Source organism: Nicotiana tomentosiformis, chromosome 6, assembly GCF_000390325.3.
Source record: "Nicotiana tomentosiformis chromosome 6, ASM39032v3, whole genome shotgun sequence".
Taxonomy (NCBI): Eukaryota; Viridiplantae; Streptophyta; class Magnoliopsida; order Solanales; family Solanaceae; genus Nicotiana; species Nicotiana tomentosiformis.
Window position 1 is genome coordinate 20,503,115 of NC_090817.1, and position 72,089 is coordinate 20,575,203.

At 37.8% G+C, this 72,089-nt stretch overlaps 1 protein-coding gene across 13 annotated transcripts; it reads left to right on the forward strand.

The window, feature by feature from the left end:
- The first annotated feature begins 28,635 nt into the window (after positions 1-28,635).
- Positions 28,636-31,794, forward strand: LOC104105366 (PLASMODESMATA CALLOSE-BINDING PROTEIN 5-like). Of its 13 annotated transcripts, XR_011408388.1 has the most exons (6): positions 28,778-29,285; positions 29,379-29,406; positions 30,177-30,270; positions 30,488-30,545; positions 30,825-30,888; positions 31,252-31,794. XR_011408388.1 is itself a non-coding variant. In XM_009613633.4 (4 exons), the coding sequence occupies exons 1-4, from the start codon at positions 28,762-28,764 to the stop codon at positions 30,448-30,450; spliced, it is 462 nt and encodes a 153-aa protein (XP_009611928.1). In that variant the 5' UTR covers positions 28,636-28,761; the 3' UTR covers positions 30,451-30,623. The 13 variants fall into 13 exon arrangements, 5 of the variants coding, with proteins under 5 accessions (XP_009611928.1, XP_009611932.1, XP_009611934.1 ...); XR_011408389.1 differs by lacking the exon at positions 30,825-30,888; XR_011408390.1 differs by lacking the exon at positions 30,825-30,888 and having other exon boundaries at positions 30,493-30,545.
- The last annotated feature ends 40,295 nt before the right edge of the window (positions 31,795-72,089 follow it).

Sequence of the window (72,089 nt, forward strand, 5' to 3'; positions counted from 1 at the left end):
TCAAAGAAGTCAAGAATTTATTAAAATTTTAAATATTAGCATTGTTTACATAGTAATTTGAATAGAATTTTGTTAAAATACCAAAAGTTCAAAAAAACAAAAAGTGGTGAATTCATAGTTAGAATTTAGAATCCGAAATATTAGTTTATTCACATTTTCTAAATAACGATAGTATCCTATTCAAAGTCTTTCTTCTGCCTACTTTTTAATTTGTCCAGGGATGATTACAATGGAAGTAAACCTTGATGCCACATTAGTATTGATTTAATTAATCTGTTACATGTCTATGATGGCTAAAGTCTAAAACTGTCATATAATTCTAAAACAATTAATGCCAAGAATAAACTTGAAAAGAAATAATTTATTATTTCTTGATGATCTAAAATGACAAATAGTTTAAAAAAAACTATTTTTAATAAAAGTTGCAACTAAATGGGAAAAAGAGGGTGTAGATAGGATGAACGTATAAGTGGATAGACAATGAAGTCAAACTAAAATTTTAAGCAAACCTTAGCACCAACCATTGAGCGCAAGGCATTAACCCATCACAAAAATGGAATAGTATATCTCACTTTAAGTTTATAATAATTATTTTCCTAATGCAACGGGTTTTTCAGACTTTTGAATGGGTTGTAACAACTCGGCCGGTCGTTTTGACAAATTAAGTCCCGTTCAGCGGCATAAGGTCTTGAGCAGTTTCGTATTATATATATTGACTTGCGTGTGTGGTCAAGTTCAGTTACCGGATGAGACAGGGTCAAATCAGAAGAAGGATTCAAGTTTTGAAAGCTTAAACGGTAAGAGTTGACCGGAATTTGACTTTTGTGTAAACGGCTCCGGAATGAATTTTGGATGATTTCAAGAGCGTCGTATGGTGATTTTGGATTTGGAGGTTCGTAGGATAATTTGAAGCATTTCGGCGAAAGTTGGAAAAGTTGAAATTTGGAAGGTTGAGAGGTTTGACCAATAGTTGACATTGGTGTTATTGGGGTCGGAATGCGATTCCGAGGGTTGGAACAGCTCCGTTGCGTCATTTGTGACTTGCCTACAAAATTTGGCGTCATTTCGGGTTTATTTGATAGGTTTCGGCGCGAGTTTTAGAAGTTGGAAGATTTGAAAGTTTATAAGTTCGATTCATGGTGCGATTCGAAGTTTCGAAGTTGTTTGATGCGATTTGAGACCTCGAGCAGGTCTGTGTTAGGCTATGGAACTTGTTGGTATGCTTAAACAGGGTCCCGGAGTCCCCGGGTGTGTTTCAGACGAGTTTCATATGGTTTTCATGATTTTGAACATGTATAGTTCTGGTGCCTCGCACTTGCGACATCCTGGAGCACAAGTGCGGCTTCGCTTCGGTCGCTTCTGCGATCGTTGAGGCCTGGGAGCTCGCTCGCTTTTGCGGAGGTTGGCACGCAAGTGCGAAGGCCGCTTCTGCGGTTTTGCGATGCGAAGGAGTTCGCTTATGCGCTCCTGTTATCGCTTCTGCGACGCCGTTGGTGCGGCTATATTGTGCGCAGATGCGGACCTAGGCCGGGTAAGTTACGTTCGCAGATGCGAACGTTTGCCCGCAAATACGCTTATTTGTCCGCAGATGCGGAAGCCCTAGACAGAGAGTTTATATTCGAGGGTTTTGCCATTTTCTCCATATTTTGAGTTTTAGACCTCGATTTTGGTAGATTCTTCGTGAGTTTTTCAAGAAAATCGATTGGGTAAGTGTTCTTCACCTAGAATTTATTATATTTCATGATTTTATCTTTATTTTTATCATTTAATTAGTATTTTGAGTGAGGAAAATGGGGATTTTTGAAGAAAACTTTCAAAATGTAAAATCATGATTTTAGGGACAAATTGGTATCGGAATTTGATAATTTTAGTATGATTGAACTCGTATCGGAATGGGTGTTAGAATTTTGTAAAATTTGTCGGGTTCCATGGTTCGGGCCCGGGGGTCGACTTTTGGGTTGATTTTTAGTTTTTTATAAAGATGGAGGCTTCATGATCCAGAATAGTTTCTTATGAGTTTTATTTATGCTTTGAAGTTGTTTTGGCTAGATTTGAGCCGTCCGGAGGTTATTTCACCCGAGAAGTTTATTTTGAGTATCGGTCTGTCTTCTTTGAAGTAAGTATCTTGCCTAACTTTGTGTGGAGAACTACCCCTTAGGATTTGAGTCTTATATACTAATTGTAGTCCGTGTACGCGAGGTGACGAGTACGTGCTCGGGCTTATTTATGGAAAGTTGGCCTTTTAGGGTTCTTTGGTCCTTGTATTCACTAAGTATGAAGTTGTTTTTGTTATGATTAAGTTCCTAGTTACTAGTTTCATCTCTACCTGCTTATTTGAAATTAATTGCTTCATGTTCCACTCTTATTGCTTATTTGATTCTTGTATGCCATAACGAAAATTGTTACCTCTTCTATTGCCATGCTATCCCCCCCCCCAAGTTATTTCTCCTTAACTGAAAGTATAATTAACACTTTTGTAATTGTTCGTTCTTAATTGAGGTTATGATTATCTTCTCGCTGCCTATCCTTAATTGAACTTGTTGTTGATATTTGTGTAGTGGCGCACTTACCTATATGAGTTTTTATCTTGTGAAGATTTGTGGGAAAATATTCTACGTGTTGTCCATTTTCTCTATACTTACTAGCTGGCATGAAGTATGTTAGAACATTTGCACAAGCATACACGTAGTTAATCACTCTTATCAGTTAAGAGGATGGATCTTGATATTGTTGAGTATTGATACACACTTTTGTTTACTTGTCTTCTATGCGAGAATACCTCTATTGGCACGTGAGTCGTCAGTGCGGTTATAAATTTATAATGAGGGCACAGGATGCCAAGTGTTTAGGGTTCCGGAATAGGGACCCATCAAAATGTGGATATTTTGAGGTTCGGTACCTCGTGGAGGTTATTGGATAAAACCTGATGTGAAAGCGGTTGTTTTGTTGAGTTGTTACTTGCCTTTCCTTTATCTATGATCACCGGATTTGGACTATGTTTCCGTTCAGTCTACTATGTCATTATTATGGTATTTCGCTGTTAGTTGTAGTTTTCCTTTCTTACTGCAATTACCGTATTATTTATCATTATGCGTAGTCTTTATATAGATATCGTACTCTGTTGTTTCTACACTTATACTTTTTCAGGTTATTTAGTCCAGTAGGTGTCTTGATTGTTCCTCATCACTACTCTACTGAGATTAGTCTAGATATTTGTTGGTTACCACTGTGGTGTACTCATACTACACTTCTGCGCCTTTTTGTGCAGATCCAGGTGTTTCGAAGTCAGTTGATCATTAGCTAGCTATTCAGATCTTGCGATGGAGAGTCAAGGTAAACATGTTGCTACGTTCGCAGGCTTCAGAGTCACCTTCTGATTTTGTATTTACACTGTTTACTCTTATTTCGAAATAATTATATTTAGAGGTTTCCTAGCAAACTCTGTAGAGCTTATGACTTGTACTAACAGTTTTGGGATTGTAAATTTTATAGAGATTTCTATTTAAAAAATTGTTAGATGTCATTTAAATATTTTTGTTATTCCAGTTAAAGTTAGGCTTACCTAGTCCCTAAGTCTAGGTGTCATCACGACACCCAACGGAAGGAAAATTAGGTCGTGACAAGTTGGTATCAGAGCTCTAGGTTCATAGGTGCTACGAGTTATAAGCGAGTTTAGTAGAGCCTTGCGGATCGGTACAAAGACGACTGTACTTATCTTTAAGAGGCTACAAAATTATTAGGACAGTTTCACTTCGTTCATTCCTATCGTGCGAGTTTATTGATCTCGAAGTTTGAGCTTTTATTATCCCATTCTCTCACAGATGGTGAGGACACGAGCTGTAGTTACTAATGATGCTGCCCCCAGAGCAGATGTCGCTAGGGGCAGAGGCAGAGACAGACGTGGAGCACATGCCGCAGCTAGAATACTTACCAGAGCAGCAGTTGAGGAGCCGTCAGTAGCTCCAGTTGGGGGACATGTACCGTAGGCGCCTGCTGTTACCCCCGGACTTTAGGAGACCTTAGCACTGTTCCTGAGCATGTTTGGTACATTGGCTCAGGCAGGGTTGATTCTGGCTGCACCAGGTACTTCACAGACCGGGGGAGGAATCCAAACTTTCGCCGCCCACACTATAGAGCAGCGAGTTCACGTTGGTCAGGTTCCAGGTGTCATGGTGACACAGCCTGTGGTTCCAGTTCAGCCAGTGGTTAGGGCAACAATATTTGAGGAAGAACAACTTAGACTTGAGAGGTAGAAGAAGTACCACCCTCATACCTTCAGTGGATTGGCGATAGATGATTCCCAGGGTTTTCTAGAGGAGTGTCACCGCATTCTCTGTAGTATGGGTATTGTAGAGATGAGCGGGGTTGCTTTTACTACGTTCCACCTCAGGGGAGCGGCTTATCAGTGGTGGAAAGTGTATGAGTTGGGTATCCCGTCGAGGCAGCTTCGCTTTCGTGGGTTTAGTTTTCGAAGATGTTCCTGGGAGTGTTTGTACCTCAGTCCCCTCGGGATGCATGGCGCGCGGAGTTTGAGCATCTGTGTCAGGGCGCTATGTAAGTATCATAGTATTCCATTAGATTCAGTGATTTGGCCAGACATGCACCTGCTTTGGTCACTAAAGTTAGAGGGCGTGTCCACAGATTCATTGAGGGGCTCAGGCATGATATTCGGTTCAGCATGGCTCGGGAGTTGGATGTTTCATTTCAACAGGTGGTAGGGATCGACCGCCAATTGGAGGGCATGTGGGACGGGGAGAGAGAGGATAGGCGGAGCCAGGAGAGAGAGGTCAAGAGAGAGAGGACAGGGAGGCTAGGAGGCCTCGTATAATGGAGAGATCTACTGGTCCTTACTTTGGAGGCAGGGTACGACATGGTACAGGTTTTGTGGGTCAGCCAGTTCAGTTTGCACTTCAGGCTTCACACAGTGTTTTAGGTACTCATGGGTCTCAGAGTACCTGTACTACATAGTTTCCATATCCACATCAGCAGAGAGATACCAGCCACATGGTGAGAGATTTTTCCAAACTCTGGACAGATGTGTCACAGCGGGGTATTCGGGCGAGTAGAGGGAGCCCACGAGGGGGAGGCCCGACCCATTAATGTGTTTCATATAGTAGGCTTGAGGACGCTGCGCCAGATGATATCATATAGGTATTCTTTTGGTTTGTTATAGAGTATCACATCCGCATTTTGTTTCAGATCTGTTTATCGGGGTGAGTTCCCCTATCTGTTGCTCCACCTATGGGTGAGTTCATGATTTAGTATTTTGCTTATGTGTTTTCCCCTGTTGGGAGACTCTATGAGTGGTAGCCCGTGATTATCGTTGTTTTTATTCCAAAAGTTCTAGAATCGGTCTCCAAAAGCTCTGAATCTATCCATAATCAAAAAAATATTATCAACATAGGCTAAAGAATCGAATTCCAACGGATAACTACATAAATAGGCCAAAAATTCGAAATCGGCCAAAACCCGGCCCCCGGTCCCACGTCTCGAAACCAGTCAAAATGGCAGAATAATAATCCTTGTCCTCTCCTCAGTCTAACCATATAAAATTCATCAAATTCCGATATCAACTCGACCCTCAAATCTTCAATTAAAGTCTTGAAGATTTCTACCATTTGCAACCCAATCTATACCCATTTGAACTGAACAATCTTTCCATAAACCTTATTGATATGTATAAATGATACTATTACACCCAATAATCATACTCTTAATCACCCATCTTTACCCAAACTCGAAATTGAAGACTAGGGATTAGAACCTTACCTCTTGGGTGAAGATCTTGTGATATTTCCTTGTTGGATTTCAAAGCTTGAACAAGATCTTGATGAACAAATCACTTGAGCTTCTTCCTCTCTCTAGAACACTCTCCCTTCTCTCTAAAGAATGTCAGATTTTTGCTCCAAAATGAGTCCCAAAGCCTATTTATCAAAATGGGTTCGGGTTATGAAAATAGAAAAATTAACCCTCCGAAAGCAGGTCTGCGGTCGCATAATGGACCGCAGAATGGGTATGCGGGTCGCAAAATGAGCTCAAAATCGATGCCCTAAAATGGGCTTCACTGGACAAGTTTGCGACCATTTTGCGGTTGCATAATGGTTATGCGATCGCAGAATTGGTCGCAGAATTGCATTTTTCCAGATTTTGGTAACTTGGTCATAACTTCTTGTAGGAATGTCCAAATGACGAATGGTTTAAAGAGTTAGAAACTAGACACATAGACCTTTCCTTTGGTAGGTAATACACCATATAACACTTCGTATCATGAGAGTTATTCTCATTTTAAGTAAGGTTTTGTGCGAACGCACTTGAAACTTTAGTCTTATGAAATTTCCAACTTCCAAACTTCTTGTTAACCATCCGAAATCATCCCGAGCCCCTCGGCACCTCAACCAATATTTTTCACAAGTCATATATCACTACCCGAACTTAGTCGAACCTTCGGAACAACCAAAACACCAATTCAACCTCAGACTCAAGCCTTAGAACTTCTTAACTTCAAAAATTCGCCAACGATGCTGAAACCTATCAAACCACGTCCGAATGGCCACAAATTTTGCACACACGTCACAAATGACACTACGAACCTACTCCAACTTCCGAAATTCCATTCCGACCCCGATATCAAAATTTTCCACTGCCGACCGAAATCGCCAAATTTCCAATTTCGCCAATTCCAGCCTAATTCTACCACAGACCTCCAAATCACAATTCGGACGCACTTCTAAGTCCAAAATCACCTAACGGAGCTAATGGAACCATCAGAATAAAAATCCGAGATCGTTTACACATAGGTCAACATCCGGTTGACTTTTCTAACTAAGAGACTAAGTGTTCATTTCACTCCAAAACTACTTCAGACCCAAACCTACCAACTCGATACAACTCAACACCGCTAAACAACACATAAAGAAGTAGGAATGAGGAAATAGGGCTATAACTCTCGAAACAACCGGCCGGGTCGTTACAAATACTAGAACCACGAACCGCGCATCGATTCAAGCCTAAGAAACTTAAGAACTTTCGAATTCTAAAACTAATGCCGATTCATACCAAAACAACTCCGGTTGACTTCGAATTTTGCACACAAGTCGTAATTGGCATGACGGACCTATTCCAACTTTCAGAATCGAAATCCGACCCTAATATCAACAAATTAAAATCCCGATTAAACTTTCCAACCTTTCAAACCTTCAACTTTTCACTTTTTGCCAATTCACGCTGAAACGGTCTGCGGAACTCCAAACCAACATACAGACACGCTCTTAAGTATAAAATTACCATACGGAACTATTGAAACCGTCAAAACTATATTTCGGAATCGTCTATACAAAAGTCAAACTACGATCAACTCTAACAACTTAGGACTCCAACTTAGGGACTTTGTGTTCCATTTCACTCCGAACTCACCCGACACCAAAACCAAACACCCCAGAAAGTTACATAAAACACAATATAACATAGAGGAGGCAATAAATGGGGGATCAGAGTAAAAATACTCAAAACCATCGGTCGGATCGTTCCATCTATAAACTCGTTTATGATGACATTATTATGGAACTCTTTCTTAAAAGACAAATATAATAGTACATACAATCAAAATAGGATTTAACTCTTTTACTCGATCAAGGTCATATAACATTAATTTGACTTAATTCACCACTTGATTATATCTAATGTCTACACAGAATGTTTGGAAACTCTAAATCGTCCATAGTTTCTTCTAGTATTACTATTATTATTTCATTTTTTAAACTCATAGTTGCAGCTTCTTATGTTAATAATTAGGGGACTGTTCTTTTACCTAAGATTTTATATATAAGAAGATAAATACTAATGACGCATACATCAATCTAGTAATTTGACAACTTTACCCTTATTTAATTCTTTCATCTTTGACCACATTATCTATATTCAATAAATAAGAGAACTCTATGTACCTAACAATTCTTTTAAATAAGATTTTATATATAAGATAAAGCTTGGAGGGGAGCCTTGGCGTAACTGGTAAAGTTGTTGCCATGTGACCAGAAGGTCACAGATTCAAGCCGTGGAAATAGCCTCTTACAGAAATGTAGGGTAAGGCTGCGTACAATAGATCCTTGAGGTTCGGCCCTTCTCCGGATCTCGCGCATAGCGGGAGCTTAGTGCACCGAGTATCCCTTTATATAAGATAAAGCCTAATAATGTATTGATCAAAGTAATTTTGCATAGTATATTAATTTGACCAGGAATCTTTGAAAAATGTATAATTAATGATAAATAATCAGCTTTCTAACAATTAATGTCAACGATAAAATTGAAAAGAAATAATTAATTATTTCTCGATTTTCTAAAGTGACAAATAGTTTTAAAAAATAATTTTTAATAAAAATTGCAACTAAATGGGAAAGGAGGGTGTAGATAGGATGAATGTAGAAGTGGATAGACAATGCAGTCAAATTAAAATTTTAAGCAAACTTTAGCACCAACCATTGAGCACAAAGCACTAACCCATCACAAAAATGGAATAGCAAATCTCACATTACGTCTATAATTATTTTCCTAATGGAACGGGGTTTTCAAACTTTTGAATTGGTTTAACAGACTTAAAGTTAAATCAGCAAAATGAAAAAAATCATCCGTCTTCGGTTTTAGCGGAGATTTGAGAACAGGTGTTGGTTCAGTAAATGACTCATCGCAAGTGTCAGCATCGCTCAAGGTTTCGCCTGCAGTGTCCGCTGCATCAGAAAAATTATCTGCATCTAAATAGTTAACTGCCTCTGAATAGTGAAAAACGGCCGTATCATACATCTCCTTGCAAACCTCAAGACATTGCTTGAGAACAGGTTCTTTTGTTTGCTTCAACAACATTTCGGTTTGACTTAAAATGTCATTAGCTTTATCTTGAGACAATTGAATTATAATTCGTGCCAAACTTTTTTTATCAGCAGAAGCGCTTCTAGGATCTGCTCTAAGAGATTTGACACATAAATTGTAGTCAATAGTTTTTTGGCACACATCATCTATGAGATCTCCATACGAATGAGCGACAAAGGAGAGAGAAGTAAAAAATATCACTATTATAATTCTCATGGAATCCATTTTCTTTTCAATCTTTTTGGAGTCACCAGAGTGGTTTTTATAGCATGCATTTTCACATTTATTTTCTGTATTTATTGGAGAAGATTATGTTAATATTATTGTAACAAGATTCTAGTACTCAGATTATACTATAATGGAATAAAAGTTAAATGCTTAGTGATCATAGATATGAACGAAATCAAGATTAATCGTCTTTATGAGGATTGTCCTTAATTCATTCCAAATATTATTTTTAGTTACTTTCTTTTCTATTTAAATGATTAGTAAAATCTAGATGAAATAGACCGGTAAAGGAAGTGAAAACCGAAGATGACACAGAATTAATGTTAATTTGGAAGTTTCTTTGGACTATGTTGACCATATTGAAATCTTATTATAGTGTGAGAACCCTTATTCATTTGTTTTTTATTGATGGAAGAGAGTTACAAATATCGATATGCCCAAAAACTCGAACAATATATTATTTTTGATTTGTGCCTTTTACTATACCGGTCTTAACTTTGCGCGTCTACCATATATCAATCAATACATAACTTTAAAAAATTATATAACTATTATTAGACAATGTAATTTACTTATAAAATAAAAAAAATATAGAGAAAGTATACATTTATGAAAACATTGAATCTAGCTCACAGAAACTCACATATGCCTTATTGTGGTTTCTAATGACATCAGAAGAAATACTTAAGGAAGATTATTGTTATTTTTTTTATGTAATACTGAAAATAAATAAGTAACACAAAATACTTTTATTACGATTATTCAAAAATTAATCAAATTATACAAGTTAAAATATTAAAAAACAATTAACTTTTTTGAGATATAAGAATAAAGAGGTTGGCCTTCTAACACCTAAAAGAAAATTAATTAAGTAACAATATAAAATTTAAAATGGACTAGTATTGAATTAATATTTTATGATAAATAACTTAGTATATTAAAATTTTGATATGAGGACTTTCTCACGAAATTTTTGTTGATAAGTGACAGTTTTGCTTACCATATGAAAGTTTTCGTGATATCAGTTTACTTGGACCTATGTGTTATCGATGTTATTGGGTCTTAAAACTCACGAAAAGTTTAGTCGATAAGTGAAAAATTTGTTGATAATCGATTTTTGTTTGATAAATAAAATTTCAGTTAAATTCCAAAAATCATAAATTTTAAAAAGTTAGCATGGAAGATATTATGCAACATATCTCAAAGAAGTCAAGAATTTATTAAAATTTTAAATATTAGCATTGTTTACATAGTAATTTGAATAGAATTTTGTTAAAATACCAAAAGTTCAAAAAAAACAAAAAGTGGTAAATTCATAGTTAGAATTCAGAATCCGAAATATTAGTTTATTCACATTTTCTAAATAACGATAGTATCCTATTCAAAGTCTTTCTTCTGCCTACTTTTTAATTTGTCCAGGGATGATTACAATGGAAGTAAACCTTGATGCCACATTAGTATTGATTTAATTAATCTGTTACATGTCTATGATGGCTAAAGTCTAAAACTGTCATATAATTCTAAAACAATTAATGCCAAGAATAAAAATGAAAAGAAATAATTTATTATTTCTTGATGATCTAAAATGACAAATAGTTTAAAAAAAACTATTTTTAATAAAAGTTGCAACTAAATGGGAAAAAGAGGGTGTAGATAGGATGAACGTATAAGTGGATAGACACTGAAGTCAAACTAAAATTTTAAGCAAACCTTAGCACCAACCATTGAGCGCAAGGCATTAACCCATCACAAAAATGGAATAGTATATCTCACTTTAAGTTTATAATAATTATTTTCCTAATGGAACGGGTTTTTCACACTTTTGAATGAGTTGTAACAACTCGGCCGGTCGTTTTGACAAATTAAGTCTCGTTCAGCGGTATAAGGTCTTGAGCAGTTTCGTATTATATATATTGACTTGCGTGTGTGATCAAGTTCAGTTACCGGATGAGACAGAGTCAAATCAGAAGAAGGATTCAAGTTTTGGAAGCTTAAACGGTAAGAGTTGACCGGAATTTTACTTTTGTGTAAACGGCTCCGGAATGAATTTTGGATGATTTCAAGAGTGTCGTATGGTGATTTTGGATTTGGAGGTTCGTAGGATAATTTGAAGCATTTCGGCGAAAGTTGGAAAAGTTGAAATTTGGAAGGTTGAGAAGTTTGACCAATAGTTGACATTGGTGTTATTGGGGTCGGAATGCGATTCCGAGGGTTGGAACAGCTCCGTTGCGTCATTTGTGACTTGCCTACAAAATTTGGCGTCATTTCGGATTTATTTGATAGGTTTCGGCGCGAGTTTTAGAAGTTGGAAGATTTGAAAGTTCATAAGTTCGATTCATGGTGCGATTCGAAGTTTCGACGTTGTTTGATGCGATTTGAGACCTCGAGCAGGTCTGTGTTAGGCTATGGAACTTGTTGGTATGCTTAAACAGGGTCCCGGAGTCCCCGGGTGTGTTTCAGACGAGTTTCATATGGATTTCATGATTTTGAACATGTATAGTTCTGGTGCCTCGCACTTGCGACATCCTGGAGCACAAGTGCGGCTTCGCTTCGGTCGCTTCTACGATCGTTGAGGCCTGGGAGCTCGCTCGCTTTTGCGGAGGTTGGCACGCAAGTGCGAAGGCCGCTTCTGCGGTTTTGCGATGCGAAGGAGTTCGCTTATGCGCTCCTGTTATCGCTTCTGCGACGCCGTTGGTGCGGCTATATTGTGCGCATATGCGGACCTAGGCCAGGTAAGTTACGTTCGCAGATGCGAACGTCTGCCCGCAAATACGCTTATTTGTCCGCAGATGCGGAAGCCCTAGGCAGAGAGTTTATATTCGAGGGTTTTGCCATTTTCTCCATATTTTGAGTTTTAGACCTCGGTTTTGGTAGATTCTTCGTGAGTTTTTCAAGAAAATCAATTGGGTAAGTGTTCTTCACCTAGAATTTATTATATTTCATAATTTTATCTTTATTTTTATTATTTAATTAGTATTTTTGAGTGAGGAAAATGGGGATTTTTGAAGAAAACTTTCAAAATGTAAAATCATGATTTTAGGGACAAATTGGTATCGGAATTTGATAATTTTAGTATGGTTGAACTCGTATCGGAATGGGTATTAGAATTTTGTAAAATTTGTTGGGTTCCAAGGTGCGGGCCCGGGGGTCGACTTTTGGGTTGATTTTTAGTTTTTGATAAAGATTGAGGCTTCATGATCCAGAATAGTTTCTTATGAGTTTTATTTATGCTTTGAAGTTATTTTGGCTAGATTTGAGCCGTCCGGAGGTTATTTCACTCGAGAAGTTTATTTTGAGTATCGGTATGTCTTCTTTGAGGTAAGTATCTTGCCTAACTTCGTGTGGAGAACTACCCTTTAGGATTTGAGTCTTCTATGCTAATTGTAGTCCGTGTACGCGAGGTGACGAGTACGTGCTCGGGCTTATTTATGGAAAGTTGGCCTTTTAGGGTTCTTTGGTCCTTGTATTCACTAAGTATGAAGTTATTTTTGTTATGATTAAGTTCCTAGTTACTAGTTTCATCTCTACCTGCTTATTTGAAATTAATTGCTTCATGTTCCACTCTTATTGCTTATTTGATTCTTGTATGCCATAACGAAAATTGTTACCTCTTCTATTGCCATGCTATCCCTCCACCCCCCCCCCCCCAGTTATTTCTCCTTAACTGAAAGTATAATTAACACTTCTATAATTGTTCGTGCTTAATTGAGGTTATGATTATCTTCTCGTTGCCTATCCTTAATTGAACTTGTTGTTGATATTTGTGTAGTGGCGCACTTACCTATGTGAGTTTTTATCTTGTGGAGATTTGTGGGAAAATATTCTACGTGTTGTCCATTTTCTCTATACTTACTAGCTGGCATGAACTATGTTAGAACACTTGCACAAGCATACACGTAGTTAATCACTCTTATCAGTTAAGAGGATGGGTCTTGATATTGTTGAGTATTGATACACACCTTTGTTTACTTGTTTTCTATGCGAGAATACCTCTATTGGCACGTGAGTCGTCAGTGCGGTTATAAATTTATAATGAGGGCACAGGATGCCAAGTGTTTAGGGTTCCGGAATAGGGACCCATCAAAATGTGGATATTTTGAGGTTCGGTACCTCGTGGAGGTTATTGGATAAAACCTTATGTGAAAGCGGTCGCTTTGTTGAGTTGCTACTTGCCTTTCCTTTATCTGTGATCACCGGATTTGAACTATGTTTCCGTTCATTCTACTATGTCATTATTATGGTATTTCGCTGTTAGTTGTAGTTTTCCTTTCTTACTGCAATTACCGTATTATTTATCATTATGCGTAGTCTTTGTATAGATATCGTACTCTGTTGTTTCTACACTTATACTTGTTCAGGTTATTTAGTCCAGTAGGGGTCTTGATTGTTCCTCATCACTACTCTACTGAGGTTAGTCTTGATATTTGTTGGTTACCACTGTGGTGTACTCATACTACACTTCTGTGCCTTTTTGTGCAGATCCAGGTATTTCGAATACAGCTGATCATTAGCTAGCTATTCAGATCTTGCGATGGAGAGTCAAGGTAAACATGTTGCTGCGTTTGCAGGCTTCAAAGTCACCTTCTGATTTTGTATTTACGCTCTTTACTCTTATTTTGAAATAATTATATTTAGAGGTTTCCTAGCAAACTCTGTAGAGCTTATGACTTGTACTAACGGTTTTGGGATTGTAAATTTTAAAGAGATTTCTATTTAAAAAATTGTTAGATGTCATTTAAATAGTGTTGTTATTCTAGTTAATGTTAGGCTTACCTAGTCCCTAAGTCTAGGTGTCATCACGACACCCAACGGAAGGAAAATTAGGTCGTGACAAGTTGGTATCATAGCTTTAGGTTCATAGGTGCTACGAGTTATAAACGAGTTTAGTAGAGCCTTGCGGATCGGTACAGAGACGACTGTACTTATATTTAAGAGGCTACAAAACTATTAGGACAGTTTCACTTCGTTCATTCCTATCGTGCGAGTTTATTGATCTCGAAGTTTGAGCTTTTATTATCCCATTCTCTCACAGATGGTGAGGACACGAGCTGTAGTTACTAATGATGTTTCCCCCAGAGCAGATGTCGCTAGGGGCAGAGGCAGAGACAGACAAGGAGCACATGCCGCAGCTAGAGTACTTACCAGAGCAGCAGTTGAGGAGCCGCCAGTAGCTCCAGTTGGGGGACAGGTACCGTAGGCGCCTGCTGTTACCCCCGGACTTCAGGAGACCTTAGCACTGTTCCTGAGCATGTTTGGTACATTGGCTCAGGCAGGGTTGATTCCGGTTGCACCAGGTACTTCACAGACCGGGGAAGGAATCCAAACTTTCGCCGCCCATACTATAGAGCAGCGAGTTTACGTTGGTCAGGTTCCAGGTGTCATGGCGACACAGCCTGTGGTTCCAGTTCAGCCAGTGGTTAGGGCAACAATATTTGAGGAAGAACAACTTAGACTTGAGAGGTAGAAGAAGTACCACCCTCACACCTTCAGTGGATTGGCGACACATGATTCCCAGGGTTTTCTAGAGTAGTGCCACCGCATTCTCTGTAGTATGGGTATTGTAGAGATGAGCGGGGTTGCTTTTACTACGTTCCACCTCAGGGGAGCGGCTTATCAGTGGTGGCAAGTATATGAGTTGGGTATCCCGTCGAGGCAGCTTCGCTTTCTTGGGTTTAGTTTTCGAAGATGTTCCTGGGAGAGTTTGTACCTCAGTCCCCTCGGGATGCATGGCGCGCGGAGTTTGAGCATCTATGTCAGGGCGCTATGTAAGTATCATATTATTCCATTAGATTCAGTGATTTGGCTAGACATGCACCTGCTTTAGTCACTACAGTTAGAGGGCGTGTCCACAGATTCATTGAGGGGCTCAGGCATGATATTCGGTTCAGCATGGCTCGGGAGTTGGATGTTTCATTTCAACAGGTGGTCGGGATCGACCGCCAATTGGAGGGCATGTGGGACGGGGAGAGAGAGGATAGGCGGAGCCAGGAGAGAGAGGGCAAGAGAAGTCAAGAGAGAGAGGACAGGGAGGCTAGGAGGCCTCGTATAATGGAGAGATCTACTGGTCCTTACTTTGGAGGCAGGGTACGACATGGTACAGGTTTTGGGGGTCAGCCAGTTCAGTTTGCACTTCAGGCTTCACACGGTGTTTTAGGTACTCATGGGTGTCAGAGTACCTGTACTACATAGTTTCCATAGACACATCAGCAGAGAGGTTGCTTCGAGTGTAGAGATACCAGCCACATGGTGAGAGATTTTTCGAGACTCTGGACAGATGTGTCACAGCGGGGTATTCGGGCGAGTAGAAGGCGCCCACGAGGGGGAGGCCCGACCCATTAATGTGTTTCATATAGTAGGCTTGAGGACGTTGTGCCAGATGATATCATATAGGTATTCTTTCGGTTTGTTATAGAGGATCACATCCGCATTTTGTTTCAGATCTGTTTATCGGGGTGAGTTCCCATATTTGTTGTTCCACCTATGGGTGAGTTCATGATTTAGTATTTTGCTTATGTGTTTTCCCCTGTTGGGAGACTCTATGAGTGGTAGCCCGTGTCTATCGTTGTTTTTATTCTTTATTGAGAGTTACGAGACTAGAAGTGAATTCCCGTTGTCCATTACGGTAGGTTTTGACGTGATTCCTGAGTAATTTGGTTACGATTTGTGATTTAGATGCTCTATCGGGATGAGAGTTCAGTAAGTGTTGTGATTTTATTGGCAGAATTAAGTTAGTGGAATATTTCAATTGGTATGATGTGTATTCGACTTGTGATTCAGAGTTGATGGTTAGACCCTCACGATCCCATGTGATTTGATATGTTTGAGTTGGGCTGCGTGCTGCGGTGAAAGTTATATCAGGATAAGATCCTTGTGATTTATTCATATACTTTGATTTTTCCTTTTAAATTGTTTCGTAGGATGGTACTGATAGAGAGTTGTGCCTGTCGGGATTGTTTGATATTTCTCTTACGTGTTTCTCCTTATATATTCAGTCATTTTCATTCTGTGCTTCCTGAGTTTTAGCTTGCGAGGTGTGTGCCCGGTGGCGTTAGTTGCGACTTTTTGATCCGGGTGTATAGTAATGAGGCCTTCGTGTTTCTTACATCATTGTCAGCGTTGTGAAGGTTTAAAACAGGATTCTATCGGATATGAGGCTAATTGCGGTGATGGGTTTGATTACGGGCCGCGATTGTGATCAGGAATGTTATTATGGGCCTATGTGTGAGTTGTGTAGTCGTACCTTATGGGTGTAGGCATGAGTTGTTGCAGCTGGCTGAGACTGATACCGGGTGTGGATTTATAATCGGGTCTTTTGGAGATGAACGGAAGGTGAGATTTTTGACTCTAAGGCCTTATTGATGTTGGTAGAAGGGCTAAATTAAAGTTGAGTTGGTGTCGTCAGGCTTATATGGATTGGGGTGACGTGTGGTCACCCGCGGGTATATGTTGGAAGTCTGGATTCAATGAATTGATGACTTCGTGGCGATTCTTGGCACGTTCGAGGACGAACATTTGTTTAAGAGGGGGAGGATGTAACGATCCGGTCGGTCATTTTGAGAAATTAAGTCTTGTTCGGTGGCATAAGGTCTTGAGCAGCTTCGTATTATGTGTATTGACTTGCGTGCGTGGTTGAGTTCAGTTACCGGATGAGTCAGAGTCAAATCAGAAGAAGGATTCGAGTTTTGGAAGCTTAAAAGGTAAGAGTTGACCGAAATTTGACTTTTGTGTAAACAACTCCGGAATGGGTTCTGGATGATTTCAAGAGCGTCGTATGGTGATTTTGGACATAGGTGCGCTTCCGAATTTGGATTTGGATGTCCGTAGGGTAATTTGAAGCATTTCGGCGAAAGTTGAAAAAATTAAAGTTTGGAAGGTTGAGAGGTTTGACCAATAGTTGACTTTGATGTTATCGTGATCAGAATGCGATTCCGAGGGTTGGAACAGCTCCGTTGTGTCATTTGTGACTTGATTGCAAAATGTGGCGTCATTCCGGGTTGATTTGATAGGTTTCGGTGCGAGTTTTAGAAGCTGGAAGATTTGAAAGTTCATAAGTTCGATTCATGGTGCGATTCATAGTTTTGACGTTGTTTGATGTGATTTGAGACCTCGAGCGGGACCGTGTTAGTGTATGAAACTTGTTGATATGCTTGGACGGTGTCCCGAGGGCCCCGGGTGTGTTTCGGACGAGTTTCAAATGGTTTTCATGATTTTGAACAGGTCTGGTTCTGGTGCCCCGCACCTGCGACATCCTGGAGCGGAGGTGCTGGTCCGCTTTTGCGTGAGCCTGGTGTTGGTACCCAATTTTGCCCTCATATTTTTAAAATAAGTATATATGCTTTCAAAATATCATTTTGCATCATTACTTAATTTATAAGAGCTATACAAGTATTTTTATAATTTTCCATAATTTTTTTAAAACTTTAAAATTAATTTTTTCTTGCATTTAAATTACTTAAATATTTATTAATTACCCCTTAATTTATTTTATGATGATTTAATTATCCAAGGTTATTATTTGCATCAACATATATGTTTCAGAATATTTTTTACTTTATTGTTTGTAAGTATATTTGTAATTTTAAGCTATTTACATAATTTTGCGTTAATAGCCTATATTCATGCATACTTATATTTTTTTATATATTATTTATGCCAAAATAGTATTTTTATATTTTTATAATTATAGGTCATTATTTTCAATCACTTTGCTGCATAAGTAATATTTTATTATCTATTAAATAATTTTATAAACTATTTTATTAATAATTTGCGTGTATTTAATTTACAGTCCAATTCAAGGATAATTTATGGACCACATTAGTGGCCCAAACACCCCAAAATCCATGGCTCAATTTCCCCAACCCAAACGAGAGGACCCCTTTTAATTTTCAACTCAGTCGGGACCCGATCTCCAACCCGCCCCGTCTCTCGCTCAATCCTGGTCGTTGATCTCAAAGGATCAACGACCCACAGCCTCTCCCTCACTTTTAATTACCCAAACCCTATGAAACCCTACCCATTCCCCTTAATCTGCCGCCCCTAAATGCTCTCAACTCTCATATTCTCTCTTCTGAAGAACCCTAGCCGCCTCCCCCTTAATTCCCTCTCCTAATCTCGCTGATAATTGGACTTTACCATTATTTGCTTACCATATTTAGGTTCCTTTGGTACTGGTCATACGTTTATGGCATTACCTAGTACTTTCTCGATTTTGGCAAGTATTATTTCTCCGAATCGAGTGCAATCGTTCTCAACCTACAAGATTCAGATGAAAATTCGTCTGTATGCACTCTCAAAAATGTCGTATGGGTCCGATTCACTGAGATTCTTGGCTAATTTTGACCATTTCTCAAACTAGGGTTTGTCCGATTTTTTACCCATTTTGATTCAGAATAGACTATGCATGTGAGTTTCCTTGTTCCTTCTTAAACTTGATTGATTTTCTTTCCTAATTTGTGTTTGAATAACTGTTTTCCATGTTTACTTGTTCGATTTCTACTACTATATAAATCCCTCCCCCTTATCCCCTTTAAAAGACCTCATCACTGCTATTACTCTTACTATTCTCCTCTTTCACTCACTCACTCACTCTGTTACACTCGAATATTTTCTAAAATTGTTGAATTCTTGGCCAGCTGAAAGCCAAGGCCATAATACCATTAAACGACCTCCTCCGGTGCAAGCACTGCTCGGAGCCCTTCTCGAGGCTCTTGTGAACTCTAAAGCATCAGGGATTTGGGGTTCTATTGTCCTCTTTCAATTACTGCTACTGAATCACTACTGATATTCTAAGTACCTCACTCTTTTGCTCATTTTTCTTCGCAACTGGTTAGCATTCTTGACTCTCTACAACCTTAATTATTACTCATTTACTTGTTCATGTATGTGTATTCTGCGTGCCAACACTGTTTGAACTTTTAGACAAGCATGCTTTAAGCCTCTTTGTTATTTAAGAATTCCTAGCATTGTATTGTTGTATGCTTTCTATAATTCTATTATCTCAATGATATTCTGCAGTTCCATGTGCTCTAGTATCGAACATGATAGGTTTCAATATGTGTAGTATACCTTCACTCTGTGTGATTGATTCAAATTGTTTCTGGCTTTCTTAGGTTTTGTCTGATTGGTTATGCTCATGTTAGCCTTGATTGTCATCTCTTTTACCTGTTACGAGTTCACATTCATGCCTTGCATTTCTGGGACTTTTGTAGAAACCGGTTGCCCATAGTCTGTTTTAATGAAGTTTTTCCTACTAGATCTTTCATGTGTAATATGTTGCTTCATGCAAAATGATACTTGACTCTCCCATGTTCTAGCATTTTCTTGATTTCTAGCCAAGCATGTTTTGTAACTCTGATAATTGTGTTCCTTGACCTGTCAATCCTGCACTCTTAGCATTTGATTCTAGGATAAATCCAAGGTGTTGTTTTTATATCATGTAGGGTTGACTGACATGAATCCTAATGTTTGTTTGTCCTGTTATCCTATAATTGACATGTGAGTTTTTTAGAATCTTTTTGCTATAGTTAATATCCATCATGTTAAGTTTCATGATCAATTAAGTGGTATGTTTGCCAAATTGTGCCCACTAGCATGTTGTTATGTTATTTGCCACCACATTCTCACAAGGTTCTCATGTTAAAACCTTCCTATAGAGACTGCACTCTACCTGCTTCATGTCCATGATTTTTGTTTAACTATCATCTAAAGGTCTTTAGGTTGTTTCTGGTTCATGCTTTACTTTAAAACTCATTGAAATGTTATATTGTCCTATGATGGTCAATCTTATCATTATCAAACTCTGTTTCTTGAATTACAAAATATAAGCTTGCCTTATATGTGTCTTGTGTGCTTTTCCATTTAGTATGATCCTATTTATACGTCTTTGGCTAAAACTGTTGATGGTTAGAGCTTTTTAAGAACTAAGTGTTTAGGTTGTGTTTTTATGAGTGTTGTGTCACTTGCATATCTCAATTTAGCATCCGTTTGGGTAAGTAAGTTATTTCATTGGGGCTGGAAATGGGCCATGTATGTTGCTGGACCTGGGGCACTGGACTCAAGTGCACTCTAATTGACTTGTGAGCCTGTGGTTTGGGCCTGCTATTTGTTCGTAGAGTAAGACTATTGAAGGCCTGAGATATCCGGTTTACTTTTATGTTGGGCATGTAATTGTAATTTAGTGGGATTGTATTCGTTTCAGCCCATGTTTTGTCATTTTCCAGTTAGTATTATTTCATTCTTGGGCCTCTAATAATTTGTAAATAAATAATTGGGGTACTAGTAAAATTGGGGAAACAGGTATATTCGGATATTTGCATTGAAAGGGTAGAGAACCTACCTATAAGGTCTATGTGTTATGATTGGTTGTTTCGTTCAGCATGCCTCGTTTGTTATTTGTTTGGTATGTGACACACTCACAGAAATCATGCCTATAGGAAATCATACACTTTACTTAACTTGTCTAATACTTGTTCACCACTCAAAGCATGTTAGTTTAAGTATTTGTTGTACTTGTTTCTCATTGCGCACATTTAGACAACATACCTATAGGATGTAATAGAATGTGCTTGGCTAGTCTATACACCATATCTATAAGGATCCAACTAAACCCTTTGTTTCGTAATGCCTTAGCATGAAAAAAGAAATTTGTTTGAGAGTTCGAACAATTCTGTACCCATTAGGGTTTTCGAGGCTCGATATTATCGAAGCCCTTTGTAATTTTGCCGAGGGTAGCCTTTTTAACCCGTTTATGAAAATATTCGAAGGCCTATTTTATTACGGAATTCAGACGTCTACGAACCGTGTTAATTTGGTCGTAGCCTCTTTAGTTTGGGACTTGCCTCTTGGGGTTGTTTTCCAGTTACACTTCGAACTTGTTCGAAGTGTCAATCCCCGACTGGGGTGGCCGTGGCCTATAAAAATTGAGGGTTGCCTTTTTAAGGTTTTACGATCTCAAGGTTTTAATAATTCGATCACGTCTATTTTTTGGACGGTAGTCTCGGAGTGTGGGGTTAGTTGTTCGAACTTCAGTTGTGATTGGCCCTTAAGCCCGTTTACACAATAGATCAAGAGTATGAAATTGTAAAGTAAAATTTTTCTAAGGCATGAAATATTTGGCAAGGAAAAATACTTCTCTTAATAGATGATTGTACATGCGTACATGTTTGATTTTAGGTCTCGAGTAACCTACATGGGCACGGCTCATTCGACCGTTTGGCCCTTACAAAAGTTACCTATCGAGACCATGTTGACATAAAGTACTTTCCTTGCAACAAAGTTGACATTCGAGGGTGATTCCCCCCAGTATTCGAGGTTGATTGTAAAGAAGCCTTGGATACTATTGAATTGCTCTAAGTAAGCATGAATAATGGTTGCCTCGTTAAAAACCTCACCGGAGAAACCCATTTGGGACAAAAACCGGTCAAAGGAAAAAGGAGTGCAACGCGTGCTTTCAGACCTAAGGATTTTGTGTTGAAGAAATCCATCGATGTCTTCGATCGAACACCTGCAATCAGTTAATATAAATGAAAATGGAGAAGGTCGTACCTCAGCAGTAGTATCGTTTGAGGAGTGAAACGTTCCAATTGTTTGGTAATTGCTTGTCGTTCACCGTGCCGAGCTTGTAGGATCCTTTTCCGATGATGTCGAGGACCTGATATGGTCCCTCCTAGTTTGGGCCAAGTTTTCCTTCATTAGGGTTTCGAGTGTTAAGGGTGACTTTTCTTAGTACTAAGTCCCCGATTTTAAAGTGTCGAAGATTGGCTCTTCGATTGTAATACCTTTCGATCCGTTATTTCTGTGCGGCCATTCAAACGAGGGCAATTTCCCGTCTTTCATCCAGAAATTTGAGGCTTGTATTCATAGCCTCGTGATTTGATTCTTCTGTTGCATATCGAAACCTGAAGCTAGGCTCCCTGACTTCGACCAGGATTAGATCTTTGGCACTAAAGACTACAGAGAACAGTGTTGCCCCCGTAATGAATTTCAACGTCGTGCGGTATGCCCAAAGAACCTCGGGTAGTATCTCTCTCTATTTCCCCTTAGTGTAGGTCAATCCTTTCTTTAGATTTTGAATAATGGTCTTGTTTGTTGATTCGGCTTGTCCGTTCCCACTGGGATGATATAATGTCAATATAATCCTTTTAATCTTGTGATCCTCAAGAAATTTTGTCACTTTGCCGCCGATGAACTGCTTTCCATTATTGCACACAATCTCGGCTAGCATCCCAAATCGACATATAATATGATCCCAAATGAAGTCTATGACTTCTTGTTCTCTGACTTTCTCGAAAGCATGTACTTCAACCTACTTAGAAAAATAGTCAGTCATAAACAAAATAAATTGAGCTTTACCTGGGGCCGATGGAAGAGGGACGACGATGTTCATTCCCTATTTCATGAACGACCATGGGGATAAGATTGAGTGCAGTTACTCCCCGGGCTGGTGAATCATTGGCGCATACCTTTGACATTTGTCGCACTTCCGAACAAACTCTTTTATATCCTTTTCCATATGCTCTATTGGTGAGCACCCTACACTTCCAACCAAGAGGTTGTGAGTTCGAGTCACCCCAAGAGTAAGGTGGGGAGTTCTTGGAGGGAGGGAGAGAGCCAGGGGTCTATCGAAAATAGCCTCTCTACCCCGGGGTAGGGGTAAGGTCTACGTACACACTACCCTCCCCAGACTCCACTAGTGGGATTATACTGGGTTGTTGTTGTTGTTGTTGTTCCATATCAGCCCAATAAAACCCTGCTCTGATAACTTTGTGAATCAATGACTCAGCGCCAAAATGATTTCCACAAGTGCCTTTGTGAATCTCTCACAGGACATAGTCGGTGTCTCCTGGTCCCAAACATATCGCCAATGGTCCATCGAACATTCTCCTAAACATCGTTCCATCCCCGGCCAATGTGAATTATGCTGCCTTTATGCGTAGAGTCCTCGACTCCTTAGGATCCGACGAAAGCTTCCCGTTCTTTAGGTATTCGGTGTACTTATTCCTCCAATCCAGGTCAGACTTGTAGAGCTTATTTCAGCATGGCCTTCTTCGATCATTGACCATGAAAGTTGTACGACAGTCCCCGAGCTAAGTTCGTCATCTTCGATCGATGACCCCAAATTTGCAAGGGCATCGGCCTCGCTGTTCTGTTCCCGTGGTACGTGTTGTAAGGTCCACTCTTTTAATCGATGTAAAGTCACTTGTATCTTATTATGTACCTCTACATTCAATTTTCTCGAACTTCGAAAGTTTTGTTGACTTGGTTTACAAGAAGTAAGGAATCGCATTTGGCCTCGATGACCTCTTCTCCCAAACTTTTAGCCAGCTTGAGACCTGCAATCATGGCCTCATACTCGGCCTCATTGTTAGCAAATTTCGAAGTTCTGATAGATTGTCTAATTATATTACCTGTGGGAGGCTTCAAAACGATGCCTAGCCCGGACCCCTTCACGTTCGAAGTGCCATCTGTGAAGAGCATCCACACCCCCGAAGATGTACCCGATTTTAATAACAGTTCCTTTTCGACCTCAGGTACGAAGGCTGGTATGAAGTTGGCCACGAAGTCTGCAAGATTTGAGACTTGTTGGTTGTTTGGGGTTGATACTCGATGTCGTACCCGCTGATATCGATGGCCCATTTGGCCAATCGACCCGAGAGTTCGGGTTTGTGCAAAATATTATGAAGGGGATAGGTAGTCACAACACGATTTGGGTGACACTAAAAATATGGTTTTAATTTCCTAGAGGCGCTTATTAAAGCAAACGCTAATTTTTCTAAGTATGGGTATCGTGTGTCGGCCTCACCTATGGTCCGACTAACATAATAAATAGGGAATTACGTACCTTGCTCTTCTTGAACTAGGACCCCACTTACTGCTTTTTCTGAGACTGCTAAATATTAGTAGAGTTGTTCATCCACTTTCGGGGTGTGAAGCAGTGGCAGGCTCGACATGTATCATTTTAGTTCTTCTAAGGCTTGCTGGCATTCCGGGGTCCATGCAAAATTGCTCTTCTTCTTAAGGAGTGAGAAGAACCAGTGACTTCTATCTGAGGACCTCGAAATGAATCGACCTAGGGCGGCTATGCGCCCTGTTAATCTTTGTACGTCCTTGACATTATCTACGACCGTGATATCTTCGATGGCCTTGATTTTATTGGAGTTGATCTCGATCCCCCGATTTGATACCATGAAGCCAAGGAACTTGCCCGAGCCGACCGCGAATGCACACTTCTCCGGGTTGAACTTCATATTGTACTTTCTTAGTATGTCGAAGGTCTCCTGTAAATGTTTCAAATGGTCCTCTGCTCGCACGGACTTAACTAACATGTCATCAATATAAACTTCCATTGATTTTTCTATTTGTTCTTCGAACATTCGATTTACTAGGTGTTGATAAGTTGCACCAGCATTTTTTAGTCCGAACGACATAACGTTATAACAATAGGTGACGTATTTAGTGATAAATGAGGTCTTTTCGTGATCCTCCGGGTTCATATGTATTTGATTGTACCCAGAGTAGGCATCGAGAAAACTGAGAATCTTGTGGCCGGCCGTGGCATTGATCATTCGATCGATATTTGGCAAAGGAAAAGAATCCTTAGGGCATGCTTTGTTTAAATCCTTATAGTCTATGCACATTCTAAGTTTATTTCCCTTCTTAGGGACTACCACTACATTTGCTAACCATTCAGGACATTTTACTTCCCGAATGGACCCTATTTTGAGAAGTTTGGTTACCTCATCCTTGATGAATGCATGCTTAACCTCGGACTGAGGCCTTCTCTTTTGCTTTACTGGACGAAACTTCGGGTCCAAGCTCATCTGATGTGTAGTGATTTCTGGTGAGATCCCTGTCATATCGAGATGGGACCAAGCAAAGCAATCAATGTTATTTAAAAGGAATTGAATAAGTTTTTTCTTGAGCTCGCGGGTTAACCCCGTGCCTAGGTGTACCTTTCGTTCGGGCAGGTCCTCGATCAGTATGACTTGTTCCAACTCTTCGACTGTCAATTTTGTGGCGTCGAAATCGTTGGGAATTATGAAGAATTGAGGGATCCAGTAGTTATCGTCCTCGTTTGCTCCCTGCTCCCCCCGACTGAGTCGAGGCTGGTGCTTGTGGTTGTTTTTTGGCCTCCTACTTTCCTTTTGACTCTGATCCCTTTGTTGATGAAAGCACCGATACTGGTATTACTTCATCGACCGTGAACATCTCTTTGGCGGTATGTTGTTCCCCATACACCATTTTTACTCCCTCCGGTGTTGGGAATTTCAGAACATAGTGAAGGGTGGAAGAGACCGCCCTCATGTTATGAATCTAGGGTCGTCCGAGCAGGGCGTTGTATCTCATATCGCCCTCGATCACATGGAACTTTGTTTCTTGAGCGATCCCGGCTACGTTTACTGGTAAGATGATCACACCTTTGATAGTTTCACTTGCCATGTTAAAGTCGTTAAGAACCCAAGTTGCGGGTACAATTTGATCTTGTAAGCCGAGTTGCTCCACGACCCTCGATCGAATAATGTTGCCGAGCTTCCTGGATCAATCAAAACACGTTTAACCTGAATTTTATTCATAAGAATAGATATTACCAGTGCATCGTTGTGGGGTTGTGAGATCCCTTCTGCTTCCTCATCATTAAACGACAAGGTCCATTATGGTACATAGTCTCGAGTTCGCTTTTCCCTGGTGATCGACACCTTGGTGCGTTTGAACATGGGTCCCTGCGAAATATCGACCCCACCAACGATCATGTGAATCACGTGTTGTGGTTATTCCTGTTCGTTCTTCCTGTTTGCATCCCTGTCTCTGAAGTGGTTCTTGGCTCGGTCGCTCAAGAATTCTCGAAGGTGGCCCTCGCTGAACAAGTGGGCTACCTCCTCCCTTATCTGTCTGCAGTCTTCCGTTATGTGACCATGGGTACCATGGTATTTGCATATCTAATTTGAGTTCCTCTGTGCCGGATCGGTCTGCAGAGGTAGAGGCCATCTGGTATCTTTGATTCGCCCAATGACCGATACAATAGCTGATACATCGACGCTGAAGTTGTATTCTGATAGTCGTGATGCTTCTGTGGGCTCAACATGTTTATCGAAACCACTCTTACTCGTGAACCCTCGGGAGCTCTATCCTCGATCGTTCCTTCGATCACTTCGAACGAGATTGCGTACAGGGCCGTTGTTCCTACGATCTCCGCCGTATGGTTGATACCGATCTCTGTTCGATTGGGGTTCTCTGTCGATGTCCCTTTGAATTTTGCCGACGAGACTGTTTGGATAAACGGAATCGGAAAGAGTTCCCAACTGATCATCCTCGACCGTGATTTTTGACTGGTACCGATTATGCACATTGGCCCAGGTCATAGCTAAATACTCAATTAAATTATGCTTTAGCTGCCGTGAGGCTACCGAACTTCGTACGTTCAAACCTTGAGTAAAGGCTTGGACAACACAATCATCTACAACCAGGGGTAGGTCTATGCGTTCCATCTGGAATCGAGCTACAAATTCCCTTAACATTTCGTTGTTCTTCTATTTCATTTTAAAGAGGTCCGACTTCCTAGTCGCGACCTTTATTGCTCCGGTGTGTTCAATGATGAAGTAATCTGCAAGCATGGCGAAGGAATCAATGGAATTGGGCGGCAAATTGTGGTACCATATCATTGCCCCCTTCGATAAAGTTTCCCCAAACCTTTTCAGCAGAACGGACTCAATCTCGTCATCTTCTAAATCGTTCCCCTTTATTCCGCATATATAAGAAGTGACATGCTCATTAGGATCAGTGTTCCCATTATACTTGGGAATTTCTAACATGCAGAATTTCTTCAGGATTGGGCTTAGGAGCCGCACTTGGGGGGAAAGGCTTCTGCACGATCTTCTCGAATCCAAACCCTTAAGAATCGGAGGTGCCCCCATTATCTGGTCAACTCGGGAGTTATATGTTTCTACCTTTTTGTCATTTTCTTTAATCTTTTTCTCCCCCGATTCGATTCTCTTTGTAAGCTCTTCGAGCATCTTCATAATGGCAGGGTCAGTCCCCGATTCATTCTCGTTTGGCCTCTCCGGTACTGGTTCGGCCATGTGAACAACTTCTAGTGAGGGCTCAGGTTCGACCCCACTCGGTGCACGGTTCTGATTTTGTAGTTGCGCTATAGCAGCTTGTTAAGTCCGTAACATTTCAAATATCAGTTGAAGGCTGACTCCGCCGTCTTCTCCGCCCTACGTACCTCGACCACCTGATCGAACTTCCATGTGGATGTTATTTTCGGGATCAATGCCCAGATTTATATTTAGGGCGACATGGGAACTGACGTCGACAAGATTTTCAATCGGTACTCCCTCGAGGCCAGCCTAAGGTACTTCGATCCATGGGGCGGCTATATTGTCATTTTCTCCATAAAAACCAAGGTCGTTGTCGGCATGTGTTAGTACTGCTTGTGAGTTCGACATGCTGATCCTGAAATCAAAAACACTTACGAGAACAAGCGTAAAGTAGTGTGTGTTATGAGAATTAATACCGAACAATCACTATTATCCTTAGCCCCACGGTAGACGCCAAACTGTTTACCCTTAAAATCGGATAACAATTAAACTTATAAGTGGTTTTAAGGACACATGATTTCACCTAGTACCAATTGGTAAATGTAATGATTAATAAGCGAAATTAACAGTAAACCAGTATTGAAATGCAATCCTGCCCTCGAGCTAGAACGCCCTCGAACTGACTCATAATAAAGTTATAAAGTATGAAGTAAACTGATGAACAAGAGAGTATAAAAGAGAGTATTATATTGTCTTGATATGCGAGAATGATATGGTTTACAAATGATTAGAACTCCTCTTTATATAGTAGAATTTTTTTACCTATGGTACAATTCTAATTACAGAAAGAAATCCCATAATTAACTAAATAACCGTCATTGATTTGATCCGTTCCGAGATTTCCGCCATGATCCTCGACCAGTCACGAATATCTCGCCTTTCCGTTATTATGTTATCTTCAGTCTTGCTCGATGTCTATCCCGTTTGGTCTCGATCTCGACAGGTACCTCGAATTCCGAACTCGATACCTTATCCTCATGCCTCGGTCTGATCTATTACGGGGCCGATCCTCGATCCATCCTCCTGGTCTCGGTTAATCAGTAGAATCGGATGAGCCCGATTTTAACTGTATACATGAGGATAGCTATAACTCAATCCAAATATGATTTTACATCAAATTCTTTTCCTTTAAATAACTAGTAAAATCTACAGGAAACACTTTGGTAAAAGGAAGTGAAGTGGAATTCATTACCGCAGATGACCAAGAATTAATATTAATTTGAAAATTCTGTGTGGACTATGTTGGATTGTGTGAGAATCCATATTCACAATTAAACTTATAAGTGGTTTTAAGGACACGTGATTTCACCTAATACCTTTAAAATCGGATAACAATTAAACTTATAAGTGGTTTTAAGGACACGTGATTTCACCTAGTACCAATTGGTATTTGGATTTTGTGAGAATCCATATTCATTATTTTGAAAAAAATATTATGGTGTGATTTCCATCTATCTCAAAGAAAAAGAAAAAAATAAAAAAGAAATTTTCTTTTTTCCACCAATTCTCAATTTCAAAATGGAAAATAACAATAAAGCTGACAAGGAACACTCTGGATTCCAGAAAATGCAACATGAAACTGAGTATGTTTCGTACTAATCTCTGTGCATTTGTCGCCTCTGAACCATCTCTTTCCAATAATCTAATCGTCCCTTTTTTCACTTCTCGTCATTCTCGAATCTCAATAAACGGTCAACTTCTGACTGTAATTCTCTCAAAAAATCCCCCAAAGCTTTCACTAATCAATCCCTATAACCCCATAAAAGATGTCTCCCAAATTCTCCTTTTCTTTCATTGTATTGTCTCTAATCTCCGTCCTATGTGCAGCCCGAGACAGCGGTGGAGGGGCGACGGTGGAGTTGTGGTGTGTGGCAAAGAACAACGCTGAGGATGCTGCTCTACAGTCCGCTATAGATTGGGCTTGTGGTCCCGGCGGTGCTACTTGTGGGCCTATTCAGACCGGTGGGCCGTGCTACGACGCTTCCGATATCCTGCGAACGGCGTCGTTTGCCTTCAATGATTACTTCCTTAAACATGGAATGACTGATGATAGCTGTAATTTCGCCAACTCTGCTGCTCTAACTTCTCTAAACCCCAGTGAGTATTATATTAACTTGCATCTCAATATAATTACATAATACAGTTAGTGATTGTTTTTTCCCCTAATTTCTGTTTTTTTTAAATTTTCAGGTCATAATGGTTGTAAATTTCCATCGAGGTAATTACTGTAATTTGTGGTAATACATCTTAAGTTTAACTTATATGATTAAAGTACTTCAGAAAAATGCAGTTGTCAATCTAGATTTTTCAAGTTTAATTCAGTGGGTGGGTAATACTAGTGCACCCACAACTTTTTGTGGTGATGTTTTCTAACTTAGCGTCACAACAACAACAACAAACCCAATTTAATCACATACGCATCACTGTGTTTATTTTAAAAAAAATTCAGCTATATATCAGTCGAGATGAAGGTAATTGGTGCATGCACCTAGTGCCAACATAGTAGATTTGTCACTGATGGCAAAGATGGATCTAGAGCGGGTTGCACGGGTTCAACTGAACCTACTACTTTGGCTCAAACGATGAAAACATTATGTTAAAAAAAATTAAAATATATATACATAATAGATCACGCTCAAATGAATCTCGACCCTTAATTTTGAATTCACCTGCGTGATTGGTGTACTGTGTAGGATGTACCAATTGATATAGTGCATTGTCATCAGATGCAGAATTTGAAGAAGAATTAACTATAATTTTTGCATTTGCATTTGCTTTTGCTTAACTATAAACATGCTATGTTATTTGAAACTTTAGTAAGCACAACATCACGCGAGACATTGGTCAGGTATTTGAGCGCGGTGCTAATTGAAAGGATTGTGTCAAAAGCTGTTACATCCTCCTCCTATTAATATAGATACTTATTTGAATTATAGTTAACTTTGTAAATAGAATCAAAGATAGAAACTTTGCAAATTGTGTTTGCAGCTTCCTTTACCAATTGTTCCAAAAAGTCCTTCTGCCAAAGTCATCTGAAGGACATTCTTGAATCTCTGCTGTATCTTACTCTTCAGCTTTTGAGGTAAACGATCTGCTTTACTGTTGTAGCTTGAGTAGGAGTAGTGGAAACTTTAATGGATCAATAACTACGGGGTTAGGTTCAGCTTCTGAAGATATAAGTAGCAGCACTTGTACAATCAGCAGTTCGATTTTCGTCTTTATAGCTATTAATCTGCTGTCTGCAACTCTGCTAATTTTGTGAGGTCATACGAATTTTTACTCCATTTTATGTACTGTAGAGAAGTTCAAAAGCTCCAGGTAGCTGATGTTGTTCCACATGCTCTCCAGCATTAAACAGTATGTAATCCAAATGTTAGAAATTCAAGTTTCCCTTTTTGGAATATTTTGTGAACTGTGAATTGTCTCTGTTTGTCATTGCATAGGAAAGACACTGATACTTGAAATGAATTGCTAGACTGCCTTGTCTTTTAGTTTCTATATGCATCAACTTGAGTTCTAGGTGGCCCTTTGTAATCAATTGTTACTCATAGTCTCGTCATACCAATCAAACTAGCTCAACAGGTCAGGTTAAGGTGTCGAAATATTCAAGTTTTAAGTTTTGGGTTTTGGGTTCAGGGTTCAAGCAAGAAGAATCTTAACAGCAAGAATAATGATTGTGCCTTACACGACTTATGAACAGGTTAGACAGAGACAAGTCGGTCATATTTCAAAGTTGAATTCAGTACTTCACTAAGAAAAGAAAAATGGGAAAAACTAACAAGAATTGATGAGTAAAGATTAAAAATAATACTAATAAAGACTCCTAACTCTCTACACAACGGACAAACTTTTTTCTTCAGCAGCCACTTCTTGATGCAGTTCACATGAAATTCATTTTCACATTGAAGTTTCCCTATGATATCTCCATTTTGATACTCAAGCTGGCAAATCCAATAGACTCAGTTAGCATAGAAAAAATAATCAAACTCTATATAATCAACTGCTTATTTAGTAAAAAGAACAAAAATTTATGGAATTTTTTGCATTGTTACTTACTATGCAGATCGCACATGTTTCTGGCTCCTCATCATCAGCTCCTGGATCTGGACACTCGTCAAGATCTATATCCATTCCAGGAACATAATGCATTCTTATTTTTAGGTACATTGACATTCGATCACTTTCGTAGTTATAGTTATCATTAAGCACTGATAATGCCACTTGCATCATTGTTTGCTGAGAATTATGAAGTTGATGGCTCCATGTTTTCCAGTAAAAGAGACTAACTGGTGCATTTGGGACATATCGTGGATTTACATTATTGTAGGATGGATGATTAGGGCGTGACATGTTTTGTTGGACTAATGAATTGTTGGTTTTTCTTGGTCTCAATGTGGTATTAGTGAAATAGCAAATTTGATTCAAGGAAAAGAACCAGCAGCAGGTGGGAAAAGTATACAATAGAATAGAGTGATGAATACAGAGGATTTAGGATTGAGGCTACTATGTTTATGTCTCTACCTTAGATTATATAGAATCGAAGAAGATATGCCCAATTTGACTGGGATTCGGATGCGGGATTTATTGAAAGGTTACTTTCCTAGTACTTCTTGTTCAGTTTTTGGCCCTTAAAGGAGGCCGAGTTCCAATGTAAGAGCCTGAATATGGAAGTAATCCAATAAATCGAGTAATTGACACAAGTTTAGACAAATTACTTGCTATATGAAAAGGTCGTTAATTCTACAAAATATACGCGGCTATGCGCTAGTACTTCGTGAAAAGGTTTGAGAAAAATAATAATAGAAAGGGTAATAATTCACAAATAATATTTAACAATTTTTCCCTTCCCTGCGATGAAAACACTATTTTCATCCTAAAACTCTAGTTGACAAAATTGTTAGCACCTTGATATCGACTCATTACGTCTTGGATAGAAGAACCACAGAGATTCTATGTATATAAGCGTGTACTGTAAATCCTTTATGTGGTAGGATGTGGTTGGGAAAATAATATATTATTTCCGTTCACTTTTACTTGTCCACTATCGATTTTGCATACCCTTTAAGAAACAACAATTAGAGTGCATAATTTACTATAATATCCATATTAATTGGTGTAGTCTTAATGGATTTGGAAAATGATTTGGAATGAGTAATTAATGATAAGGGCAAAATAGGAAAAATAAATTATTTTTCTCTTGATATGCGAAAAGTGACAAGTAAAAATAAAAATTTATTTTTAGAATACTTGACAACTAAGAGTGAACGGAGGGAGTATGTGTCGCGTCCCGTTTTCTCGCAAAAGCGGACTTCGACACATGATAACTCTTTTCTCTGAAGAGTCGCCACCTAACGGTTTAAGGTGCGTTAGGGCATATATTTGCAAATAACTCTGTTTTGACTAGTTAACGCCACCAAAGATCGGGTAAGGGCTCAAATTACCTCAAAGAGAAGGTGTTCGGCATTCTTCGAGGTCCACAATTGTGGTTCCCGGCCGATGTTTAAACTATGTGGATTAGAGAAGTAAGCCAGGTGATCAAATAAGCAAAGAAAGATATAGAAGTTGAAAACTCTATTATAACATAAGAATTAACTATATGGCTAATTGATACAAGTCTTAAAAAATCACAAGGAGTACAAATGACTAAATGCGAACAACAAGCGTAGAAAGAAAGGGGGTCCTAAGTTTTTAGCCTAAAGGATTGTGAGCACCTAATTTTTGACCATGCTTGAATTTTTTCCCACTTATCTCACCAATACCTAACTTCTCACTCTATCATTCTCGCTCCCATTTTCCCCACGCGTGTCTCCAATCCACTTTCTCACTCATTCCCCCACTCGTATCCCCTACTTCTTGTCCCCCGCTCTTTGTTCCCCACTCATGTATTCTACTCTTTGTCCCCCACTCCATACCCACAAAATTTTAAAAACAGCAGCTCAAATGGCTGCTACAGTGAGTGAAAAGACCCCCGAAATTCATCCTGAAAGGACCCCAAGCCATTTTCTGCTAAAAAATGCAGCAAAAACAGCTCTCAAACTAGCCATAAACGACCTCCAAAAATCCAGCTGCAAAATAGTCGAAACAACAACAACAACAACAACAACCCAGTAAAATTCTACTAATGGGGTCTGGGGAGGGTAGTGTATACACAGATCTTACCCCTACCCCGAAGGAGTAGAAAGGCTATTTCCGAAAGACTCTCGGCTCAAGAAAACAAAAAGACAAAAGGACAAAAGGAGACAATATTAGTATCATCACAACAATCATAGGAAAATTAAGAACACCATGAAATCTAGAAGAAAGATGCAAAGCAAAGCGATAACTATTAAATAGGTCCTGTATTGAAAAGCGAAATAGTAAGACACAACATTGCCACTAACTATCTTAGACAAAAACCCTACCTGGCTAGTCCCACAATAGTACGAATTAAGGCAAGACTCAACTACCTCCTAACCTACAACCCTAATATTCGACCTCCATATCTTCCTATCAAGTGTCATGTCCTCAAAAATCTGGAGTCTCGTCATATCCTGCCTGATCACCTCTCCCTAATATTTCTTAGGCCGCCCTCGACCTCTTCTCGTGCCCTGCACTACTAGCCGCTCACACCTCCGTACCAGAGCATTTGGGCTTCTCCTTTGAACATGTCCAAACCATCTAAGGCTCGCTTCTCGCATCTTGTCATCAATGGGAGCCACGTGCACCTTCTCCCGAATATCATCATTCCTAATCTTATCTATCCTAGTGTGCCTGCACATCCACCTCAACATCCTCATTTCTGTTACTTTCATCTTCTGGATATGTGAGTTCTTAACGGGCCAATACTCAGCCCCATACATCATGGCCGGTCTAACCACCTCTTTATAGAACTTACCTTTGAGTATTGGTGGTACTCTCTTGTCACACAAGATTCCAGATGCTAACCTCCACTTCATCCATCCTACCCCAATACGGTGTGTGACATCCTCGTCGATCTCCCATCCCCCCTGGATAACCGAACCAAGGTACTTGAAGCTGCCTCTACTCGGGATGACTTGTGATTCAAGCCTCATATCCACACCCACTTCTATCGTCTCAGCGCTGAACTTACACTCCAGGTATTCCGTCTTCGTCCTGCACAGCTTGAAACCCTTAGACTCAAGAGCCTGTCTCCAAACCTCTAGCCTCTCGTTAACACCGGCTCGCGATTTATCAATCAGAACTATGTCATCAGCGAATAGCATGCACCATGACACCTCTCCTTGAATATGGTATGCCAACGCGTCCATCACCAGGGCGAATAAGAACGGACTGAGCGCGGAACCTTGGTATAATCCCATTACAATCGGAAAATGCTCAAAGTCGCCTCCTACTGTTCTAACTCGAGTCTTAACCCCATCATACATGTCCTTAATCGCCATAATGTAGGGAACCGACACACCTTTTACATCGAGGCATCTCTAGAGAACTTCTCTAGGTACCTTGTCATACGCTTTCTCTAGGTCAATAAACATTGTGTGCAGATCCTTCTTCTTCTCTCTGTACAGTTCCACCAACCTCCTAACAAGATGTATAGCTTCTGTAGTCGAATGACCTGGCATGAACCCGAACTGGTTGTCGGATACAGACACTGTCATCCTCATCCTTGCTTCAACTACCCGCTCCCACACTTTCATAGTATAACTCAGTAATTTTATACCCCTATAATTATTACAACTCTGGATATCACCTTTGATCTTATACAATGGAACCACCGTACTCCACCTCCACTCATCCGGCATCCTCTTCGCCTTAAAAATAACATTAAACAACCTAGTCAACCACTCCAAACCTGCCGAAAAACAGCCGAAAATCACCCAAAAAACAGCTCCAAAAGTAATTGAAAAATAGCCCTTTTTCCAGCAAAATTCAGCTGCAAAAATAGCCAAAAAAGCGACGAAAATCAGCTTAAAACATCCCCCAAACTCATGAAAAAGCAGCTCCAAAACAGCCATGGAAACCGGCAAACCAGTAGCTCCATGCTGTGCCCGTTTCGACTTTGAACTTCCATTAAAACAACTTCAAAATAACCATGAAACCCAACTTCTAACCTCCAAAGCACTATCGGAAAATAGCTAGAGTTTCTGAGTCGAGTTGAGGTCTGAGCCGAGTCCGCCGAGTTCGATTGGTTCGTTCATGGTTTGGTTCACTTTCGGATTGCGGAGCTGTAAAACCGTTAAAGTTTCAAATTCAAAGTTTGAGGTTCATTTTTTGCTTTAATCTAATTAATGTTGAATTAGGGTTTTTGTGCAATTTTGGTACTTTTGTGCAATTTTTAGCGATGTGCTACTGCTTAGATCAATATTGGTATTGTTCAGATTTGTAAACTAGTATGTTTTACTATTGAATTCATTAATTAAATAGGATAGAATAAGTTTTGGAATTAAAAAAAGATTGGTTTTGAATTAATAAAGGGTGAGTGCACTTTATTTGGTGAACAATTCAATAATAATTAATTTCTTAAGTTGCAAAATGTTAGTTTTCTTTGTTGAATCAGATGCATTAGCGATTTAGTTTTTTGTATAGAATCTATTTTGTTTGGATCTTTTCTTTTTTTTATCTGGTCATATGTCTTTGGAGTTGTTATTTTAATTATTGGGTTAGTCTCGTTTGCTCATTATGTGTGACTGATTCATGAGTTAAGTCGATATCTATTTTAAATAATTTGGTCGTAAAGTGTTGAGTTGAAACAAACCTTTGGTTTAATAAACTGTATACTTCATCCACAAAGTTATTTCCATAATTCATGGCCTCGCAATAATCTCAAACTAGTTTAGGAAAATAACCCATAAATGTCGTTAGTATGCTTTAGGCGCGCAATAATAAATCAATTATCGTGATTATGTACACGTTCGCGTGGCATGATTATGATTTCCAAAATTAAAACTAAGGTATGCGTTTGCACAACTTTGGACGAAATAATCTTAATATTAATAACATGTTATTAATTGTGTACACATACGCGTGACATGATTCTTGACGCGCCAAACAAAACGAGTACACGTATGCGTGGCTCGTTTCAGGATAATTTCATAATTACGAATAATCAAGCAATAAAAGCGAATAGATAAAATATGAAAGTCAATAAATCACAGTTTGTCCAAAATTATTTCAGGCCATTTTTAGTCAATAAAGCGACCGTCTTAGAACCACGGGACTCGGGGAATGCCTTACACCTTCTCCCTGGTCAACATAATTCCTTATCCGAACTTTATTTTTGTAGACCAATAATAAAAGAGTCAAAAAGATTTTTGACTAGGGATTCAAATAAAAGGTGACTTGGAACACCAAAAATCAATTCCAAGTGGCGACTCTGAATAATAAATAATCCCTATTTAAAAATTATCAATTTAATTGGAAAAACTCTTTTACCCACATACTATATATATATCATTTGGGGTAAAAAAAGGGTGTGACAGCTCTGGCGACTCTGCTGGGAAACTCTCAAGAATTCGAGCTTGTACATTGATTTTATTTGGCTTTATTACTTTTTGTATATATTGTGCTTTATTTGGGCCTAAATATGCTACTTGTCCACTTTTTACCGCTTTGATATTGTTGAATTGTACATATAAATTGTATCCTCTCTCGCACCCCTCTGAATCTTCTGATAGTTAGTTATGTTATGTTTGCCTACCAACATCACAAAATTTCTATCTTGAGATAAAGCCAGTTAGCCTACCAGCCTCTGGTGAAGGATTTAGTCACACATATTTAGGCGGGAGAGCCGTTAGCTAGCTAGTGTTGTTCTACTACTGGTGACGCTTGACGCTCCTTGACTCGGGTTGTTCGCTCGGATAAGCCAAGTCTAGATACCATCTCCTTTAGGATTTGAAAACTTAGAAGAACAAGACACAAGCAATGAATATCCCTGGTAGGCTACGCTTTATTTGCATCATGTGCTTTGGACTTAGCGGGACTCGGCACAGGGGTCGGGCCCGTCTAGGACATGTACCAATTTTTCAGACCAGCGTGTTCATTTTTTTGTGTTATATGTAACATTACTCAGTAGGCTTTACTCAAATATTGACCGGCTTTAGGATAGATTGATTGAACAGAGGAGAGAGAAGGAGAAAATTTCCTCCATGTTTTCATAAAGTTCCCATTTTTTTTAAAAAAATATTTTGAAGGGTTCTAATGTGTAAAATCACAATTTTCAAAATATATTTTTATTTAACCGAACTACGCGAGTCTGATTCCCCTTTCGTGGTATGTTTTGTATATGAGTAAAAAAGAATAAAGAAAAAAGAGTTAGTTTATTTACTTTATTCCTGATCTTCTCCCGAACTATGCAAGATCTGATTCATGCGGCGTCATGATACGTAGGCAATCCCCATCGGATTCGATCATTGCCATCAAATAAACTGAGTAAAAAAAAAGAATGAAAGAAAAGAGTGACAAAAAAATAACAAAGAAAACAATGAGCGAAAAAAGAAAAGAAAAGAAAAGAAAAGAAAGCATGAGTGAAAAAATCCAAAAAGAAAACTCTTTGTCCAATTTGAAAAAATAATTGCGGAAAGTTTCTATGAAGATGTTGTCAAATGGCGCGAGCAAACTGCCAAGGTAAAGCCTCTAATGGACGAAACAGAAATGGTTACGGTCATCCTACAGGCCCAAAAGGCGGATTACTTTCAGAAAATGATGTCCGCTATGGGTAAGCCGTTCGTTGAGGCTATCAAACTGGGGAGATGGTCGAAAATGGTTTAAAAACGCGCCGAATCTTAAGTCATGCTGCCCTTAACGCCATATCACATCCCGTTCAGAATGGTTCGGGGGGGGGGTTGATGAACAGAAACTGGAGGGAAGAGGGAGCCATGATGATTTCGAGCTCGAGGGGGCCCGTAGGTCATTCAACAAATCATATATGCTTCCTAAGGCCCCACAACACTATTATCCCCATCAAGATGCTGCTTATGCCATGGCACTGCCTCCTAATGCGATGATGAACGCGCAACCTTACACGCGGACACAACATTATACACAAAATCAAGCTCCACCTCCTAGAAATGCCCATCCCTACTAAGCTCTATATAATCCCCAACTAAATATTCCCCAATACAATCCTCGCCTAAGAGAGCCTCCCAGATGGAATCAATTCATCCCTATTGGTGAATCATACTCGAGCTTGTTTCAACAGCTAGTCAGGCGAGGTCTGCTGCAGCCAGTGGCCCCGAACCGGCCAAACCCCGAGTCCCCCTTGCACCGGGCTAATGCTAGATGTGAATACCACTTTGGAGCAGTGGGACATGATACTGAAGACCGTTGGACTCTTAAAAAAGCAGTGAAATACCAAATCGAGGTCAAGGCAAGAGTTCATACAGGTGAAGAGGTCCCTAATATGGCGAACAATCCTTTGCCTACTCACACCAATTGGTCAGTAGTTAGAATGATCTTGGATGATGGGGAATTTGCCTCCTAAAGACTAATCCACTACGAATTTTGGTATATCTTCACTGAGCTTAACTTAGTTTATATTGTGAGGTTGAGACTTAATCGAGAGAGGAATTTCTACTAAACGTTGAACTAATAACTGAGTGAATTCGAGAGACTCACTTGAACCTTAGAAGTGAATCAACTAGAGTTAATTCCCGAACAAATATCTTACACATATCCCATCAACCCCTATTTTCTCCCCTTGATATCTTCTTGCTTACTCTTGTTGCAATTGTCATTAGCCAATAGTTAGACTTTTAGTTAATATTAGTTTTAATTTACACAAATCTAAATTGTTGATCATCTTGAATAGCAATAAAGTTGTAAACTACAAAAACAATATTTAACTCCAATCCCTGTGGATATGATATTTTCTATACTATATTCGACTAGCGAGCATAATTTTATATTGTGTTTTTAGCTCGTCAAATTTTGGCGCCGTTGCCGGAGATTGGCAATCAATAGTGTTTGAAATAGTTTGTAGTGCTAATTCAGGAATTTTATTTTTTATTTTTATTTTTGTTTTCTCTTTTTACGGTTGGTGTTCTTTGACTGTGCGCATGTTGTAGGTTAGATTGGTGCATGATCCGATCTTTCGGGAAGGAATTACTTCCATATGTGCCGGAAATTGAAAAACAACTGTGACAGTTAAGGAAAGAAAGATAGATCACCGAGACGTTATAAAAGGTTGAGCAATCCTCAACCAAAGATATGAATGGAAACAGTGAAGATAATGTTGATTTGGCTGCGAGAGAGCCAGCCCAAGTCAGAGAGAAGGCTACAAGAGATGCTGAAAAAGCAACAATCAGAGATGCACACATTGCTTATGAGGCGGGGAGAGCTTGAAGACTAGGTTAGAATCATACTTTGGTTCCAGACTAGTTCGGAAACATCGCTCCAGGCCAAGGGAGACCACTTGGTGATTACGCTAGATCGGTTTATAACCAAGGTTTATCTAGTGTGAGACCACCTCCTATTGCAGCCAATAATTTTGAGTTAAATCAAGGGTTACTTCAAACCCTCCAAAACAGTTGTGTCTTTAGAGGAAATATGAACGATGATCCAAACAATCACCTCATGGACTTCGAGGAGATTATGAACACCTTCCAATATAATGGTGTGTCACAAGATGCAGTTTACATAAGGGCATTCCCCTTCACTCTCAAGGACGATGCAAAGCACTGGCTTCGAAGTTTTACTCAGGGATCGATTAGAACATGGGAGAGATGACCAGAAAATTTCTTGCAAAATATTTCTCCTTAGCTAAAACGGTCAAGTTTAGAAGAGAGATTCATAACTTTTCCTAGAATGAGACTGAAACGGTGTTTGAAGCCTGGGAGAGATTTAAGGAGATAGTCAGAAATTATCAACATAGTGAAATTGAACTCTGGATGCAACTCCAGGACTTTTGGGATGTATTGACACCGACCTCACGAAGAACATTGAGTAATGCAGCTGGAGGTATTGATGAAGAAAACTCTAGAGGAGATAGTCAATATTCTTGATGAATTGTCTGAAGATGAAAATCAGTGGCCCTTTGAAGTTGCTGAAAGAAGAAGAAAAACTGGTGTTCACCAAGTTAATGCTAGCACATCTATGCAAGTACAACTTGATGCCATGGCAAAGGAAATAAGGAAGCTAACTTTAGCTTCAATACACAATGAGCCTCTTGCATCATGTGACATATGTGGAAGAGGATACCCTACTCATGAGTGTCAAGCCTCGATCGAGGAAGTTAATGCTGTTGGTAATTACAACTTTCATGCAATGGGTCAGAAGCACCTCGGTTTTTCATGGAGTTCACCTGAGGGTACAACAAATGCATGGCAATAAAATAACTCCAGATTTAAAGGAGCTTCTGGTTTTGTGAATCAACAGAGGCCGCAATTTCAGCCTCAACAGCCAATTCATTATGGGTTAGAAGAGCTTATGAAATCATTTATTGTCAAGACTGATGAAAGATTAGATGCGCATGTTACAGGTATCAAAGAACTTGGGACAGGTTTGCGAAACTTGGAGAGACAAGTGGGACAAATTGCAACTATATTATCTAAGAGAATCCCAAATACTCTCTGCCAGCTGATACTGAAAAGAATCCCAAAGAAACGGTAAATGTTGTGACCTTGAGAAACGGACAAGTGTTGAAAGATCCCACTCCAGTTCAAAAAGAAGCTGCGCCTGAAAAAGAAAGTGGGAAGGAGCTGAAAATTGAAGATGATAATAAAAAGACTAAGAAGAAGAAAGGCAAGAAAGGAGCTGAGAAAAAGAAAAAGGAGGAAACTTCAAGAAGGGAGGAATCCAATGAAGAGAGCAAGCACATGCCTGCTTTACCTTTTCCCGAAAAGCTCTATAGAGAAAATTTGGATAAGTTGTTTGAGAGATTTCTAGATATGCTAAGACAGGTTAATGTAAATTTTCCATTCACAGAAGTTCTCTCGCAAAAGCCAACTTATGCAGTGTTCTTGAAGGAGATCCTTACAAAGAAGAGGAAGATAGAAGAGCCTTCAGTGGTCAAACTTATAGAGCATTGCAGTGCAATATTGCAAAACAAACTCCTACAAAAGTGTTGAGATCCAAAGACCTTTACTATACCTTGCTCTTTAGGCACTCTTTACTTTGATAAATCTTTATGTGATTTTGGTGCCTCAATTAATCTAATTCCATTGTCTATTTACAGGAAACTGGAGAATGATATTAGAGAGATAAGTTCGGTGCCAATATCTTTGCAGCTGGCAGACCAAACGACTATAAAACCTGGGGGATAGTAGAAGATGTTTTGGTACGGGTGGATAAATTTGTATTTCCTGTAGATTTCATAGTGGTGAATATTGAGGAGAACAAAGAGGTCCCCCTCATCCTAGGAAGACCATTATTAGCAACGGGTAGAGCTATACTGGATATATAGAGCATTGCAGTGGGTGAGGAGACGGTGGCGTTTGAGATGAATGTAGCAACTGGAGTGAAAAAGAAGAAGCCAATTGCAAGTGTTGAGTGGAAGGTGAAGAGTTTGAAAAAGAAGGCTGTTGTTATTGAGAAAGATAAGTGTGGGGTGTACCCCAAGAAGGCTGAGAAGAAGTTGTCTGTGTGGATGTGTGCACTAGTTCGGGCGCGTGGAATGGAGACCGACTTTGATTCAGACCCCGATTAGAGATTCAGGGAAGTTTCCTCTACCTTATGCTTTTTAATTATGTATCATGGGGACATGCCACAACTAAAGTGTGGGGTGGAGAATAATTGTATGTTGTGAGTATATGTATTAGTTTTTGCTTTTTAGTAGATAGAAAAAAAATTGAAAAAACCATAAATATTTTTAAATTTTTTGACTTTTCACGACGATGGATATCATTCAACGTGTTTCTTGAGGGAATTAAGTCGAAAGAAAAAGATAAAAAGATTTTCTTTTGTAGTTAGTGTATTAATTCCCCCTTGGTTTTTCTTTGTGCCGCGGTTCTTTTTCAAGGGTTTTGTTTGAACCGGGTGTAGTTAGAGTTTTGTTTTTAGAAGTAGGAAAACTTGTGCTGTGATCTGAATTGGAAACAATATCTCTTGACTTTATCATGCCTTGAGAATAGTGAATGCTTTAGTGTGACACTTAGGCTCAATTTTTTTAACTCTAGTGTAAGTACCTTAAACTGCATGATTTTAACCTTGCTTAACTACTTTGACTAGAGTGTCTTGATAATCCAATCTTGAATGAGTTATGTGCCATGTGTGTGTGAGGTTTTGATGTATTCTGTGCATTTCATTTTATGTCTAGAACTTGTCCCGTGTGTTTGCAAAGCAAAATAGTAGTTTTGTTCAGTTTTGAAAGTGATATAGGCGTTTCTTTGTTGAGCCAGCTATATAGTTTACCCACCAACTTGTTATGTATCATAGTTAACCCTGTTGAGCCTGCAATCCTATTTTTTGGAAACCACATTACAAGCCTTACCCATTTGTTTGAATTGACCATTGTTTTGAATCATTTACCTCCCTTGAGCACTTGAAATTGTATGAACTTTCTAAAAGTTGAAGTGTGGGGTGATTGGGTTGGCTTTTGAGTGGAACTAATGAAATAAGAAGAAGGTGCACTAAATTCAAAAAGTAAGAGCCACTTAAATTGGAAAAGAAAAAGAATAGTTGTATTGTTGTGCAAAATATTCATTGATAAGTGGTAACTTTTGATGTAATTGTGCTTAAAGAAGTGAGAGTTAATGTATAATGATATTAAGGTGGAGTTATGGTTTGACATAAGTGTCGGGTTTTGAAAGGTAAAATGTATGTATTAAAAGTGCTTAGGGAGGTGTAGTCACTCTTATATCTAAATGTATCCCCCGTCCCGTAACCTACATTACAACCAATTAAAGTCCTACTGAATGAGCTCAATTAGTAGAGTAGTACACTACGGGCAAGCTTATGGTTCATCTTTTGTGGCATATGAATGCTGTTTATGAGAGTGAGTGAATTTTTTCTATCTTGAGTTCCTGATTGTTCTAAATTTTTATGGTGTATGGAACTACTCTCTTTTGTTGTGAGGGCACTTGATTTATTAAGGAAAGATAGTGCTTGACCTCTATGTTGGAGTAAGTGAGCGAGCTGTAAATGGTGCGTGGTATGTTGAGTCAATTCTTGAGGTTAAGATGTTACACTATTGTGCTTAGTCTATTTTAAATATTCTTGGTATGATCAATTATGAGAGTTGTTTAAGAAGGTCGTGTCATTATGAAATGTAATTTGATTGCTCGAGGAAGAGCAATGGTTTAAGTGTGGAGTATTGATAGTAGGCTATAATCTCATATTTTAGTCAATTATTACACTCTAATTTACTACACTTTAATTGAGTTGAGATTTAATCACTACTGTTTTGCACTAATTGTGTATTTTATGCCTTGTAAGAGTGATTCCGATCTATGTAGATGTTATGGAATGAATGCAAGCTATTCGGGAGCTTTAAAGTCTGAGTAAAAGCCCAAGGATTAAGTCGGAATCGTGTTCGGGGATCAACGGATGATAGTGGAACGAAATGAAGAATCGAGCAGGCATATTGCGCAGTGTCTAGTAAAATGCACATAATTCTTCGCTCGTAACTCTGTTTGGGATCCACAATATATCGTTGGAAATCTATTTAAACGAATTTCAACTTTCATGTTTTAGGTTTTAACAAATTACCAACATAACGCTTCCCACGTGCGTGGCCGCGCACTGGCCGCGCATATGAGGCATAATAGGGTGAAAAGTGCGCGGCCAAGTGTGCGAGCACACTTCAAGGTGCGCGGCCGCGCACGTCTTGTCTAGGAAAAGTGTCCTATTTCACGTAGGAGAAGGTGTATTTATTTGGGGCCGACCCTACTTGGTATATATACATGAAAAAAATAGTATTTTGGGGACTTTTGACATAATATAGACCTAAGGAAGCTAAGGAGAAGAGGGAGAAGCAAGAGCACACGGATTTCACCATTCATCCTCACTCAAGACAAGGGTTTAGATGTTTTATGTTTTCCTTTAACTTAAACTTAATTGTGATGAATTTCTCCATATCCATGGAGTAATTCTTCCTTAGGGATTGATAGTTTTGGTGCTTTGAGAATTGTTTGTGGATATTAACTCTAGTTTGTATGTATTGAATTGTTTTGGGTATTTTTATTATTGCATATATATTCATATGTTTATGTAATCGAAAGAGGCATAATTTGTGATGTTTTGCATTATCTTGTTGGTTGAATTCGCTGATTCTTCTTAGTAATCGAAAGAGGTTAGTTGAATTATTGTTTAGACCCAGTTAGGAGGATAATCGAAAGAGGTTCTCCTAAAGACTAATCAACCCACTACGAATTCTGGCATATCTTCACTAAGCTTAACTTAGTTTATATTGTGAGGTTGAGACTTAATCGAGAGAGGAGTTTCTACTAAACATTGAACTAAAAACTAAGTGAATTTGAGAGACTCACTTGAACCTTAGAAGTGAATCAACTAGAGTTAATTCCCGAAAAAGTATCTTACACCTATCCCATCAACCCATATTTTCTCCCCTTGATATCTTCTTGCTTACTCTTGTTGCAATTGTCATTATCTAATAGTTAGACTTTTAGTTAATGTTAGTTTTAATTCACACAAATCTAAATTGTTGGTCATCTTGAATAGCAATAAAGCTGTAAACTATGAAAATACTATTTAACTCCAATCCCTGTGGATACGATATTTTCTATATTATATTCGACTAGCGAGCATAATTTTGTGTTGTATTTTTAGCTCGTCACTTTCAGCCAACGAAGGTCTCAAGTTTCAGAGTATAAAACATGAGAATGAGAGAATAATGCACTGATTGTAAAAGTCCGTAAAAGGGAATCAGGGGATGGAGTTTATATAATGTTGAATCAGGCGAGTAATCAAGGAAAAATATCAAGCAAACACAAACAAGAACGAGTAAAATATCACATGCAATCAGTAGAGTAACAAAAAAGAAAATAAATCAAACTCCAAACCCTAGTTAGGGTTCGATACTCAAAAATCGGCCAACTGGTATGAAGAATCAGGCCTTCCTTCATGTATATGGATTAAATATTGTCCAATCTCCAAGATTGAGATCGATTCCAGCTAAATATAGAGATAATACTTGCCAAAATTGGGCAAATACCTAAGTAATGCCATAAACGTGTGACCAGTAGCGAAGAAACACATATATGGTAAGCAAATAATGGTGGAATCCCATTATCAACGAGGATTAGGGGAGGGAATTAGGAGAGGCGGCTGCTAGGGTTTCTTTAGAGAGAGGGGGGGAAGTTGAGAGTGTTTTGGTGCGACCGTTTGAGGAGAGATGGGTTAGGGTTTCAGGGGTTTGGGTAATAAAATTAAGGGGAGGTTGTGGGCCGTTGATCTTTTTAGATTAATGGCCAGGATTTAATGAATGACGGGTCAGGTATAAGGTAGTGGGTCACTGGTATTGGGTTAGGGGTTATTGAGCTGAGGTTTGGGGTACTTGGGCCATTAATTTGGTCCGAAAATTGGCTTAGGATTGGGCTGGATTTTAAATACAAGGAATTAAGAGAAAATAATTAAATAAAATAGTTAAATAAAAATATAAAAATTCTATTTATGAATCTTAGTACTTTAAAATAATAATTGAAGATTATAAAAATGTAAAACATTATTTTGACCTTAAATAAAATGACAAATACAATTAATTGTTAAATATAGACTATTATTGAAATATTGCACAAATAGTTAAAAAATGTAGATGTAATTATTTAAAAAAAATGAAGTAGAATATTATAAAGCATATATGTAGGTGTAAACAATAAATTTGGATGATTAAGTCATCACAAATAATTTGAAGAGGTTATTAATAAATATTTAAACAATTTAAGTGCAAGAAATTAATTTTAAAATCTTTAAAAATTATGAAAAATTATAGAAAGTACTTATATGACCCTTGTAAATGCAAAATGATATTTTGAAAGTATACGGAATATATTTTAAAATATGAGGGCAAAATTGGCTATCAATAGTATGTAGTAGCTTTGATATTAGTAATCTCTTATTTGATAGTTATACACCATATTCAGTACTATTCTCATACATAGCAAACTATGATATTAGCAGCACCATAATTTTTAATACATGAATAAATATGTATAAAGACAAAATTACACTTTCAAAACCTTTTCTAAATCCTTTCCAAAGAATGTGGAGGGTATTTTTGTAAACAAATAATTTCTTTTAAAAAAATTATGCAATGCATGTTATTAATACACCAAACTAAACGGACGATCAAAAATAATTTCAGCATTACTAATATACCATATTCAGTACTATTCTTATATACCCTATCCAACGACCCCTAAATATTACTCCATCCGTTTCAATTTATGTGAACCTATTTCCTAAAGTCTTTTTTTTTTAAATTTCGTGTCCAGTCAAATAGATTCACATAAATTGAAATGGAGGGAGCCTATGACACGGTAAGATATCTATCAAAGTGGAATACAGGTTCTACAAGATGATTGATCTATGATGCAAGGATCTGTATTTTTCCGATAGGAAAGAGGTGCATTTCTTTTTTGAAATCACCTTTACAACCTAGAATCGATGAAAGATATCCTTGAAGTTGTGAAGCTAAACCTATCCTATTTGTCCAGATGAGTTTGTGCCAACTGGTTTGCACACAACTATACAAGTAATTCAATTTAGTCTGAGTTACTAACTTAACAGTTTATGATGTAATCAAATCACTATTTTCTGAAATGATTTGGCTCGAAATGCAATGAAGAGACATGAGGCGATTACTCGAGCGTTCCACTTGGGTCTTGGGCCCTGACAAGATAGGTTCTTTTTTATAATCTACAGCTTCGCCGAGCCAATTAACATTCCTTTCTACTGTGCATTTTTAGAATAAAGAAGATGACTATATATAAGATCGAATTCGCGCTTCAAGAAACTGCTCGTCCCATATCTTGTGTTTGTCCTATATGTATGGAACCTGGTCTTTTTCGATTCCAGACTCTCCCTCGAATACACAGGGTAAGTAGGGCTGGGTAAAAAATAGTTCTATCTTGCCAATAAATTTTCTCCGGCCTTCGATTAACCTTAATCATAAAGGGTCTTACGGTAGGGAAAACTACCTAATTTAAAGGAAAAAATAATGTTCTTTCTAAAAGTAGACGTGAATAGCTTTTTGCGGGGAAACTTGCAAGTACAGTTTTGGGGAGGGGAGGGGGCGGGGTGCGCTGAAATTATGTTACTGTATATTTATGGCCATAAATCTTTGGCCATCAAGACATTCTTGAGATTTGCAGAAGTAGCATCAGCCTATTCTCACAACTCAATTTAGATTACCCGGGGACATTTGGTACATGAAATAAGAATAATAATCCTCCAATAGAATTTGAAATTAACTTTATTCCATATTTGGTTTGGAGTATTATCTAATCCCAGAATTTAAACTAAAATAGTGAGATTAGTTATCACATATAAAAGATGGGATAACTAATCTCATGGGATATTGCCCCCCATCGGATATCCTGAGATATCCCACCATTGTACCAAACGACCCCTTATGACTTTAGATCTGTGACTATATTTTTTTAAAGACTTTGTTTGGTTCCAAAATTAATTTTTGCTTAGCGATGCCGGTCTTGCCCGGAAACTAATGACCGACTTATCAATTTATGTGATTAACTACTAAGGGCTGATGAAGCCATACAAGAGTAACCGTGTTCTGGGCCAAGCGATAAACCTATTTGAAGTGGCTTATTTCATACAACAGAAGTCCTATATGTATCTGAACAAGGATAAGGGAAACAGTCCGGATCACCAGCTAATATGGCGCTTAAATAACCGCTTAGTGATAACGATTGCCTAAAAACAGCCACCCTTGAAAGAGCCCGTAATAACTTACTGGTAGAACGCTCTTGCACAGAAAGCAAGTAGGATATAAGCAAATGAATATCCAAATCGGCTTATGAGGTTTTAAGGTCGTTGTCATTGACATACATATTGCCTTATTCGCCAATTAAAAGTTAATGCTAGTGAGTCGTCATCCATGACATCAGATTAAACTAAAACCAAATACTTATGCAGAGGAATAATAACTAATCTTCAGTCGCCAATGGACGTGCTAATATTATTGGATCTTTTTTAGCAACACATTATAATGCAATTAAATTATGAGTTATACAGTTGAAAAAGAACAAGTAGCCAGATTCTTATCAGATACGTGAATCTTTTTGGTTATATACAACTTCTAAAGTTTATTTCCTTTAGTGGAGTTTGTCTGAGGATGCTTAGTGCACCGAAAATCCGAAATAATGTAAAAGATACAGCAAGCAAACAATAAAATAACGATTGCTATTTTGTTTGGACTGGATTAGGGGCCCCGTATAGATGTAAGTGTTAGAATAATGTATTTGTAAAATAATTCTCGAGAGGGAAAAATAACGTATAAACAGAAATGTAAAAGAAACAGAATTTAATTCGAACCCATTGAATTTACAGTATTTTATTAAGGAATTTAATCCCCTCCTAATACCCGAGGTTGTGGATTATTTCCTCTCAGGATAGAACGGCTTACACATTGGTGTAGTGGTACTTCAAATCCCAGTGTTTCAACGAACACAAATGGCGGCAACAAATCACACTTTTGTTGTTTGTTTCATAAGAAAACAATGCAGAAAGGAAGAGGAGAATTTAGAAATTTCATAAGGAAAATCTAAGGGAATGATCTTCTATTTATAGCCAACATGTTGAGTTTAAACGAAGAGGTGCAACTCTTCAGAATATCTGTTATGGCTGTTCACTTAAAATGCCCATTACGTAAATGGCTATTTATGCAAAATAAAACGGGAAATCCAAACGCGGAGGAAAATTAATTTACTGTTACAAAAATGACTAATTTGGATTAAATAATATTACGTTAATCTTAATATTAACAAATAAATTTGATCCAAAAAGGTTAATCAATCATTTGATCGAAGCCGAGCGAGCGACGACGACGACGCGAAACTTGCGTTCTTCTTAACTCTTTAAGAGCCAGAAGAAAAACAATTATATATTTAACCATCTAAAGTCTTTTTCCCCTACAACATGGGACAATGTTCCTTTGTCAAAGAGAGAAAATCAAAATTTTATTTTTTTCTCCATTTCTCATTCACCCTCTCTTAAGCTAAACTAAACTTAAAACCCAATAGTAAGAAATTGCAAGATCGATTACCTAAATATTACTTGATATTTACAATGGGAGAACTGCAAATGCATGTGACGCAAGGGTGTAGATAGTATTGGATTTGCGGGTTCCGCCGAACTCAGTAACTTTGGTCTAAATTCTTTATTTATCTTAAAAATTCATTAAATATGTATTAATTGTTAATTTTAGAATCAAGTAACATAAACGAGCTTGAATCTCGAACCCACAAATTTTAAATCATGGCTCTGCCTTTGATGTGACAGCTATTACATTCTTTATGTGACATACTTTATTTTCAAAATACTTTTACAATCACGAACTGATGAAAAGTTGTGCCCTTAAAATCTTGGAGTTAAGCCTATCGTGTTTGTCCAACTGAGTTTGTTTATTCAACTGTTCGTCCTTTCGTCAAATATAGGTTGATTCAAAATTTGAACTTGACAGGATCAAGATTTTGAGTTTTTTGGCAGTCTTTTATATATATATATATATATATATATATATATATATATATATGCTGAAAATGTTAGCGTTCAATTAAATTCACTCTCCACGGAAACGAAGCTGCTTCGAAATTGAACGGAATCATATATCCATGTTACTGTAGGTGTACATAGGTCGGGTTTGTTCAGATTTTTTAATTATCAAATTAAATTAATGGTGTCGTGTTTTTAAATCTATAAACCAAACCAAACCAATAAAGTCGGGTTTTTCAATCTCGATTTTTTTCGGATTTTTCAAGTTTTTCCCGGTAAAGTCTTCATAGCACAAAAAATGTAACTTGTGCTCCAAATATTTCTTTAGTACTAATAAGATTACAACTATATATTTATTTTTCAAGAAAATAACACAACAATATGATATAAGTTATAGCATTATACTAAAATTATCAATAACAAAGATAACAAAATTGCATAAAACAAATATTGCTAATTAATAATACTACTAAAAATAGTTGTTTACCGACACAACAGTACCGACGGACTTTTTTCCGTCGCTTTTCCGAGGGACTTTTCGTCGGAGTCCTTCGGTACTTTTGAACTTTTTAATTTCTAATTTTTTTTTAAAAATTACCGACGTACAACTCTCGGTAAATAATGATACTTTGACAGGTCAAAATTTAATTTGTTGTACTGATGCACTTCGTCGGTAATTTAACGACGGACTCTCTCGCAACATTTTGTATTTATATTTTTGAATTATTATTTTTAGGCACCGACGGTGTCTCTTGGTGCATTTTAAAAAGATAAATGAAAAAGAAAATAAAGTTATCGACGAACTCAATCGCTATTGCATTTACATAATATTTTGAATTTTGTTCTTACAATACTAATGGACTTCCATCGATAACTTAAATATATAATCTTATATATAATTATTTTGTATTTTTTATTACACGATAGCGAGGGAGGCCGTCGGTAAGTATTTACTTCATTATCTTAGTGGTTGATTAGCCTATATATTGAAAAGTATACTTAGTGGAACTGTATTCATGGTAATTACACTACTTAAAAATATATTAGTGATAATTAGCTTATTAATTTATAATTACACAAAGTAAAAGTGAATTTGTAGTATCCTTAACTACATTGATTAATCTATACATCAATAATTGCACACTAAAAAGAAGTGTATTAGTCATTTTCGTAAGAAATATTAGTGATGGTTTATTTTATAAATTGATAATTACGGTAAGTAGAAGTGTATTAATGGTGTCCTTAAGTAACGTTAACAATTGATTATCATACACATTGATAATATACTAAGTAAAAGTGTATTAGTTGTATTTAGCATGTAGATTGATAATTACACAAAGTATAAGTGTATCAATAATATATTTGTAAGTAATGTTGGTGATTGATTAGCATATTTATATACATTGATAATAGTACTAAGTATTAGTGAACTAGTGGCATCCTTATATAAGTAACGTTAGTAATTAAATAGCCTATACATAGATAATTATACACTAAATGGGAGTGTATTAACGATATTTGTGAGAAATGTTAGTGACTGTTTATCTTTAAATTGATAATTAAAGTAAGTAGAGGTTTATTAGTGGTATCGTTAAGTAATGTTAATAATTGATTAGCCTATAGATTGCTAATTATACTAAGTAGAAGTATAATAGTTATAATTAGCTTATAGATTGATAATTACACTAAGTAGAAGTGTACTAAGAATATATCCTTAAACAATGTTAGTGATTCACTAGCTTATACATTGATAATTACACACTAGGTAGAAGTTTATTAATAGTATACTGTCACGATCCAAAATCCCACCACAGGCGTTGTGATGACACCTAGTCTCTAAGATTAGGTAAGCCGGTTTTTATTACATTTTGAAGCAATTTTTTTTTGAATTAAAATCTAACAGCGGAAATAATTACAATACACAACCTCCGAAAACTGGTAGTACTGAGCCACGAACTCTAACTGAATACATGGAATGATCACGAGGACCGAATATACAATACTATTTGATTACAAATTAACAGTACAATGAAATGAAAAGACTCCAAGGGACTGCGACGACCAATCAGCTCTACCTTGAATCCTTATGATCGCGCTTTAACTCTGCTCAAGTCCGATATCTTCAATACCTGGCTCTGCACAAAAATGTACAGAAATATAGTATGAGCACGCCACGGTCGGTACCCAGTAAGTATCAAGACTAACCTCAATGGAGTAGAGACGAGGTACAGTCAAGACACTCACTAGTGTAATAACCTGTGCAATATAATATACAAAACAATAGGAAACAAATAACAATAGGACAACATGGAACAACCAGTGATATGCACATCAGACAACAAGAATACCATTAATATCACTCAACAATTAATAAGCACAAGTACACCCAATTAAATCAAGTCCTTCAAATAAATATATTTCACATATAATTCTTCGAGATAACTCTCTTTCAAATATAATTTTCTCAAATAATTATTTTTTAAATATAGTTCTTTCAATAAATCTTTTCAAATATAGTTTCCTCAAATAAATATCTTTCAAATAAAATCCTTTCATATAATACTTTCTAAGTAAAAATCCTTCCAAATAAATATTTTAAATATAATTTTTTCAATTAAAAAGTCACCATGTGACATCTCATTTCATAATCATAAAAATACGGGTCTCAGCCCATTTTTATATTTTCACGGCACCCCGTGCCCATAATTAAATCATCATATTTCTCGGGCACCTTATTTCATATCACAAACTGCACGGACAATTCACGTGCCAATTATCATTATCATTTCATCACAGCACCTTGTTCCCACATTTCATATCACAACTGTATGGATAATTCACGTGCCAATTATCATTATCATTTCATCACAGCACCTCATGCCCACATTTCATATCATAACTGCACGGACAATTCACGTTCCAATTATCATTATCATTTCATCACTGCACCTAGTGCCCAAATTTTATTTTATAATCCGTCTGGCAATAGCCACATGCTCTCAATTTCAACATAAATCAGATTGTTATCAATTTACCAACAACAAGACAACTTGCACAAGGTATAGAAATAAACACAAGAAAATTACAACATCACATGAAAATTATCAACACCACAACTCCACATCATCACATATTGTCCCTGACAATAGCCACCCTTATCGCTCCTATTGCCACCCTTATCACTCCTTTATCCACCCTTATCTCTCCGCCCAGACAATATCAATAGCCACCCTTATCGCTCCTATTGCCACCATTATCGCTCCTATAGCCACCCTTATCGCTCTGTCCAGACAATATTCTAACAAACACAACAACAGTGAGATGCCACCCTTATACCTACATAATATCAATGGTGAAATGCCACCCTTATCTGCCAAAAATAGTAACTCACACAACACAACAATTTATACGGAAAATTAACACGACAATATAATAAAATCAATTCATATCACAATTTGCCCAATGGCCACAACCAAATTCCAAAGATATAACAAAGTCAATTAATTTCACAACAAATAGCGCAAAGGCTCCACACAATGTATATAACATCCAAAAACAATCAATTGAGATAGAAATTACTCAGAATAAAGAAAAATCTTCATTAATGCGAATTTAGATAATTATATTAACACTTATTCTTAAGGTCGCTTAAATTAATTATTTGCATAAGAAGATTCATATTGGAATTAATTTTCAAGAAATATTAAACCAACAATACTCACAAAATTTCATAAATATTTCAAGTAACAATCAAATCAAATTATCATATAAAAACAAATTCAACAATAAGGATTTAGGCATGGCAAACATATGATTTAATAATCTTCCACAATTTCCCAATTTATTACTCAATAATGCCTAAGACTTTATTTCAATGAATATTGCACGTATAAGCCCGAGTACGTACTCGTCACCTCGCACACACGGCTTTTCACATTTCACAAATGGCACATAATACTCAATGCCTAAGGGGTAATTCCTCCACTCGAGGTTAAGCAAGACACTTACCTTTTTGAAGTTAGGCCGATATTCCAAAATAGCCTTATTACTTGAATTGGCCTCCGGACAGCTCAAATCTATCCAAATTAATTGTATAACTTCATAACAATTCATCGGAAATAATTCCGGATAATAATACGTCGACTTAAAATTTTATTCTAAAAAGTCAACAAAAGTCAATGCGGGGCCCGTCCCTCGGAACCCGACATAATTTTCATGAAATTCGAACACCCATTTCGATACGAGTTCAACCATACCAATTTTATCGAATTCCAATAACAACTCGACCTCCAAATCTTAAATTATTGCTTTTGGAAGATTTTATAAAAATCTTGATTCCTTCCATCTAAATCCGAATTAAACGATGAATATAATCATAGATTCATGAAATATAATCACTTTAGGATATAGAACACTTACCCTAGTCGAAGTCGTGAAGAAATTCTCAAAATCACCCAAAAACTGAGCTCCAAAAATCCCATTTGAAAATGAAGAAATGACAGATTCGCATTTGCGGGCAAAAACTTCGCACTTGCGAATGAACAGTACCTCACATGAACAGTGTTTTCGCAATTGCCATAAATGGTTCGCAATTGCGAATGAACAATATTTTCGCAATTGCGAATGAACAGTGTTTCACCTAAAACCAGCAAACTCAAACTTCTCCGAAATGATCCGAAACCACCCTGAAACTCATCCGGAGCCTCCCGGACACAAATCATATATGTATTTCAATCATAAAATATGCTACGGACCTGCTCGCGCACTCAAAATATTGAAAGGAGGTCTTCTTGACCTGATATTGACCATTGTCAAACTCTCAAATTTCTTAACTTTACTAGTCTTTCAACCAATGATCCAAAAATACACCTAAGCCCCTCGGGACCCGTCAAATTATACCAACAAGTCCTAAAATTTCATACGAACTTAGTCGAAACTTCAATATTATATCGAACAATGCTAGAACCACGAATCACACCCTAATTCAAGCTTAATGAAACTAAAAAATTCCAACTTTTACATTTAATGCCGAAACCTATCAAATCACGTCCGATTGACCTCAAATTTTTCACGCAAGTCATAAATAACATAAAGGACCTATACAAATTTTCAGAACTGGATTCCGATCCCGATATCAAAGAGTCAACTCCCCGGTCAAACTTCCCAAAAATTCTATTTTTTCCATTTCAAGCTAAATTCTACTACGGACTTCCAAATAATTTTTCGGACATGCTCCTACGTCCAAAATCACCATACAGAGCTATTGGAACCATGATAATTTGAATCCGAGATCGTTTACTCAAAAGTCAACTCTTCGGTTAACTCTTTCCATTTATGCTTCTAAATAAGGATTGTTCTTTTAATTTAATTCCGAATCTTCAGTAAATCAAACTCGACCATACTCGTGGGTCATAATGCATATTGTTAAGCTATTCGAGACCTTAAGTCACTGAACGGGGTGTTAATTCTTAAAATGACAGGTCGGGTCGTTACATTCTCCACCTCTTAAACAAATGTTCGTCCTCGAACGTTCTAAGAATTATTCTGGGGTTACTAAATTGATGATTTTACTTTTACACATATACTCACGGTTGATTTCATGCTACCGCATTTGAGATAAGCCCGACAACATCATCTCATTTGAGATTATTTCTTTTATCCATATTTGTAAACTTTAAGATCAATTTCTTATACTCCAACATTTCAAAAGGTCTGATTTTTTTCACAACAACGCACGGTATTAGTCTCAACTGGATATAGCAACTCGTGCCTATGCACACATCATTTTTCTTGATAGTGTTGAAGTAATTCAAAAATTTTCTGGGGTGTTTCATTCTTCCCCGCGTAGGGTCATTCGCCCTGAAATACATAACAGAACTTATCTCTTCCTTTGCAAATCTCAATACTTCAAATTTTACTAACTCCCAATTTTTTCAGAAATTCCGGCAGAGTCTCCCCTATAATTGGGCCTATCCACCTGCCAGAGTAACACCAAAATAACTCCTAACAACACATTCACAATATATATATCAATAACACAATCTCAGCATTACAAACACTGCATTATCATAATGAAATCATGACATGAAGCACATCATATGTATGCTCATAACCACATCTCTGGTCTTAAAATCTACTCATAAATAATTCCAGCATCATCAATTAATCACATATTAACTACCACCTCATTCTGAATTTTCACAACACTTACAACAAAATGTGAGGCATGATGACCTCATGATTGCTTACTTGGATTAATGAGTCACATTTAACGCCACCTGGGCACTCATCTCATAGGTTAAAACTCAATGTTTACAGCACCAAAATGGCTGAATATGCACAGAAAAATATACAAGAATTATCAAATAAGCCTAACAGGCATGACTCCCTATTTATACTACTGTACAATTAAATTTCACAAAGGATTTTTTTTTTAAACTCATAAATATTTCTCCACAAGGACCTCGTCCTTACATAACTTCCATCGCGGCTTGTAGCCCAGTTTAAATATTTCACATAATGTATAAAATGCGAGGATCTCGTCCTCAACTCTGAATCAAAAGTATTTTGCATATTGTGCCAACTGAAATTTTCAATTTCCTTTCTTCCTTCTTTTCAATAAATTTCGTAAACATTTTTCATAACACATAATGAACCCTCATACCGGTATGGAATATAATTCACAAAAATTGGAATCAATTATTCCGACACATATTAAATCCATTGTAATGAATAATAAAAATTACTTTTGAACTTATAGCCCTCAATGGTGTACAGAAATAAAATAACAGACACGGGATCACATCTTTAAATCTTCCAACAGGGATAAACATATAAGTGGATCACAAATTTACAAAGCTCACCATAAGTAGAGCATAATAGGAGGACTCACCTCAATATTCAGAACCGAATCAAATTAAGGAAAATATCCTTTTATAATAAAATCAGGATCGTACCTGTAACGACACCATCTGGTGTATTGGCCCCAGCCAAATCATAGTGATTATATCAACGGGTCGGGCCTCCACCTCTTAGGTGCCCACTACTCGCTTGTCCTCTACCTCTAGCTAATTGTGCACGTGGAGTATCAACTGGAATGAAGCTTGTAGCTAGAGTGTTCAGATGAAATCCACCCCTCCCAAGTTTGGTACAATCTCTCATGATATGCCTAGTATCACCACACTCATAAAAACCCCTCTGAGGTCGTGGCTGCTCGTACTGAGTAAGTGCTAGATAACTGGAATAACCACTGTAAGATTCTCGTGTCGGTGGTGCACTGTAAATTGGAGCACTCCGAGTAATCTGATGTGCAGACTGAGCTGACCGATTGCTCGAGCCTCCGCTATAATGGGTTCTATCTAAAGAGTAAAACGCACTGAACCCTCCAGATATTTGAGATTTTTTGGCCTCCTTAGACTCCATTTCCTCACCTAAAACACCCTCAATCTTCCTTACAATCTCCACTACTTGTTGAAATGGAGCATCAGTTTGCAACTCTCTAGCCATGTATATTTTAATATCATAATCGAGCTCCTCAATGAATCGGCGGACCCGTTCTCTGATTGTAGGAACTAAGATAGGTGCATGACTGGCTAACTCAATGAACCTGATAGCACATTTTGACACTGTCATAGTGCCCTGACGCGACCGTTCAAACTTCGTGCGCCACTCATCTCCGAGAGTCTGGGGAACAAACTCTTTCAAGAACATTTTCGAAAATTGAGTCAAAATTGGTGGTGTTGCATCGGATGGTCTACCTTCTTCATAGATTTGCCACCACTGATACGCTGCGCCTGACAGTTGAAATATAGTAAAGGCAACTCCGCTCACGTCCACAATACCCATGGTGCCGAGAATACGGTGATAATTTTCCAGAAATTCTTGGGCATCCTCTGTGGTTGTGCCACTGAAAGTTGGTGGATCATATTTCTTAAACCTTTCTAGTCTCTTTTGTTCTTCTTCTGATGCCTCTAGCCTGACCTCAGGTCGAACCGGAATAACAAGTTGTACCGGTACTACACCCGAAACCTGACCAACGGGAACCTGATGCTCTGGAGTTGTGGTAGGAGTCTAAGCTACTCCCCCAATCTGCAGAATGTTTGGTGCAACAAAGATCAATCTCGCCTGAGTTAATGTACCAAACATACTCAGGAACTGTGCTAAAGTCTCCTGAAGTCCGGGGGTAACAACAGATGCTTATATTACCTGTCCCCTAACTGGAGCTACTTGTGGCTCCTCAACTGTTGTTCTGACAGGTGCTCTAGTCGCAACACGTGATCTTCCTCGACCTCTATCTCAGCCTCTATCTCGGCCCCGGCCTCTTGCTGCTCTAGCAGTATGAGCGGATGCTTGCTCAGCTAACCTGGTAGCACGTGTCCTCACCATCTGTGAGAGAATAGAGATAAAAAGGCTCAAATTCCAAATTCAACAAATTCCGCACGACAGGAATGAAAGAAATGGAAATTTCCTAGCAGTTATGTAGCCTCTCGAAGATAAGTACAGACGTCTTCGTACCGATCCGCAAGAATCTACTAGACTCGTTCGTGACTCGTAGAACCTATGAACCTAGAGCTCTGATACCAACTTTTCACGACCCAAAATTCCACCACAGGCGTCGCGATGGCACCTAGTCTCTAAGACTAGGTAAGCCGATTTCTATTACATTTTGAAGCCATTTATTTTTTTGAATTAAAATCTAACAGCGAAAATAATTACAATACACAACCTCCCAAGACTGGTAGTACTGAGTCAAGAACTCTAACTGAATACATGGAATGATCACGAGGACCGAATATACAATACTGTTTGATTACAAATTAACAGTACAATGAAATGAAAAGACTCCAAGGGACTGCGACGGCCAAACAACTCTACCTTGAACCCTTATGATCGAGCTTTAACTCTGCTCAAGTCCGATATCTTCAATACCTGGCTCTGCACAAAAATGTGCAGAAGTGTAGTATGAGTACGTCACGGTCGGTACCCAGTAAGTATCAAGACTAACCTCAATGGAGTAGAGATGACGTACAGTCAAGACACTCACAAGTGTAATAATCTATGCAATGTAATATACAAAATAATAGGAAACAAATAACAATAGGACAACATGGAACAACCAGTGATATGCACATCACACAACAAGAATACCATTAATATCGCTCAACAATTAATAAACACAAGTACACCCAATTAAATCAAGTCTTTCAAATAAATGTATTTCACATATAATTCTTCCAGATAACTCTCTTTCAAATATAATTTTCTCAAATAATTATTTTTTAAATATAATTCTTTCAATAAATCTTTTCAAATATAATTTCCTCAAATAAATATCTTTCAAAACTTTTTTATTCATATAATACTTTCTAAGTAAAAATCCTTCCAAATAAATATTTTAAATATAATTCTTTCAATTAAAAAGTCACCATGTGACACCTCATTTCATAATCATAAAAATACAGGTCTCAGCCCATTTTCATATTTTTTGTAAACACGGGTCTCAGCCCAATTATTATATTTTCACGGCACCCCGTACCCATAATTATATCATCATATTTCTTTCGCACCTCGTGCCCTCATTTCATATCACAATTGCACGAACAATTTATGTGCCAATTATCATTATCATTTCATAACAGCACCCCGTGCCCACATTTCATTTCACAACTGCACGAACAATTCACGTGCCAATTATCATTATCATTTCATAATAGCACCTCATGCCCACATTTCATATCACAACTGCATGGACAATTCACGTGCCAATTATCATTATCATTTCATCACAGCACCTCGTGCCCACATTTCATATTACAACTGCATGGACAATTCACGTGCCAATTATTATTATCATTTTATCAGAGCACCTCGTGACCACATTTCATTTTATAATCCGCCTGGCAATAGCCACATGCTCTCAATTTCAACATAAATCAGATTGTTATCAATTTACCAACAACAAGACAAGTTGCACAAGGTATAGAAATAAACACAAGAAAATCACAACATCACATGAAAATTATCAACACCACAACCCCACATCATCACATATCGTCCCTGACAATAGCCACCTTTATCGCTCCTATTGCCACCCTTATCACTCCTATAGCCACCCTTATCGCTTCGCCCAGACAATATCAATAGCCACCCTTATCGCTCCTATTACCACCCTTATCGCTCCGCCCAGATAATATTCCAACAAACACAACAACAGTGAAATGCCACCCTTATACCCACATAATATCAATGATGAAATGCCACCCTTATCTCCTCGAAATAGTAACTCACACAACACAACAATTTACACGAAAAATTAACACGACAATATAATAAAAGCAATTCATATCACAAATTGCCCAATGGCCACAACCAAATTCCAAAGATATAACAAAATCAATTAATTTACAACAAATGGCTCAAAGGCTCCACGCAATGTATATAACACTCAAAAACAATCAATTGAGATATAAATTACTCAGCATAAAAGAAGATTCATATTGGGATTAATTTCCAAGAAATATTAAACCAATAATATTCACAAAATTTCATAAATATTTCAAGTAACAATCACATCAAATTATCATATAAATACAAATTCAATAATAAGGATTTAGGCATGGCAAACAGATGATTTAATAATCTTCAACAATTTACCAATTTACTACGCAATAATGCCTAAGACTTTATTTCAATGAATTTTGCACGTATAAGCCCGAGTACGTACTTGTCACCTCGCGTACACGGCTTTTCACATTTTACAAATGGCACATAAGACTCAATGCCTTAGGGGTAATTCCCCCACTCGAGGTTAAGGAAGACACTTACCTTTTTTAAGTTAGGCCAATATTCCAAAATAGCCTTCTTGCTTGAATTGGCCTCCGGACAACTCAAATCTATCCAAATTAATTGTATAACTTCATTAAAATTCAACCAAAACAATTCCGGATAATAATAAGTCGATTAAAGTTTTATTCCAAAAACTCAACGCGGGGCTCGCCCCTAGGAACCCAACATAATTTTCATGAAATCCAAATACCCATTCCGATACGAGTTCAACCATACCAATTTTATCGAATTCCAATAACAACTCGACATCCAAATCTTAAATTTTTATTTTTAGAAGCTTTTGTAAAAATCTTGATTTCTTCCATTTAAATCTGAATTAAACGATGAATATAATCTTAGACTCATGAAATATAATCACTTTAGGATATAGAACACTTACCTAGTCGAAGTCGTGAAGAAATCCTCAAAATCGCCCAAAAACCGAGCTCCAAAAATCCCAATCGAAAATGAAGAAATGACAGATTTTCAATCCTTAAGTTTCTGCCTAGGTTCGTATTTGCGGACTAAAACTTCGCATTTGTGAATGAACAGTACCTCACATGAACAGTGTTTTCGCAATTGCCATAAATGGTTCGCAATTGCGAATGAACAGTGTTTTCGCAATTGCTATAAATGGTTCGCAATTGCGAATGAACAGTGTTTTCGCAATTGCCATAAATGGTTCGCAATTGCGAATGAACAGTATTTTACCAGAAACCAGTTAACTCAAACTTCTCCGAAATGATCTGAAATCACCCTGAAACTCATCCGGAGCCTCCCAGACACAAACCATATATGAATTTCAATCATAAAACATGCTACGGACCTTCTCGCGCACTCAAAACATTGAAAGGAGGTCGTCTTGACCCGATATTAACCATGGTCAAACTCCCAAATTTCTTAATTTTACCAGTTTTTCAACTAATGATCCAAAAATATACCTAAGCCTCTCGGGACCCGTCAAATCATACCAACAAGTCCTAAAATATCATACGAACTTTGTCGAAATTTTAAATTACATCGAACAATGCTAGAACCACTAATCATACCCCAATTCAAGATTAATGAAACTAAGAAATTTTAACTTCTACATTTAATGCCGAAACCTATCAAATCACGTATGATTGACCTCAAATTTTGCACACAAGTCATAAATAACATAAAGGACCTATACAAATTTTCAGAACTGGATTCTGACCTCGATATCAAAAAGTCAATTCCTCGGTCAAACTTCCCAAAAATTTTATTTTTGCTATTTCAAGCCAAATTCTACTACGCACTTTCAAATAATTTTCCGGACACGCTCCTACGTCCAAAATTACCATACAGAGCTATTGGAACCATGGGAATTTGAATCCGAGATCATTTACTCAAAAGTCAACTCTCCGGTCAACTCTTTACATTTATGTTTATAAATAAGGATTCTTCTTTTAATTTAATTCTGAATTTTCATTAAATCAAACTCGACCACACCCGTGGATCATAATACATATCGCGAAGTTGCATGAGACCTTAAGTCACTGAATGGAGCGTTAATTCTTAAAACGATAAGTCGGGTCGTTATATATACGTGACAAATGTTGGTGATTGTTTAATTATCTTAAATTGACAACTAAAGTAAGTAAAAATATATTAGCAATATCATTAATTAATATTAATAATTTATTAGGAAGAAGTGTAATAGTTATAATTAGCTTATAAATATCGATAATTACACTAAGTAGAAGTGTACGTACTAAGGATATATCCTTAAGTAATGTTAGTGATTCACTAGCCTATACATTGTTAATTATAGACTAACCAGAAGTTTATTAATGGTATACGTTAAAAATCTTAGTAATTATTTAATTATCTTAAATTGATAACTAAAGTAAGTAAAAATATATTAGTGACATCATTACTTACTATTAATAATTAATTAGCTAATTCATTGAAGATCGCACTAAGTAAAATGTAAGCCTAAGATATGTTAGTGATATCATTAGCTTGCGATTTGTTCTAAATTTGAGAATTATATTAATGGATTTTTTTGAAATATTACACTAAGAAGAATTATATTACATAATTATATGTTAGATTTTTGTAAAATGTTAGTTTGATTTTTATTGATTCATAGTAATTTGTAAGTTAGAATTTAATTAATTGTCAATTTCATATTTTATATAATAATACTTATAAGTAATTGATATATTAGCTTGTAATTTTTATGAAATTATTATTTACCGAGGGACTTACGGACGGAACCACTTAGTACCTTTATGTTATGTCGGGTAGAAGAAACCAAAATCCCAGTCCAAATCGATTCTCAAAACTCAATTTTCTTATTTTTCAAAAACTTGACAAAGTTTCATAAATTTCTACTTTGATAAAATCTAAGTATGTTGATAAAATATGATTAGAATCACTTACCCAAGGTTTGTAGGTAAAAATCCCCACTCCAAATCGCCTTTTACCGAGTCTAGGGTTAAAAATGAGAGAATGAACTCAAAATCTTGTCTCCTTACTATTTGATCAGTAGCAGATGTCACAAATGCGAAGAATCTTTCGCAAATGCAAAGTCCCTCCCATCTCTGCTATCATTGCAATTGCGATAAAGTGGTCGCAAATGCAAACCCTAGACCTTTGCACGTCCAAAGTGATCGGAGTGTGAACTAGCTCATTCCTAGCACACTTCGCAAATGCGAACCCTGCAGATTTGGCTAAACTTCGTAAATGCGAACTCACAGCTCGCAATTGCGAGATCTGAGGCCTATGCAGAAACTAACAACTTAAAAATTCGAACAACACTCCGCTAAGCGTCCGAAAATCACCCGAGCCCCCGGGGCTCCAAACCAAACATCCACACAAGTCTAAAAATATCATACAAACTCGTTCGCGCGATCAAAACACATAATAAGATCTAAAACTACGAATTGAACTCTAAAACATATGATTTTCAAAGAGAATTTCAAGAACTTTTAAAATTACAACTACACGTCTGTTTCCTATCAATTCAACTCCGAATGACGCCAAATTTTACAAACAAGTTCTAAATGCCATAACAGACCTATTTTGAGTCCCAAAATAAAATTTCGAGCTCAATAGCTAAAAGTCCACCTACGGTCAAACTTTTCAACTTATAATTACCAGATTTCGGCAAATCAATATAAATCAACCTACGGACTTCCAAAATCTATTTCGGGCATGTGCCCAAGTTCGAAATCACGATACAAAACTATCAGAGTTATAAAAACATAGTTCCAAGGTCATTTTCATAAAAGTCAAAGTTTGGTCACCATTCTCAAATTTAAACTTCTAAGTCTAGAATCAATGGTCCAAATCAACCCGAAAGATTCACGGAACGAAATAATCTAACCCTAAAGTCATAAAGACATAAAGTGTCACGACCCAAACCGATGGTCCATGGCGAGTGCCCGAGTCCTACTTGTCAAACACTCCTAGGCATGCGTCTAAGATATAAACATGAATTAAGGGTAGGTCATGAATAACATATGTCAATAAACTAACGAATTACGTGAATGACATACGTGAGAAAAACATGTCCAAAATACATATATACATATATATGCGGAATACGGTAGGGCGAGTCGGCAAGGCTACTATAGATAATTATATATCCAAGACTGGAAGCCGACAAGGCCACATACTATCCAACTATATATAACCGTCTACAGGCCTTTAATAGAATGTACATTTGTACAAGGATGGGACTGGGTCCCGTCATACCCACATATGTATACAAACACATCATACCAAAACTCAAAGCAACTCTGGATCAAATGGAGCACACCAACTATCGCTGATCAAGGATCCGAAGAAGAGGACCGTCAGCTTGTCTTCCTGCACCTGCGGGTATGAAACACATGACCCGAGAAATAGGAACGTCAGTACGAATAATGTACTGAGTATGTAAGGCATGAAAATAAGTACATAAATACATAGATGAAACATATAGTAAAGAATTCCACATGTTAGTCTAAATAAATTTGTGAATCCTGAAACATTTATAGTGTCATGCACGTGCATATAAATGTCGTATCATGAATAGATATAGGTGTACATAATATCATCAAGCCTCTGAGGGTATCCTATTATATCATCTCGGCCACTGTGGGCAAAATCATCAATATATGCCAGCTGATCAGGTGCTGGTGTGTATATAACACCGTAACCTTTTCCTATATCCTATATACATATAACATACACGTATATAACGCCATCTGGTCATGGGTCAATATACATGTATAAATGAATGAAATGCATAAGAAATTTGTTAATAAGATTTCTCAGAATGTCATAAGATCAATATGCCTTCGGATAAACTTTATTAACTACGTATTTTTCTGAGACCCATGAACAAATGATATATTAATATGCCACATGGGGAATAAAGAACATAGACACCCATAGTATTTCTATGAATAGAGTCATTTATGAAAACTGTGCATTTGCTCGTTTCGTTTATATCATATGAATCATGCCAAAAAGGAAGAAAGGATAGCCTTAACATACCTGAGCCGATTCTCTTGACAATCCCTCTAACACACATCAATCGTGATGAAACACATAACGGCGAAATCGAAGTAGGGAAATATCCGTATGATGTTCTTGAGAAAGATTGCACCGTACTCCCTTAGAATCGCAAATCTCACGTTGCTAAGTAGTCTTGTATGAATTTTGTTGTAGGAAATCACGTTGCTATCATAAAATCTTGTATGAGTTTGCTGAAGCTTTCTTTCCTTACATTGTAGAGATATAAGCATCTCCCTTAAGTGAATTAGAGAGGGTTTTAACCATTGTGGGTGTGGGGCCCACTTATGCGATGACTTAGCCTCAAAACTCTCTTAAATGTGCCACTCTGCTACATGAATTAAGAGTCATTTGTTGGGATTTTATCAAGACTTCATTACCTGTCACGTTGGGATGCTTATTAAGCCGATCCAAATATTTTAATTACTTAGTTAATCTCCCACTAAAATCACTAGTTACTTAATTATTCACATAACTAAGAATTATCTCAAATTACTTAAAATCCTACTCACTTTTAACATATATGCACCTTACTATCATGGTCATGTGGTACCTTGTGTGGCACTAGTCCATAAATACCAGGTATTATAACTCAGACCGTATTTTATCCCAAATTGACAACCTTCAACGAAACTCATTTTCTTTGGTTTGTTTACCCTCTAACCTTCACGGTACTTACTTATAACCTGTTATAAATAGCATAAATGCTTATAATCTCAAAAATAATCTCATTCCCGAGTCTACGTCGATTAACTTACGACGAAACTTTAACGTACGAAAATGCGAAATATAATCCTTCCCTCCTTAGAAACATTCGTCCTCGAATGTTTAACTCCCCGAGATCTATATAACTTTTGGAAGAGTTGCCTTTGTAACAGTACTACTATCAACCCTTATGTAGAAAACTCAATAATTCAATGCCACATATTGCCACAATCATCAATCACGACAATGGCCTCACACAACCAATGACAATAATTAACACAAGAATCCATACTCGTACCTTAAGGATGTGATGTCTCAGCCGGATCCTTCTCTGGAAGAGGAAACAAGTGAGGATACCTAGACTTCATGTCTTCTTCAGCTTCCCAAGTCATTTCTTCCACATTATTGTTTTTCCAAAGTACTTTCACCGAAGCTACGTCTTTAGTCCTCAATAGCCGAACCTATCTATCTAGTATAGCAATGGGAGTTTCTTCATATGATAGCTACTTTGTGACCTAAATATCGTCAACTGACACGACTTTGGAAGGATCTCTAATACATTTACGGAGCATAGACACATGAAAGATTGGATGTACAAACTCCAAGTCAGAAGGCAACTCTAACTCATATACTACCTGGCCTACCTTACTTATGATCTTATATGGTCCAATGTACCGAGGGCTAAGTTTTCCTTTCTTACCGAACCTCATAACGCCTTTCATTGGTGATACCTTTAGGAATACCCCAATCCTTAACCTAAAACTCCAAGTCTCATCGTCGATTATCCGCATAAGACTTCTGAAGGCTTTGAGCTGCTAATAGCCTTTCCTGTATAAGTTTAATCTTCTAGATTGCCTGTTGTACCAACTCTGGTCCTACTAACTTAGTTTCCCCAACATGGAACCATCCTATAGGCGACCTACACTTCCATCCATAAAGAACTTCGTATGGAGCCATCTGAATACTGTAATGATATATATTATTATACGCGAACTCAATAAGCGACAGATGATCATCCCAGCTACCCTTGAAGTCTATAACATAGGCCCGTAGCATATCCTCAAGTGTATGAATAGTACGCTCAGCCTGTCCGTCTGTTTGGGGATAAAATGTCGTACTAAGACTTACCTGAGTCCCCAATCCTTTTTGGAAGGACCTCTATAAATTAGCTGTAACTGAGCACCTCTATCCGAGATAATAGATATTGGGACACCACGAAGTCATATTATCTCCTTAATGTAAAGCCTTGCATAATCCTCTGCGGAATATATATTCTTAACGGGCATAAAATGGGTTGATTTTGTAAGTCTATCAACAACCACCCATATAGAATCAAACTTACGCTGGGTACGAGGTAAGCCTACGATTGAATCCATATTGATTACTTTCCACTTCCAAGTCGGAATCTCTATAGCCTGCAATAATCCACCGGGTTTTTGATGCTCAATCTTAACCTGCTGATAGTTAGGTCACTGAGCAACAAACTCCGTTATATCCTTTTTCATTCTGTCCCACCAATATATTTCCATGATATCATGATACATCTTTGTTGCTCCTGGATGGATAGAATAACGAGAATAGTGAGTTTCTCCCATAACCTGCCGACACAACCCTGTAACATTTGGGACACATAATAGTCCTTGATATCTAAGGACCCCATCTCATGTAATCTGAAATGATTTCTTCTCCTTCTGAGGGGTTGTATCCCTATAATGAGCTAACACAGGATCCTTGTACTGGCAATCCTTCACTTCAGTTACTAAAGAGGATGTTGCCATGTCCTGAATAGTAATTCCAGTATTACCTCAGTCCAGTAATCAAACTCCAAGACTAGCTAGCTGATGAATGTATGGGCTATCCCACTCTTCTCTGGTTGTAAATATGACATGCTACCCATAGATCTACGGCTGAGAGCGTTATCTACTACATTCGCCTTCCCCGGATGGTATAAAATATCAACGTCATAGTCTTTTAGTAGCTCCAACTATATCATTTGACGTAAATTTAATTCATTTTGCTTGAAGATATACTGAAGGCTCTTATGATCCGAATATATATCAACATGAATGCCATACAAGTAGTACCTCCACATATTTAGTGCATGAATCACCGCGGCTAACTCTAAATCGTGGGTCGGGTAATTCTTCTCGTGTTTTCTTAGTTGTCTAGAAGCATAAGCTACAACCTTATCATGCTACATCAGTACACAACCCAATCCAATGCCCGAAGCATCACAATATATAGCATAATCATCGGTTCCCTCTGGGAGTGTTAGAACCGGTTCTAAAGTTAGTCTATCCTTTAATGCCTGAAAACTCTGTTCACAAGCATCGGTCCACTGAAACTTAGCTCCCTTCTGAGTCAACTTTGTCATGGTGCTGAATGAGAAGAAAATCCCTATACAAATCTCCTGTAATAACCTGCCAAACTGAGAAAACTACGAACCTATGTTAGTGTCGTAGGTCTAGGCCAAGTCTTTACTGCCTCAATCTTTTGTTTATCAACTCGGATACTTTCACCTGAAGTAATATGCCCAAGGAAAGCTACAGAATTCAACCAGAATTCACATTTAGAGAGTTTGGCATACAACTTCTCTTTTTGTAGAACTCTGAGCACCGTACGCAAATGATATGCATGCTTAGCCTCTGAACGGGAGTAAACCAATATATCATCGATAAATACAATCACAAACAGATCTAGAAAGGGTCTAAACACACGGTTCATCAAGTCCATAAATACTGCTGGGGTATTAGTCAAACCTAATGACATAACACGAAACTCAAAGTGCCCGTATCTGGTCCTGAATGTTATCTTCGGAATATCCTTCTCCTTAACCCTTACCTGATGGTACCCCAGACCTCAAGTCTATCATTGAGAAACACTTGGCACCTTGCAACTGATCAAATCAATCATCAATCCTCGGGAGCTGGTACTTATTCTTGATCGTCACCTTATTCAACTGTCTATAATCTATACATATCCGTAATGAACCATCTTTCTTCCTTACAAATAACACATGTACTTCCCACGGTGATGTACTAGGTTTGATAAAGCCTTTTTCAAGCAAGTCCTTTAGTTCTTCCTTCAACTCTCTCAACTTTGCAGGTGCCATTCTATAGGGAAGAATAGATATTGGTTGAGTATCTGATAATAGGTCAATAGCAAACTCAATTTATCACTGTGGCGGAAGACCCGGAAGCTCATCGGGAAAAACATCGGGAAACTCATTAACCACAGGGATAGATTGAATGGTTGGTGATTCTAATTTCACGTCCTTTACCCGAACTAAGTGATAAATATAACCCTTTTTGATTATCTTCCATGCCTTGAGATAGGAAATAAATCTACCTCTCGGCGATGCCGTATTACCTTTCCACCCCAAACATAGGCTCTCCTGGGATTTGGAACCGAACCATCTTTGATCTACAATCGACGTTAGCACAACAAGAAGCCAACCAATCCATGCCCAGTATAACATCAAATTCTACCCAACCGAGCACCACACACCTTATCCTTGTTTATTATCAAACTTATCACGAGCCATTACGGGCCACATCTATATATATAAGTAATAATATTAGGACTTAACTCGCATAACTAATTCAAAAAAGGTTTATATAGATACATAGGGGTCGACAAGGCCGTAGACATGTCGTACCCAAAACTATACACATAATACTATCTGCAAAACCTCTAAGAAAACATAACCATAATATATACAAGTCGGGACAGGGCTCCCTACATCCTTATATAACAACATAACATATACAGAACCCTGACTTGGTAATACTCCAAGAAGAAATGTAGCTCACCAACTAAAAGCTGATGTCTGGAGAAAGCCTATAGTAGAGGGTCCTCGCCCCGTCCTATATGAGAGCCTCGATCAGACACACTTCGAAGCGAAATCTTCATATCCTTATCATCTACCTTCCTCTTCTTGGACCAACTACTATCCTCTTCCTCTGCATATCCCATAACATACACAGACAAACCTTGATTGACAGACTCCCAAGACTGTGGACTATCTAGAACCTCAGAAGAGCTAGTGTCTATAAATACCCTGACAAAGTTTTGAGCCTGGGGGGGAACCCGATTATGCCAATCCGTGCACCACTCCCCTTATACAATGATCAATGGGCCCTGATAATAAAACTAAGGGCCTTGGTGAGGTCGAAACTCCTCTCACCCCATCTGCTTCCGGCGAAATCGACACTACTCGAAAGGATGACCCATATGGATCCTCGGAAGGATCATCCTCAATAGAACCCATAATCTCCGATAGGTCTGACTCCATAGTGTAACTTATATCCTCTTCTAACACTTTCGTAGCCTTCTGCCCCGTGCTAGCGGCTTGCACCTGTCGTCTAGTAGTAATAGGCATCAGTAAAAACATAAATAAGGTAAAGAAAAGTAACCATCCTAAATAACCTGTAGCCTCCTATTTATAAGTGTGGTGCACAACACACCCATAAACAAGACTTTACTAGACACAGTCTATACATAACCCTAGCACAGAACTACTCTGATACCACTTTTGTCACGACCAAAACCGATAAGCCATGACGAGTGCCCGAGTCCTACTTGTCGAACACCCCTAAGCATGCGTCTAAGATATAAACATGAATTAAGGGTAGGTCATGAATAACATATGTCAATAAACTACTGAATTACGTGAATGACATACGTGAGGAAAACATGTCCAAAAGACATATATACATATATATGCAGAATACGGTAGGGCGAGTCGGCAAGGCTACTATAGGCAATTATATATCCAAGACTGGAAGCCGACAAGGCCACATACTATCCAACTATATATAACCGTCTACAGACCTCTAATAGAATGTACATTTGTACAAGGATGGGACTGGGTCCCGTCATACCCACATATGTATACAAACACATCATCCTAAAACTCAAAGCAACTCTAGATCAAATGGAGCACACCAGCGATCGCTGATCAAGGATCCTAAGAAGATGACCGTCAGCTTGTCTTCCTGCACCTGCGGGTATGAAATGCAGGACCCAGAAATAGGGACGTCAGTACGAATAATGTACTGAGTATGTAAGGCATGGAAATAAGTACATAAAGACATAGATGAAACATAGAGTAAAGAATTCCACCTGTAAGTCTAAATAACTTTGTGAATCCTGAAACATTTATAGTGTCATGCACGTTCATATAAATATCGTATCATGCATAGATATAGGTGTACATAACATCATCAAGCCTCTGAGGGCATCCCATTATATCATCTCGGCCACTGTGGGCAAAATCATCAATATATACCAGCTGATTAGGTGTTGGTGCGTATATAACACCGTAACCTTTTTCCATATCCCATATACATATAACATACACGTATATAACGCCATCTGGTCATGAGTCAATATACATTTATAAATGAATGTAATGCATAAGAAATACGTTAATAAGATTTTTCGGAATGTCATAAGATCAATATGCCTTCGGATAAACTTTATTAACTACGTATTTTTCTGAGACCCATGAACATAAGATATAATAATAAGCCACATGGAAAATCAAGAACATAGACACCCCTAATACTTTTATGAATAGAGTCATTTATGAAAAATGTTCGTTTGCTCATTTCGTTTGTATCATATGAATCATGTCAAAAAGAAAAAAGGGATAGCCTTAACATACCTGAGTCGATTCTCTTGACAATGCCTCTAACACACGCCAATTGCGACAGAACATGTAACGACAATATCGAAATATGGAAAACTCCGTGTGATATTCTTGATAAAGATTACACCGTACTCCATTAGAATCGCAAATCTCACGTTGCTAAGTAGTCTTGTATGAATTTTGTTGTAGCAAATCACGTTGCTATCATAAAACCTTGTATGAGTTTGCTGAAGCTTTCTTTCCTTACATTCTAGAGATGTAAGCATTTCCCTTAAGTGATTTAGAGAGGTTTTTAATCTTAGTAGGTGTGGGGACCACTTATGTGGTGACCACTTATGTGGTGACTTAGCTACAAAACTCTCTTAAATGTGCCACCTTTCTACATGAATTAAGAGTCATTTGTTGAGCTTTGATCAAGATTTCATTGGCTGCCATGTTGGGAGGCTTATTAAGCCTATCCAAATATTTTAATTACTTAGTTAATCTCCCACTAAAATCACTAATTACCCAATTATCTACATAACTAAAAATTATCTCAAATTACTTAAAATACTACTCACTTTTAACATATTTTATGCACCTTACTATCATGGTCATGTGGTACA

What these genes read in the sequence shown, in the direction of transcription:
- LOC104105366 (XM_033658464.2), top strand. Translation starts at nt 28,955, where the DNA reads ATGTCTCCCAAATTCTCCTTTTCTTTCATTGTATTGTCTCTAATCTCC. An exon ending in TCTAACTTCTCTAAACCCCA is followed by an intron (nt 29,286 to 29,378) that starts GTGAGTATTATA and finishes TTAAATTTTCAG; the next exon opens with GTCATAATGGTTGTAAATTT. An exon ending in GGTTGTAAATTTCCATCGAG is followed by an intron (nt 29,407 to 30,296) that starts GTAATTACTGTA and finishes TTACTGTTGTAG; the next exon opens with CTTGAGTAGGAGTAGTGGAA.